The 72089-nt window shown below is 35.0% G+C and overlaps 1 protein-coding gene and 2 long non-coding RNA genes across 3 annotated transcripts; all 3 read left to right on the forward strand.

Annotated features, from left to right (window-relative positions):
* The first annotated feature begins 492 nt into the window (after nucleotides 1-492).
* LOC120072902 (auxilin-related protein 1-like) lies at nucleotides 493-13977 on the forward strand. Its single transcript, XM_039025432.2, has 8 exons — nucleotides 493-1515; nucleotides 8864-10583; nucleotides 10669-10801; nucleotides 10913-11010; nucleotides 11211-11276; nucleotides 11910-11999; nucleotides 12472-12648; nucleotides 13442-13977. Exons 1-8 carry the CDS (start codon nucleotides 863-865, stop codon nucleotides 13478-13480), a joined length of 2976 nt encoding a protein of 991 aa, XP_038881360.1. The 5' UTR covers nucleotides 493-862; the 3' UTR covers nucleotides 13481-13977.
* Nucleotides 13978-26125: 12148 nt separating this feature from the next.
* LOC150037532 (uncharacterized) lies at nucleotides 26126-30574 on the forward strand. Its single transcript, XR_016528133.1, has 4 exons — nucleotides 26126-26665; nucleotides 26758-26887; nucleotides 26976-27085; nucleotides 27820-30574. It is a non-coding gene; the product is annotated as an uncharacterized LOC150037532 (long non-coding RNA).
* Nucleotides 30575-51025: 20451 nt separating this feature from the next.
* LOC120072574 (uncharacterized) lies at nucleotides 51026-54155 on the forward strand. Its single transcript, XR_005480536.2, has 2 exons — nucleotides 51026-51353; nucleotides 53811-54155. It is a non-coding gene; the product is annotated as an uncharacterized LOC120072574 (long non-coding RNA).
* The last annotated feature ends 17934 nt before the right edge of the window (nucleotides 54156-72089 follow it).

A 72089-nucleotide genomic window follows, 5' to 3' on the forward strand; every position in this document is an offset into this window, starting at 1 on the left:
AAATATATCATATTTATTAATTTATTTAAGAATAGATATTTAAATAATAACTAATAACTAAACGACTTGTTAATGGAAAAAATGAAAAATGAAAGGAGAGCCTAGAGAAATGAGAGAAATATAAAAAACCAAAAAAAGAAAAAAAAAAAAAGAAAAAAAGGAAAAAGGAAAATAGAGTATTAAAAAATCAATAAACAAAGAAAAAAAAGTCACAAAAAAAAGTGATAAAGAAGAGATAAATGTGATTAATATGTATGAAGATAAATTTATAATGTAAATAAAATGTTCTAGTATTAAAAAATTATTTTGAGAATTTTAGTTTCTTAAATTTGATTCTATTTTTAAAAACATTTCTTAAAATTAAAAAAATGGAACTAGTTATGAAACAAGTTGTCATTTATAAAGCCATCAAATTTTCCCACTCCATACATGTAATTTAATATTGAAGAAAGAAACAACAATAATTGTACGCTTTTTCTGAAAATTTCTCATTCCCATATGAAAAACACTTTTATTTATTATTTATTTTTTAATTTTATTTTTGAAAAGTATGAAAAACACTCCACATCTTGCAAACACAAACATCCTCAAATGTTGAGAATAAAAAAGGGGAAAAAAAAGTGTAATGAATTCCATTAATCCCTCTAATTCTACCATCAATTTTTCTCTCTATCCCTCACCGTATGCCCCTGCACTTCATTGCAGGAGCTTTCTCTCTCTCTCTCTCTCCCTCTAGCTTCTCCAAATTCAGATCTCTTCCTTTCCCATCCGTCTTCTCTTCTTCCCTGATCCCTTTTCTCTTCTCCCTGGATCGCTGTTTTCTCTTCTTCAATCACTTTATATTGTCTTTTAACTTTTTCCCATGAACGATTTCGAGGGTCTTCTAGCTTCAAATTATGGATTCAAACCTCAAGGTAAAGCCGCCCCAATGGCCGCTTCTAAGGGTAGTTCTAATATCAACCCCACCAGCTCCCCAAATTTCGATCTTGGATCTCGTGGCTCCTTCCGATCGACTAAGACGAACAATTCCTTATCTGGGTCTCTCGCCGATGACCACGATTTGCTTAATCGATCGATGAGTGCTCATGAGACTCGCGATTTTGGTGGTTTCGATGATCTGCTTGGTGGGTCTGGGATATTTTCCAAAAAATCGGAGACTCGTGGTGGGGATTCTGATTCTAATTTTGACTCTCTGTTTCGTGGGGGTGGTAATTCTGGTCAACCGCCGGCTTCCAACTTACCGGTTTATGATAAACCCGTATATGATGATGATATATTTGATGGCATTCCTGGCTTGAGAAACTCGTCTAAAGTTCAGTATGATGATGTGTTTTCATCTATGTCTTCGCCGCCTAAAGCAGATTCAGCATTCGATGATCTGATACCTGGGTTTAGTAAATCAGAAAGTGTATCGAAGAGTACGGGTGGGAAAGGAACGCAAACTAAAGAGAAAGAGATTCCTGCTTTTGATGATTTGATACCTGGGTATAGAGGCAGCAGCCCCCCTGGTGACAGGTATAACATAATGATTGTGTGCAATCTGCAAATGGACTTCTGTAGTTTAGTTAAGCTTTGTAATTTCCTATTGATCAATTTGGGTTTGGATAGTGTACTTTCATTGTGATCGTTTAACTTTTGACGTTAATTTGTGGAATTTGGTTTGTTTTTATCTTCCCCTTCTTTTCTTGGTCTAGTTATACTATTGTTACATTGCAATTAATCATTGTATTCAGCATTTATGTTTGGATTTATAAAGATGGCACTTTAGAATGAATTGTTGCTGTTTCCATCACTTTTTCCATGTTGGTTCAATTTGGTGGAAACAGAGCTGTCAGTTTGATTCATATGTTTTACTCTAGGTTAGCACGGGTTTGTTGGGTTGATTTATAGCTAACACATGGAGTTCTTTGGAAGAATCCTTGCTAAATGATCCTTAGCTCAGTCAATCCTCTTGAGTACTATCACTAAATTTTAACTTGTCTTTGTAAGAAATATGCTGATTTGAACTCAGCTTTGGTGGTTGACTTCAATGAAATGGTCTTGAACAGTCCATCAGTTAGGCTTGGGTTTTGAAATCTGATCTCAAGAAAGCATTTCATTTGGTTGAACGTAACTAGGTTTGATTGGATTTCTTGGAGAGTTTATATTGCTAAATTCTTGGTCTTCAATAATGGTAAACCTCGAGATAGAATTTGTTCTTCAAAAGAATGCCATCTCTCCTTTCATCATCTCAAATCACCCTGACTTTCTCAAAGGCTTAGACATGCAGCAACTTAATCAATTTGAATCATTTTACAATATGTGGTTTATACCATTATTTGTACGGCCTTTTGGGGACATGGAACTGGATAATATTTTGGGAACTCTAAAGTCTTTTGAGCTTGTGGTAGGAATGTTAGTTAGTATACTGAAGACCCTTCCTGTCAATATTAATGTGGACAACTGAGAAGTCTCTAGGCAAGTCAAGAGACTTGGTTATTTTTTGTTGGTTCTGGGCCTCAGTTTATTATTATTATTTTTTTTTATTGTGCAAATGAAAAGAGACTGATGCTTTGATCTCTATTTTTTATCTTGATTTTTCATTGGAAAGATACCAACAAGCCGGATATCTAATCCTTGTTATCGAAAGAGTCTCTAAAAGGTTAGACAAATGAAAAAGCTACCATTTTTCCCAGGGAGGAAGATTTACCCTTGCAGATTCTTGTTTTGTCAATCTGATCAATGGACTTCAATCTTTGATTTTTTTTTTAATTTAATTTTATTGTAATTTAAGTTTTAAACCTTTCATTTACGTTTTTTAGGTTACTTTGGTGTTCGTGGTTATGACATTCATGTACTTGGGAGTTACAACCCTTAAATTGACAATATTTTACTTTTAAGGTTCACTTGGTCAATTGACAACCCTTAAATCCTACTTACTTTTTCCAACTTGCTGTTCACTTTTCTGTTGAGAAGACAATTCTCAAAATTGCTTGTTTGTCCATTTCCATTTGACTTGAAAATGGTAGTGGATCTTTAGTGGAACAATGTTTCTTGGTGTTATATTGTATGGCACTTTGTTCTTAATGCACTTGTGTTTTTGGATTGGAGTTCTTTTCTATAGCTAAAGTTGGAATTCCATTTTTGGGGCTTTTTTTTTTTTTTGTATGTTATTGTAATTATTTTCCCATGAAAGCTTGGTTTATTAAAAAAGAAGAAAAGAAAAAATGAAATATTGCATGACAATTTGGTTGGGTTGGCAGCCCTTTCAAGCCCAAAGGAGAGATGCTTTGGAATTATGTGGTCAAATGCTCCTTTCAGAAATTTTAATGGGAAAAAAACCATTAACCATTTTCCATGGTACTGATTGACCCTAAATGCCTCAAATGACAAAAGTGTACATGCAGAGGAAGCATGTAAAGGTGAGGATAGATAATGGGAATGATAGGAATAATTAAGCAATTGAAATAGGAAGTGGGCCCTAGAAATATTGTTAGTTATAAAGGGCCCATGGGATGGGAGTGAGTATATGTAAGGCCGTTGAGGCCATGGAGAGGGCATCGAAGATCATTTTGGTGGTGAATATCTCTTATGAGATTTAAGGAGAGATAAGGGAGGTCTTCTTATGAGATTTAAGGAGAGATAAGGGAGCTCTTGAATTCTCCCTCTACTGTTGATAAATAAGATTGATTAAGGCTAAAAGCTTATCATTTTGGTATCAGAGCAGTAATCTGGGCATGGTGGAAAGATGGAGAACAAGGTTCTTTGTGGAAGAAAAGCTGGCGAAAATGGAGGAGAAGATGAATTTGACAATTTAATGAAATCAAGGAGAAGATGGACAACATGATTGCACAAATGACACTGGTCTTATCCCAATTGGAGGCCATGAGCAACATGGGCAAAGGAACACCATCATTGGAGAGGACGGTGATGGATAAAGGAAAGCGAGTGATAGAAGAATCGTCAACATAATCCGAGAACCAAGAACAAACTATAAATACAGTGGAGGGGATACATGCACCTGGGAGTAAGGAAGTACCATTGTTCGACAAGTGACTGAGGAAATTAGAGGTGCTGATATTCAAAGGAGAAGATGAGGAAAATCCGGATAGATGGTTGCACTGCGTGGAGTGCTATTTTGTGGTTAATCGATTATCAAAGAAAGGACAAGAAGGGCTGCTGTGTTTGGCTTGGAAGGTGAAGCACTAGACTGGTATCAATGGGAGGACGATTGGTCTCCGATGGGAAGTTGGGTGCATTTTCGGGAGTTGTTTCTAACTTGTTTTCGTCTGGCAAGTGAAGTTGATTGATACACGAGGGTGATGAGATTACAGCAGGAGGCGATGGTGAGGGACTATCAAAGGAAGTTTGAACGCTACTCAGCGGGCCTGAAGGAATTGGGTGACAAAGTCCTAGAAAGCAAATTTGTTTATGGGCTCAAGGAGGTGATCTAGAGTGAGATGCGCAAATTAACGCCCGAGGGCCTTAAGGCCAAAATGCAAATGGCCCAACTCATTGAAGAGGATTAGTTGCTTCAGTAGAGGCTGGGCAAGGGAACTGGGTCAACAAATAACCCGAGTAATGAGAGTGGGTCCAACACTAGCGGGGCGGGTTCTAGAGGGTCAAGTGGCCTGACTAATCGATCGATAACATTTAGCCCTAATTGAAGTGCAGTGAGTTCCTCGACGACGATTACTCCTCGGAAAGATGTTGGAGCGAAGGGTAGCAACAAGAACCCGTATCGACGACTGATAGATGTAGAGACGAGGCAAAAACAAGATAAGGGGTTGTGCTTCAGATATGATGAGAAGTCTAGTTTTGGGCATTGTTGCAAGAAGGAATCACAATTTATGTTCGTACAAGGAGAAAATTTGATTGACGAAGGGGAGGAAGCGGATATCGTTAGTTTTGAAACGGTGGACATACGCAAAGAGGACGAAAAAAATCAAGAACCTATCACTTAACTCGATGGCTGGGCTGGGTTCCCCAAAAACAATTAAGGTTCGTGGAAGTATTTGTGGCTGTGAGGTGGTTGTTTTGATTGATGGGGGTGCCACGCATAATTTCATCACGATAGAGTTGGTATCAGAATTACAGCTGTCGATCTCCCCATCAAAAGGCTACGATGTGGTTCTAGGCTCAAGAGGGTCAGTCCAAGTGACTGGAGTTTGTAAAGGTGTGTTTCTCACCATTTTCGACTTATCTATAATTCAAAGATTTCCTCCCTCTACCTTTGGGCAGTGTTGATGTAATTTTGGGAGTGTTGTGGTGGGAGACTTTGGGGTAGATTTGTTTTGATTATCGTTTATCCACGATGGAATTTGAGATTGGGGAATGGTAGGTTCAGATACATGGTGACCATAGTTTGGTGAAATCCCAAATATCCCTTAAATCGATGGTGAAAACGATGAATGAAAGGGATCAAGGTTTGTTGATCGAGTTGAATGCAACAGATGCAACAAATTTTACAGAAGTTGGGGACGACGAGAGTGTTTGAAATGGGTTCTCTAAAGTACTAGAAGAGATTCGGCAGGTGCTTAAAAATCTTGAATGGGAGATAAGTTCATGACCATTCCATTGAGTTAGAGTCGGGAGCCAGACTAGTTAATGTGAGACCGTATAGATATCCTTAGTTCCAAAAGGACGAGATCAAGAGGCTAGTGAAAGAAATGTTGATGGCAGGGATAATTCAACCAAGTAGGAGCGTTTTCTTGAGTCCGGTTCTGTTAGTGAAAAAGAAAGATGGAAGTTGGCAGTTTTGATTGATTATCGGGCCTTGAACAGCGTCACTATCCCAGATAAGTACCCTATACCTATAGTTGGTGAATTGCTTGATGAACTATTCGACGCCACTATTTTTTCAGAAATTGATTTGAAACCAGGGTACCATCAAATTCGAGTGCAGTCGGAGGATGTCCATAAAACGGCTTTTCGAATGCATGAGGGCCATTACGAATTCTTGGTGATGCCATTCGGATTGCAGAATGCCCCCTCCACTTTTCAGGTAATCATGAATGATATATTGAAGTCGCACCTCTGTCGTTTTGTCTTAGTTTTCTTCGATGATATCTTCGTTTATAGACGAACAATAGAGGAGCATGTTGGTCATTTTGCAACTATTTTGGACATTCTGATTCATAATCAATTTGTGGCAAATTATCAGAAGTGCCAATTTGGAGTGACTAGTATTGAGTATCTGGGTCATATTGTGTTAGATACTTTGAGAGTTTGCGTTGGTGCGTTATTGATGCAAAACAAGAGACCTCTCGCCTATTTCAGCCAAGCATTACCTTCTACTCATTGCTTCAAGGCAATTTACGAACGCAAATTGATGCCATTTGTGTTTGCAATTCAGAAATGGCATCCCTACTTGTTGGAGCGACACTACAATTCAGAAATGGCATCCCTACAAATGGGGTTTCAGCTGATCCGGCCAAATTAGAAGGATGAAGGTGTGGCCCACACCTCGAAGTGTTAAAGAACTGCAGGGATTTCTCGATTTAACAGGCTACTATCGAAAGTTTGTGGCTCAGTTATTAAAAAGGGGGAACTTCATGTGGAATGATGAAGCTGGGATTGCCTTCCAGAAACTTAAGTTTGCTATGATGTTTGTACCAGTTTTGGGGTTGCCTAACCTTAACAAACTGTTTGTCGTGGAAACAGATGCTTCAGGAGTGGGCGTTGGTGCGATATTGATGCAAAACAAGAGACCTCTCGCCTATTTCAGCCAAGCTTTACCCCTACTCATAGCTTCAAGGCAATTTACGAATGCGAATTGATGCCGTTGTGTTCGCAATTCAAAAATGGCGTCCCTACTTGTTGGAGTGACACTTCATTGTTCGCACAGATCAGAAAAGTCTTATTGGAAAAGGATGAAATAGAGTGTAAGTCTATGGGAAAGGGATGAAACAGAGTGTAAGAAAGTTTGGGGTGGAATGTGAAATTTGCCCACAGGCGAAATATTTGACGTTATCTCCCACAGGTCTTCTTCAGGCCTTACCAATTCCCAACCGAGTATGGGCGGATATTTCTATGGATTTTATCGAAGGGCTACCCAAGTCCGAGGGTATGTACTATCATGGTTGTTGATCGGCTGCCCAAATTTGCTCATTTTGTCACTCTTAAGCACCATTTTTCTGCTCATTCTGTGGCTGGGGTATTTATGAAGGAGATCGTCCGTTTACGTGGGTATCCTCGTAGCATTGTGTCCGATCGCTACAAAATTTTTACCAGCTTGTTTTGGGAGGAGCTATCTGGTGTCTTGGGGACTCAAATATGTTGCAGCACATCATACCACCCACAAACAGATGGGCAGACGGAGGTGGTAAACAGAAGCATAGAAACGTATCTTTGTTGCTTCACAGTGGGCACTCCGAAACAATGGGCGAAATGGGTTCCATGGCTGAATTTAGATATAACATCTCTTTTCATACATCTGTCCAAGTCACTCCATTTGAAGTATTATATGGGTATCCTCCTCCCCCGGTGTTGGGTTATGCGGTTGGCTCTATCGTGGTCAATGAGGTTGATATGCAATTAAGAGATCAGGATGCCATGTTATCGAAGTTAAAGGCCTCATTACTTAAAGCCCAACAACAAATGATCAAAATGGAAAATGAAAAACGGCGGGATGTTGAATACAATATAGATTGGGTATACCTTAAGCTGAAACCTTACCGACAATCATCGTTGGCGAAACTTCGTCACCCCAAACTGGCGCCCAGGTTCGTCGGCCCTTCTCAGGTTACCGCCCGAATTGGCAAAATGGCCTATCGAAATGCTTTACCGTCAGCATCACGTATTCACCCTGTTTTCCATGTTTCGGTGTTGCGCAAGGCTGTGGGATGTAATCTGCCAATGGTGCCAATTCCACCCTCTATAACTGCTGATTTGTCATATGTTATACAACCTGCTGAAGTATTGGGTCTGCATACATCCCCCACTAGTGAGAAATAGTTGGAAGTAGTTGGGAGAACAGGTCACCCATGGATGCAACGTGGGAGCTGTTGAATGTCATTAATGAGCAATTTCCTGACTTCCACCTTGAGGACAAGGTGGCTCTTTGTGGGGCGGACAATGATAGACCCCAAATGCCTCAAGTGACAAAAGTGTACGTGTGGAGGAAGCGTATAAAGGAGAGGATAGATAATGGGAATGATAGGAATAATTAAGCAATTGAAATAGGAAGTAGGTCCTAGGAATATTGTTAGTTATGAAGGGCCCATGGGGAAGGGAGTGAGTATATGTAAGGCCATTGATGCCATGGGAGAGGGCATCGAAGATCATTTTGGCTGTGAATATCTCTTATGAGATTTAGGGAGAGATAAGGGAGCTCTCGAATTCTCTGTCTGCTGTTGATAAATAAAATTGATTTAAGGCTAAGGCCTATCGGGTACCTAGACATGAGTAGGTTTGAAATATTATATGCTGCTTTGAATAGATTCCATGTTCCAGGGAAAGCCTACTTTTCGTTTCTAGATTTAACGTGGAAACGACTGCACAGAAATTCATTTCACTTGAAATAGTCTAGTATTGTACTTTCAGATAAATTCTGGTATTTTTTCAGTTTACAAATTTTTAATCTGGTTTTTTTTTGGGGGGTAAAATATTAATTGACATCAGATTCAAATGGCAACTTGCTAACATCTGAGTCTTTTTTTATTGTTTTTTTTTTTTTTCCAGTTTGTTTCATTAGTGTTTTCTTATCAATGTATTTCTCCTTCAAATCTGAATAGAGCAGTAGTTTGAGTTTCTTCATGTTTCATAGGCACAATGAGTTAATAGATTTCGGAATGGGTGCTTCTGCTCTCTTAATGGATACTGTTCTGTCTGGCAAAGGGAAAATTGAATGATGCTTATGTTTCCTGTAATATTTTACTTTCAGGTCGAATTCAGAACCCAGCTGGACGTCAGAGCCAACTTCAGTTAAAAGTACAACATCCTCCAAGCCAATGGAAAACCCATTTGGGGTGTCAAGGGAGCGCAGTGATCTACACGAAGAAGCTAGTGACATTAGTAATTTTAAGAGCCCAAAATTTGATGGGTACCCTTCCTCTGATGCAAATAATAAAGCTTTTGATGATATGGACCCATTTGCTAGCCTTAGTAAATCTGTCCCTGCATTTTCATCAGAAGGGAATAATAGAGGTAAGGCTAAGAGTCCTCCTAGGGTAGACAGAACTGCTGCTGGGCCTCAGAACTCTAACAGTAAAGATACGATGGAGAAACCATCTGGAAAAACATCTGGACAACCTTTGAAGAAGGATGTGCCTGCTAAAAATGATAGACAATTTGATCAGCCTGCGTTTGACATTCCTACAGTTTCAACTAATTCTCACAAATTTGTGCCTCAATCAACATCCCCTCCTGCTTTGAAAGATGCAAACGTGATGGGGGATACATCTAGATTTGAAGATGGTGTTGAATCAGATGAAATCTGGCTCACTGTAGCAGAGATTCCTCTTTTTACGCAACCCACTGTTGCTCCACCCCCTTCAAGACCGCCACCTCCTATACCACAGCAGGTTCCAAAAGAAGGAATGGGTCCATATGGCTCACGAAGTTCAAAGATGAATGCTAATGACTTTTCTTCATTTCCTAGTCCTACTCATCATTTTCAGGTTCCTAAATCTACCTCTGATTCGATGAGAGATCATGTGTCTTCCGTGGATGAACTTGAGGAATTTGCCATGGCAAGGAATCCAAGTAATGCTGAAGAACAAGTAAATGGTCTTTCAAATGAAGAAGTAGAGATGAACTCTGCTGCTGCGGCCATGAAGGAGGCAATGGATAGAGCAGAGGCTAAGTTTAAGCATGCCAAGGAAGTGAGGGAGAGAGAGAGTACAAGAACTTCTAAAAGTAAAGAAGCTGTATATTGGGATAGAGATGAAAAAGGTGCACGAAGTGAGAGAGTTGAAGATGAGGAGAGCATGGATCGTGAACGATTCCAAAGGGAAAGGGAAAGGGAAGAGAAGGAGAAAGAGAAACGGAGAGCTGAAAGAGAGAAAGAAAGAGTGAGGGAGCTTGAGAGGGAAAGAGAGGAGAAAGAGAAAGAACAACGAAGGTTAGAGAAGGAAAGGGAAAGAGCTAGGGAGCTTGAGATGGAAAGGATAAAAGTCAGACAGGCTGTTGAAAGGGCCACAAGGGAAGCGCGTGAGAGGGCAGCTACTGAAGCTCGCTTAAAAGCTGAAAGGGCTGCTGTTGAAAAGGTTAATGCAGAGGCTCGAGAACGTGCTGAAAGGGCTGCAGTTCAAAGAGCTCAAGCTGAAGCCCGTGAAAGGGCTGCAGCAGAGGCCCGAGAAAGAGCGGAAAGGGCTGCAGCAGATGCACGGGAAAGAGCAGAAAAGGCAGCTGCAGAAGCAAAAGAGAGGGAAGCACGAGAGAGAGCTTCTGTGGCAAGAGCAGAAGCTGAAGCACGAAGTAGGGCAGAGCGAGCTGCTGTGGAAAGAGTTGCTGCAGAGGCTCGAGAAAGGGCTGCTGTAGAAGCTCGAGAGAGAGCTGCAGCAGCAGCCAGGGCTAGCCAACAGAAGAACGAAAATGACCTTGAGTCATTTTTCAGCATGGGTAGAGCCAGTAGTGCACCTAGGAATAGGGCCAACCCTATGGTGAGGACTTGAGTTCGTGAATCTTGTTAGCCAGTTCCTTTGCTTTCTTTTCAATCTCTTGTTTCTTATCAGATGCCTTTTTCAGGACAACTTCTTTGATGCCCAACCACCAAATAGACCAGCATCAGAGACGACTAAACCATCTTCTACTACTACAAATATGAGGAAAGCATCTTCAGCCACTAATATTGTAGATGATCTTTCATCTATTTTTGGAGGTGCTTTTACATCTGAATACAATATTCAACAAAGTTTCAGCACTGCATACATTTTAATAGAAGTTGGACTTCGGTCACGGACATTGACTTTAACTGTTTGTTTGTGCGAAGGTCCTCCATCTTCTGGAGAATTCCAGGAAGTTGATGGGGAAAGTGAGGAAAGACGAAGAGCCAGATTGGAACGCCACCAGAGGGTTCAAACACGTGCGGTATGCTTCTGTGTTTTCTGTTTAAATATGTATTACAAACCATCTTGATGTGTACAAACGAGAGAAGGAACTTGCAATTAGAACCACTGTACTATGCTTTACAGTCTGCATGGACTTACACTCGTTTGTTATCTATATGTACATAGATAAAATGTGCTTTGCTTTAATGAGGCATTTCAAATTTGTATGCATTGTTTCAGGCTAAAGCTCTGGCTGAGAAAAATGAGCGAGATCTTCAAATGCAGAGGGAACAAGCCGAGAGACATGTGAGTTCATGTTCTTGACATTTATTGCCTTTGTTTCTGTTCCATTTTTAAACCCAGCCATTTCTCTTTTGTGTGGCAGAACTAGGATTTTATTATTTTGAATCTGTGTTGATTAACAGGATTCGAGAAAACCTAGCTTTTCATGTTGTCATTTGTCTCATCATCCTGTTATCATTTACTTTTCTTAAATTTTTTGAGACTGGACGCAGATTTATCAATGAAATAATGAAGTACTCAATGTTGTTGTCTGCTAAGGAAAATGGTGCTCGCTTCCATTTGTAACTTACCAAAAAACTTGAAGGAGTTATTTATTTATTTATTTAAATTTAGTCACCTGATTTGTTTGAAGTTCCAATGTGTACAGTCCAAGACTTGATATAAAATTGAAAGTCCTTAAAGTTTTGTCATGATCTGAAGTACGTACTAATGGTTTTGGTACTCTTTTAACTGTTTGTTTCTCATGCTGGATCTGGATGAAATTGAAGTGGAAGGATGATATTTAACATTTTCTCACACTCTATATCTTTATATTACATAAAAGAAATTCGCAATTTGATTTTTTTTCTTGTTTTTTCTTCTTTTAAATAAGAAACGAACATTTCATTAGATTTCCACTCAATAATATGTTTGCAGAGAATTGCTGAAACGCTTGATGCTGAGATCAAGCGTTGGGCTGCAGGGAAGGAGGGCAATTTACGTGCTCTTTTGTCAACTTTGCAATATGTAAGTTCATTGGCTGCATGTTAGTTATGCTTTGTTGGATCATCTGCATTTATTATAACTCCTGAGAGCATGCGAGCATTAACTTCCTTTATCTCAAGTAAACAACATTTTAACTTTATAATTTTTTTCAATTCAACTTGAATAATTAAAAATCATTTGAACCAAACGCATTCAAACTGGCTGAACTTAGTCCAATCTAAATTAACCTTGTATCACCTTATAATCCAACCCAAACCATTGCGTTCCTCAATTTTTGATTACCCATATAAAAAATACTAAGAAAACTATTATGGATTTTACTAGCTAAAGAATCTTGCTAGCAGTTCTTTCATTTATAGTAGCAAAACAATTGAATTGCTATCATAAGAAGCTACGTCTCACTTTTAAGTGTTATTTGTTTTCATGGCCTGAGAATACTGTTCTGGTCGACTAGATGGTTTACCTGTTTCTTTCACTGTTATATGATGATCAGGTGCTCTGGCCTGAGTGTGGGTGGCAGCCAGTTTCTTTGACCGAGATGGTTATTCCAAATGCAGTCAAGAAAGTATATAGGAAAGCGACACTGTGCATTCACCCCGATAAGGTGCAACAGAAAGGTGCCACCCTTCAGCAAAAGTATGTTGCTGAGAAGGTGTTTGACATTCTAAAGGTACATCTATGCTATATATATTTTGGTAGTGATAATGTACATCTATGCTATACATATTTGGGTAGTGATAAGGTACATCTATGCTATATATATATTTTGGTAATGATATGTTGAGCTATACCGTATTAGAAAATTCAAATACTGCTCCAGTATTTGATATTTCATAATGTTTCTGCTTTCCAGTTTGTTATGGATGATTTTGAGCGCTGCATTAGAAGTCTGATTACCACTAGGTTACTCTATAGGTGCTACTCCAATGATCCTAAGAGGGTCTTGTACTTGCTTGCCTTGTTTTCACATTTTAAATGAAAAACATTTTAGTACTTGGTAATATTTCTATTTCGGTTCATTTTTTCCCTCTTTCAGTTTATAAATGTGACAAGTTTTAGAAGTCCATTGCTATATTTTACCGGTTGCAAATAATGGAAGATTTTGAATTGAAATGCTGCTATAGATTGGTCTAGTAAATCAATGCACTGGGTTTCAAGTTAATAAACGAGTATACAAAAAAGGAGAAGCCCACAAAAAGTGAGCCAACTACAAGAAAGGGTTCAGTCAAGTAAACTAAGGCATTGCCAATGATTACAAGAGGCTTGAAAACTGAAATATTTTGTTGACTAGTGTTGCTGTGGCCACACGTTGAGTGATGTGGCTTAATAGTAGTAGTAATCAGAAAATTGTCTTTTTTTAGTGACAGCGTAATTGTCATAAATGCTGCTTCCTCATAACCTCTTAGTTTCCACTGTTCATTTTTCTCGATAGGCTTGTTAAAGTTTCTATCTCGTGATTACAGGAAGCATGGAACAAATTTAATTCAGAGGAACTTTTCTAAATTCAATTCATGATTTTTCTAAGAGCAAAGGGGAGAATGAATGTTTGGTTCAGAGGAAAGCTTCGCATTTGTGGTGTTCTTCTGATTTCATCTTGGCATGCAACCGATATGTGACGTGGCTTTGCCATTTGGTTGTTGAGAGATGAATTCCTCCAACTGGTAATATGATTTCATTGTTTCTCATTCTTTTTCTGCTCTTCCCTTTTTGTCTTTTTCTTTTTTGTTTATCTTGTATAATTGATGAATTTTCCCCGGGTGTTTTGCTCTAGTCTATATAAGAAAGAAAGATCAGTGTATGAATGAATGGTCAGTGATGGGGAAGAGTTAGTAGATATAAAGTAGAAATATGATGAAGTTGTGTGGTTTTTCTCGTTTCTTCACCAATTCTTGCTTGTGATGTGTACAATCTGGGTGCATATGTTGTAGAAGTTGTATTCATAGTCGCACATTTAAGTTCTTTGCCATTTATACAAGTAAGATTAGAAATTTCAATCCAACTTTTCTTTTTTAAAGTATTGTCTTCCATTCATTTGTTCTAAGTTCCAATTCTATGGAAGCAAAAGTACGGTGTCGTTTGGTGATCCCAGCTCGGTATGGTTTGGGGTCACAATGATAGGTAAAAGCGAGTTGTTTTCAGCAAGATATTTTTTGAGAAGAATTGGTTTTGAAATAACTTTGAAGATGATTTACCTATAAATAACTTTGAAGATGATTTCCCTATCATACAGTCATTTCTTGAAACTGACTCATTCGATTATTTGACGAAACTACCTGTCATTATAAGTATATTGAGGATGAGATCAGAAGTTTTCATTGGAGAGTTATAATCCTTACAAGTTTTTTTTTAATATAACAATAAACCTTTATAAAAAATATATTAAAATTTGTTAGAAAAAGAAAAGATTCAGTGAAACTTGTAGTTTGGAATCCCATTAAAACTTTGACGAACATGGTTCATATCATTTACCTAAATGTTTAACTGGTGTGGCTTACATAAGCACTCAACTTCTCGGTATTTAAAGTTCCACTGGATAATTATTTTGATTTTGATTTTTTTTAAAAAAAAATTAAGCATACGAACACTACTTCTATCTTGATGTTATCTATTTTTTATCAATAGTTTAAAAAACAAGTCGAATTTTGAAAATTAAAAAAAGTTGTTTTTGTTTTTCGAATTTGGTTAAGAATTCAACATTTGGTACTTAAGAAATATACAAATTTATAAGAAATGTAGATGAAATAGATTTATTTTTTTTAAAAAAAATAAAAAATCAAATGATTACGAAAGAGATTTTTACATAAGGAGGCACCCTTAAATATACTCATTGTTTTATCATATGACATGGAAAAACTTTTACTGAGTCATCAAAATAGGCTTTCAATATTAAAGTTTCTACGTTCATCAATCATCAAGCATCATTATGTGAGATTTATGCCTAATCCTTCATAATTAATGTTTGGGTTGTTTTTAAATTAAAAAAAAAAAGAGTTAATTTATTTATAAATATAATAAAGTGTCACTAGACTGTACTAGACATCTATTGCGGTCTATCGACATCGATGTCTATCGTGCTATATCACTAATTAATATACTTGAAAATATTTTTAGCAGTTTTAATATTTAAAATAATTACTCTTAATGTTTATTGTTTAATGATTATTTGATTATATAATTTTTATTTAATTATTGTCCACTATGATAAAAAAATTAAGATTATTAGTGTAAACTAACAATATATTGTCGATATAATGGAGAATCGTGTTCAAGAAATAACTTGCAAAATTTAAAATATATGACTAATGTTGGATGTCTTATCTTGATGACAATATTAATATTACCTACTTTACAATAATTACAAATGATTTGATCTAAATAGTTAATGTAGAGACTTGTGAGTGGTGATATCATGTACAATGAGTCCATATGAGATTATTCACAAAATATATTTAACCTCTCTTTATAACTCAATTAATTGAGAAGATTAACATTTTACAAGATGATCAAATGTGACTCAATATTAATATTGGGTGAGTTATGAATTTCTATTTGTGAAGGATTTTCCTTTGATTTGAATGAGCGGAATATTTTTTGTAGCGAACTCAATAAACTTACTGTTTTGAGGACTTCACCAAATAGGGAGTTGTGAATGTAATCTCGCATGATAAAATTCACTCATTTCAATATAGAGTAAGAAGTTTTCACAAGTGTCGATTTTAAGACCTAAACATTGGGACTCCATCTTCTCACTGGGCCAAAGTGGTACTTGATTTGTTATTGGATTATAAATAGATTGCTTATTAGAGAATTAGTGGTACTTAAAATATGATATGTAATTATAGATTTGAAACAAAAATTTGACCCAGTTGTAATTATAAAGATCTCATGAATGACTGACTTACTTTTAATGTTTATCCATGAAAACAATGTCGTACCATGCATAAGATGACAACTTTAAGTGCATAGTGAAATGACCTAGAATTAACGACTGGAAATTAATTGATTAAAAAGTTTAACTAATTAATTTTGTATCACTACAGATTATAATCTATGTCATAGTCTATAGCTTGATAAGCTTATCTTATATAACACTAAAAGAATAAAAGAATTTTGAAATGTTATAATTTATTATTTAATTTAGAGTCTTGTAATTAATATTTAATATATTAGATATACTTAGGATTTGTTTGGATTGACTTCAGCAAAAAAAAAAAAAAAAAAAAATTTCCAAAAAGTTCATTTTTATTTAAACATTTTTTTTAACAAAAGTTGATTAAAATACAATTGAAAAACTATTTTGAGTAGTTGTCAAACACTCAAATTTCTTGCAAAATGACTTATTTTTTTAAATTAAACATTTGAAAATATATTCTAAACGTACCCTAAGTATAAAAGAGAAAAACACTTATTGTGTCTGATACATAAAATATTAAAAGAATTAGTATATATTATATACAATAAAGAAAGGAAAATTTTCATAGATAGAAAAAATGTCAAACTATTTATAGAATTAACAAAAAAAAAAATGATAAACTTCTATCGATCTCTATTAACCTCTATCAAAGAATTAAAATTTTGTTATTTTGTGTAAATAGTTTTCCTTATTTTTCAATTTTTGAAAATTTCCCATAAAGAAAAATATACATTTTAAATTGAATGAGATTAAAATGTGTAAAATATACATTTAAATAAATTATATATATTAAAAGATAATATTTAATTTTGGCAAAGATTTTCCTCCAAGTCCTTATAAATATCTTTAAAAAAAAAGTTCGTATAAATATGATAATTGGGTTGAGCGAAATACATACTCCTACATACCTTTTGTAAAGAGAATTAGAGAACAGTCTATATATTTCAAAATTTTAATTGTTTTGTATATATTAGAAATAAAAATTTAAATTTAAAATGATATATAAACATGTATATTGCAAAATTTAAAATTCAAAATTAAAAAATATTTAAATATATATACTGAAAATTTGAAATTTTAAAATTAAATGATATATAAATCTAAAGATTGGAAAATTTAAAATTCAAAATTAAATTCTTATATAATTTATTGATTATATAAATATAAAATATAAAAAGGAAAATTTTCAAATATAGAAAAATAAACCAAAATATAGTTTATTGCGATGATCTATCACAGTCTATTGCAGATAGACTGTGATATTTTGGGATGTATTTGCATACCAAATCAACAAGTGCACATTTAGATTCAAAACTAGTAACATGTATAATTAAGGACAATTATTTTAAATGACAAAACTACTCGAAATATTTTCAAATATAGAAAAATATTACTGTCTATTGATAGACATTAGACACTTTATCAGTGTTTATCATGGATAGATAGTGACATTTTACTATATTTGTAAATAAGTTGATTCATTTTTTTATATTTGAAAACAATCTTTTAATTAAAATAGAAATGGAATAAGGAGAAACTACAAAAGTAGTTTCTCAATTTTGGCTTCATTTTAAAAAACGTTTTTCAAATTTTAGAAACAAAAAATAGAAATGACTATCAAACAAGTCAATTTAAAAATGAGAAACAAAACCATGAAACATAAATAGTAACGTTATCAAAGGGCCCTAAACTTCTCATTTTTCAATTTCTTATAAATTTTATTTAAAGAGATTCTCACAAGATTTAGTCCGGTGTTCAACTCATAGTAAGGAAGTTATTGAGATCGAGAATTGATATCGTTGGAGTTAGAGCACAAGAAGGGTAAAGACCAACTAAAAATATGTCCACACTTTTTCAATGTATTTAATTAATATGCTTAACATTTATTTATTTATTTTTCTTTGATTCTAAATAAATTATCCTAGTTTTAGTTTTCTGAATCTAGAAGGGTGAAGTGTTCATTCCTAGCACATTCATCATCAATTGTTATGCAATCAACCATCTTCATAATAGTTCAAACATCATGCAATTGTCCTACTTAGAATCGAAACATTTTGATGGAAGAGCCACTAACCTTACTGACAATCTATATGCAAATTTGAGTCAACTTAAAATCCTAGATCGATCTAAATATCGTAGGAATCGAATGTCAGATTAGAATAATAATTGAGTCGTAGAAGGACTATGGTCTTGAAAGCAATTGTAGTACGATCACGGTGTTAATCGTCTCATGTTGGTTGCAACTCAAAGTTAACACAACACTCTTGATAGATGGGCACACGCCAAAAAAGAGTTTGAAATCAAGAACAACTTGTTAAATAAGAACAATGATAAAAATAGAGAGAAAAAGAAATCTATGTTGATTTTCCTAAGTTAAGGTCAATTAAGTTAAGTTTATATATATATATTTAAGGTCCCATTTGGTAACCATTTTTTTGTTTTTAAAATTAAATCTATTTTCACCCAATTTCTTACCATTATTTGCATCTTTCTTATTAAGTACAATGGTTGGATTCTTAGTTAAATTCCAGAAATAAAAGCAAGTTTTTAAAAGCCACTTTTCTTAGTTTTCAAAATTTTGTTTGATTTTTAAATCATTTGTAAAAAGTAGATAAATAAATAAAATATTTTGGAGGTGGAAATAGTGTCTATAAGCTTAATTTTAAAAAACAAAAAATAAAAATGAAATGGTTACCAGAGTCTAAGTAAAATAGGCTACTCCAGAGTTATAATTTCTTAATTTAGACTTTATCATATGCGAGTGCATATTCCCTAGAGTTGAAACAATTATGAATCCCCATTCTCTCCTTAGTATTTACAACATTAAATCTTTGCCTTTAAAATTAGATTTTTGAAAATTTTGGGTATGTTTGATGACATTTCTGTTTCTTGTTTCTTGCTTTCATTTATCATTTTTTAAGAAATTGACATGTTTGATAATTGTTTATATTTCTTGTTTTTAATATTTGAGAACCGTTTAAAAAAAATAAGGCCAAATTTGAGTAACTATCAGAAGTAGTTTCTCCTTTCTGTTCACACTTTATTTAGTTTCGTTCACTGAATACACATTCCTTTTTTTTGTTGGTGTGTTTTTTTATACTTCATTCTTTTCTATATTAATTTGGCTGTATATCTTTTACATTTCTTTGTTTCTTTTATATTTCTTTTCCTTTTATATTATTTTTTTATTAACTTTTTTTATATCTATATGTTTAATTTAAGTTTGAATATTAAATTTTTCAATATTTAAATTTATATATTATTTTGATTTTCAAGTTGCAAATTTTCAATATGTATATTCAAATATTTTTTGAATTTTGAATTTTAATTTTGTAATATGCATGTTTGTATATTATTTTAAATTTAAATTTATTATTTTTAGTACATTCAAAACTGGTTAAAATTTTGTTTACTAAGACATTCAATTAGGTTCACTTTGATATTTTACAACTACAACATTTACATAATAATATAATTGAGTTGGATTTGAGTCAACATCATTTAAGGGAGATAAATTGAGTGAGAAATAATATTCCATATCAAATTTTAGCTACATATGAATGATAGAAATGATTATATGATAGTTATTAATTTTGCACCGGGACTTATGTGTATTTGATAATGTAAATGTTTTATAATTATATTTTATAATTTAATACATGCTATATATATTTTTTATTTTACATAATTTAATTATATTTAAACTATAAAATAAGAGAATATTTTTTTAATTTTACATCATTTAATTATATTTAAACTATAAAATAAGAGAAAATGTTATGAAAAAAATATAAGAACCAAAGAACCAGAAATGATGGCCATAGGAGTTTGTAATGGTTGTTGGAATTGGCCATTTGTGATTGTGGTCAAAGGTGGTGATGGCCGGTAGGTGGCTAGAATTGGGTGACAACGATGGTCAGAGGTGGTGGCTAGTGACAAAAAAAAAAAAAAAAAAAAAAAAAAGGTAAGGGAAAAAAAATGAGAAACGAGAAACAAAAAATAGTTATCAAACAATTTGTTATTTATGAGGAAATAAAAATAGTTACCAAACATTTTCTTGTTTCTAGTTCTTAAAAGATAAAAAAAAAAAAAAAAAAAAGAGAGAATAATGAATAGGAAACAAAAAACAAAAAAAATGGGAATTGGGAACGTTAGGGCTTGTTTGATAAAATTCTCGTTTCCTATTTCCTGTTTCCCATTCCTTTGTTTCCTGTTTCGTGTTTCTTCTTTTTTGAGAACAAAAAATAGGAGTAAGTGTAACATCCCGAGTTTCAAGAAATTTTAAATCAATTGTCTCAAATTATTGAGTTCAGTTCCACTTTAATTTTTGGAATTTGGAATCAAATTGAGACAATTGAAAAGCTTTCTTGGTTGATTTGAATTTAATTGATTAGAGAATTGAATTAATTATTTTTAAAATATTTGGTTTTATCTCCCTTAATTTTGGTTTTGGAGCCAAAATTAAGATAATGCAAAAGTTTAGATTTAAGTATATTTGTTATGCATTTTGTTAATTGAGGATTTGGAGAATTTAAAAGATTCAAAGTTTTAGTTTGATAAAGATTTGGAGGTCTAATTTAGACCGAGTTTCAGTTTAATTAAGATGATTTGAGAATATGAAGTTTAATTTAAAAAAAGTAGATAATTATTAGAGAGATTTAAAATTTAGATTTTATTTGGATTTAAGTTGGTGGATTTAAATTGTTTTTTTGGAAGAAAATTAAATAAAGGTGAGTTAGGTGAAAAGATTTGAGATTGATGTAGTGGAATAAAAGGATTAAATATATATATATATATATATATATATATTTATTTATATATATATATTAAATGCCTATTGAGAAACGCGCCAAAAGGAAAAACAGAGAAAACAAATTCATCTTCCTCTTCTTCATGGTCAAACCACGGGCCCCCCGGTCGATTTCTCTCTCCCTCGCTTTGGTTCACCGCCGATGGTCTTCAGTGCTGTCGAAGTCATTGTCGATCGTGAGCCCAACCGTCCGACGAGACGTCCACCTCCTCCAGTGCTCAGTGCGTGTGGTCTTTGCATCTGTTGGTGGGTGACCATTGTTGGGCTTCGTGTGCACCAGATCTCTCTTTCAGCCGCTGTGCCCCTAGCCATGTTGTTCGCTGACACTCCTTCCAGTCAGAGGCTACTACCGCGTTGGCAGTCTTCTCCAATGCTCGCGCATTGCCAGGTCGGATGAAGCCCCAGCATGAACATGATAAAGTGTTGTTGATTTTCAGCTTCTCAAGTTTCATAGTTATATATGGAAGGGTTGTCACACCTTTTTTGGTACTAGTTTTAGTTATGTCAGACAGAGACCCTCATTTTACATCTAACTTTTGGAAGAGTCTTCAAATAATGTTGTGTTGGGAATGATGTCCTAAATCTCCTTGTATTCTCGTAGTTTGTAAACTATGTATAAACATATTGTTATTAATAAAAGAAGTGTTATTTTATAAGCATTTACTCAATTCAATAAACTAAGATCCAAGGTTATTTTATGTAAATTTAAACAAGTATGTAGAGACATACAGATGGATCTTGTTTAAATAATAACCTAAATGGTCTATAGTAGAAGGATAAGGTTGGTTTGTGACACTACGGAAACGACTCGATTTGTAGTTGTTACAAGTGTTGTAAAGTGCTACAAATGATTTGATCCTGATCATTCACGTGGAGACATGCGAGCGTGGGTATCTTATACAAAGAGTTTGTATAAGACCGGACCACGAAATGATTAGTTTCTTTATATAACACTGTTGACAATAGAGACTTACATTTCACTAGGATGACCATATGTGACATGACTTGAATCCTGAGTGAGTTGTGAACTCCTGCTCATGAAGGCGGTCCTTTGATTTGTATGGGTGAGAGTGACCAGATTGCCAATTTAACAAGCCTACCATTTTGGGGATTCGTCTGATTGGGTAACTGGGAACTCAGCTTCACAAGACGGGATTCACTCCTTCCCTGATGTAGGGGTAAGTAGATAAATTTCTCCCTTAAGGGCTGATTCCGGGTCTTGAACATAGTGGCCACACCTTCTCTTGGTAAGAGAGGACTCAGTCATAGTGGGACTATGACTTATTGTTCATTAGAGGAATTGGTGATATTTAAGGAGTTAGATGTAATTACAGGGAAAAACGGTAATTTGGTCCAGCTGTACTTACGAGCAATTTGTGAAGGATCATCGCACTATTGATTGGTTATATCCAATGGATACAGAAATATATCTTAGTGCGAAGAGTGCAATTGTCGGTCTTTAGTGGAGTGTCCGGTAGTTAACGGATAGTGGATATCGTGATTAAAGAGTTTAGTTAGTTATTCATGTACCGTTGGAGCTTCAAGCTACAGGTCCATAAGGTCCCCTTGGTAGCTCAATGGATTCATATTGAGAATCAGTTTTTGGGTTAGTTTGAAATGTTCAAATTAACAAGAGGGAATTTGATTATATATGATATAACTAAATTAATTAAATTATATATGATATAATTGAAATGATGTATTTGATACATTGTTATTTGATTGGAGGAATTAATATACATATGATTTATATTAAATTCCATAAAATAGAAAAAGAACTATGGTTTATTTGTTGTATATGACGTAATATTAAAACTATAGGTTATAAATATAATATGATAAGTTAGTTATTGTATTTATTTATAATTTATTAATTATATGATAATTGATATTTATTTTTCTCAATAACTGACCTTAGTGGGTGGTTATATATGGTTTTATGGCAAATTGAGATAAAAGAAATTTGATTTAAAAAATCTCAGTGAACGCAACAAGTGAACAACATAAGTTATCAGATAACTATTAAGTGTCTAAACGATAGGATCGAGTTTACTATACGATAGTACTCGTTTACTAAACGATCGAGCGACGAGTCTATATGATAGGCTTTATCTACTACACGATTGTGTGATTGCATACTCGATCGTCTACTCCAATCCATCCCTCGATCCAAAATCACCCAGAGTCCACAACTCTTAGATTCTCATAACGAGAATACCAAGGTAATCTTGTGGTTGTGTTCGATTGATCGAGGATCGAATTTTACTCGATGATGATCGAGGAAGTTCCAGTTGCTTGTTGCGTTCGTGCTGTTCGACGCTAGTGACCGATCGAGGGAAATACATGAAGAAAGAGTTCTTCAAAGGTATTGTCACTCGATCCCTTTGTATTTGATTTGAAGCATGCTGTAATTTATTGATTAATGTGTAATCATTTCTGTTTGAATGTAAATGTTTTGAGTTTTTTCACAATGGAGTTTGGAACGATCTGCTTCCGCTCAAAGGTCCTCTATAATTGGAGTTCCTTCATGTTGGGTATTCGATTAGATTTTAGTACAGTTTTTCACCCATAGACTGATGGTCAGATAGAACGTTTAAACCAAACGTTGAAGGATATGTTGCGCGCTTGTGTGTTAGAGTTTTTAGGGAGTTGAGACTCTCACCTACATTTGATGGAGTTTTCATATAATAATAGTTATTAGGCTATCATTGGCATGTCACCATTTGAGGCCATATATGGAAAGAGTTGCAGGTCTCCAGTATGTTGGGATGAGGTTGGTGAGAGGAAGTTGCTAGGGCTTGAGCTGGTGCAAACCACGATGAGGCAATATAGAAGATTAGAGTTCGTATGCAACAGCTTAGAGCAGACATAAATGTTATGCCGACGTTAGGCGTAAAGACCTAGAGTTTGAAACTGGTGATAAAGTGTTTTGAAAAGTGGCACCTATGAGAGGTATTTTGAGGTTTGGAAGAAAAAGGAAGCTAAGTCCACGATTTATTGGGCCTTTTGAGATCTTAGAGTGAATTGGCCTTGTAGCTTATCGGTTGATATTGCCATTGTTGGGTCTTTAAAGGATATATATTTTCCATGTTAATTTCCCCAAAATGATGTTGAGTATTTGCTTTAATTGCTAATTTTGTAGGTAAAACAGTCCCCGAGGTGTTTAACAGTCATTCCGAGAAAATTAGGCCAAAAAGATAAAAAATGACCAAGAAAATCAACTAAATTGAAGAGAATTAGAAAATTACTAAATTTCCATCAAGTATCATCGAGTACCATCGAGTTATTACCAAAAAGACCATCGACCATCAAGTAATCGAGTATAATCAAGCATCGAATAATCGAGTTAATACCATCAAGCATCGAGTAAATGCTATTGAGTCATCGAGTAAGGCCATCGAGTTTCAGTGTCATAATCCTATGAGAGGCGTAGAGCAACGCTTGAAGACAGAACGCTTGCTTTTGCTGCAAAATGGGGCAACGTTGCAACACTCCCCACAGTGTTGCAACACTCTAGATTTTGAAGCATTTCATCCTTCGTGTGCTTCTTGCAACCAAGCGTCAACACAACATTGCAATGTTAGCCCAATACTTCTTGGCTTTTTCTATGATTTAGCATTGCAACGTTGATCCCAGCATCGCAACACTACCCTGCAAGTGTAAATAGTTTTCTTCCCAACTTCGATGGATGCTGGAATTTCTCTCTGTATCAATTATTCTCTATAGTAATTTTGTTTCCTACTTAGGTTAGATTTTGTTTTCTTTTTGAATTGTAATCAATAACTTGTAATTCTTCATGAATTTGTCTATGGATTTGTGAAATAATACAATCTTGTTTCTATTTCAAGAGTTTTTGCAAATTCTTTTGAGTTTTCTGCTTTTCTTTATCATTAGCGGTATGAATTGAGCATTCTTGAATCGGTTTTTAATTTTTGAAGCACGTTGAATGATCTATATCTTGAACATGTTTAGCCTAGATGTTTGGTTTTGTCACATTTTCTCATGATTGAATCCGTTGCTTTTAATGTGTTCAATAGAATGTCTAGCCAAGATCTCCAAGAGACAATAGTAATTGTGTGTTGAATGGCTATCCTAGGACGGACTAATTACTAGATCTGAAGAAAATCCGGTTGATTGAGTAAGCTATCTTAATAATTAATTGACGTAATTGAATCCTAGAAATTAATGCACATGTTTTCTCTTCTATATGGCCACTATTGAACCCAATAGAGGTAGAAACATGTAGATAGATTAGGGTTAGGGCTATCCTACCTTAATCGTTGATTAGGACGCTTTCTTGACTAGGTTATACTAGTTGTCCGCATTTGTAGAGACTAGTTTAATCTAGTTAAGTAAGTAGTTGCGAGCTTAATCTGATTGCAAATTAAATTTGTAGAATTCAATGAGGAATTGCAATAAACATCTAACTTGGATTAGAAGCAAGATTGTTCTAAACTTGGTTACAACTATCCTTTATCTTTTGATTTTTAACATGTTTCTTGTCTTAATAAAAAACTCCTATTTTATAGCTTTCATAGTTAATCTTGGTTAAAGAAAAGATTAAATAACATTTCCCTATGGATCGACCTCTTACTTCCACTTTAACTACGAGTTAGTTAGGTTGTTGTTTGAGCTTTACAAATATTGTTTGTTTCGGGTTAGGTAGAACTAACGACACCTACTTAGCTTTGAACAGCCACCATCTCTCTCTTCAGTTCACATTGTTTTCCATGTTTCGATGTTGAGGAAGTATGTGGCAAATCCGTCCCATGTGGTGGACTTTGAACCATTGCAGTTGAATGAAAACTTGAGTTATGAAGAGAAGCTTGTAAGAATTCTTGCTAGGGAGGTGAAGACCTTACGCAATTGTGAGATAACACTTGTGAAAGTTCTGTGGTAGAATCACCAGTTCGAGGAGGCTATATGGGAGCGAGAGGATGAGATGAAAGCGAGTACTTGGAGCTTTTTCGGGAATGAACTTTTAAGGACGAAATTTCTTTGAAGAGGGAATAATGTAACATCCCAAGTTTGTGGGTAATTTAAATTCAATATTTTGTAAGATTTGAGAAAATTTTGAATTTTGGAAGATAAATTGAATTATTGTTAAAGGATAATTCAATTCTATTATTTGTTTAGAAGGAAATTTTGAAATTTAGATTTCATTAAAGGAAATTTGGGATTTATTTCACATTATCTCAATCTTATTTTAGTTCGGAGAAGTTGAAATTAAAATTTGGAGAAGATATTTGGAATCCAGTTGAAATTAAAATTTGGAGAGATATTTGGAATCCAATTGAATCGATTAGTTGAGATAAATGGTTTAAATTACTTTCCCAAAAGATTTGGATTTTGTTTTTCAATAAAAAAATATTAGGATTTTGAAGAGGAAAGGAAATTAAATATATATATATATATGTTTATATATATGTGTGTGTGAGAAGGAAAGAAAAAAAATCTCTCTTTCTCCCTCTTAGTTTTGCATGTGCGACCCCTACCCCCCTCCAAATCTTCTTCTTCATTCAGACTTTAGATGCCGCACGTGTCCAACAAGCCCAGCCGCCCCTTCTCTAGCTGTAGCTATCATTAACTTCACCGACGACCAAGCGCCGTCCATCGCCATCGACCAGAGCTTGTCTGCGTGTTGCACAACCATTCGCGCCACTCTCTCGGTTCATTCGTGGTTTTTCTCCAGCGTTCCGCCCGAGCCCAGTCATCGGTTGAGCCAGCCGACCATATTCGTCTGAAGCCGCTGCGTCTCCTCACGCCGACATCACAGATCTGCCACAGTGTAGTTCTCTCATTCGCTCGTACACGTTGGATCTGTTCACCAGCCTGCTCGACGTTGAAGCTTCTACTCTAGCCACGTCGTCCTCTATACCAACCATCGGTTAACGCCTTTGTGCACGTCGGAGAGCATTGCCCAGCCGCCGTTGATTGTTTCTACGGCTAGATCTGTCTTTCGGGGTAAGTTTATCGACATTGTGGTTGTTTCGAAGTGCTCATTGATATTGGTGTTAAGTTTTGGGCCAAGATTTAATTTGCCCATAATTTTGAAGGTTGACTTCAAGAACTTGAAGTTGAGTGGGTTGTCCATCGTTGTAAAGGTTCGTTTGGGAGGATGTTGAGGTATCCTATCAAATTGAAAACCAATTTCGGGGAAGATTGTTAGATCTTGGTAAATTTTTGGTGAGTTAGATTGGAAACATTTGGACTAATTTGGTTAATTGGATTTAGACCTCATGACTAATTTAAATTTTTGGATTCATTATTTTAGGTCATGGTTGCTAAATTAAATTTGTAATTTATGCTATGGGGTGGATTCAAGTCTTTCAAAGTTTTAAGAAGATTAATACTTGGATTAAAACATGTGACCAAATTTTTTAGGTAAGTAATCTTACTACTGGAACAGCCTATGTGCCCAGCGATAAAAATTAAAATTAATTTTGAAGATTCTGAGTTTTGTTAGCATTGAGATGTTTGAGGATAAACAAATTGATATTGATTATGTTTTGAAACATGATATGTATGCTAGCATGAACCAAATTATTCTCTGTTTATATGATTGGCTAAAATAAACAATGAGTATGATGATATATATTTGCATGTTTGTGGGACTATGTTTTATGATGCATGTTATGTTTATGATAGTGATAGTTACCCTTACCCGTAGTTAGGAGGTGGTGATTTCCTTCAGGATTCACCAGAAGTGGTGATCTCCTTTGGAATTTCACCATAGGTTTGTGATTCCTTCGGGATTCACCATAGGTTTGCGTTTCTTTTGAGATTCACAGGAGGTGGTGATCTCCTTCGAGATTCCATCAGAGATTTGTGATTCTTTCGTGATTCACCAGATGTTTGTGTTTCTTTTGGGATTCATTAGAGGTGGTGATATCCTTCGAGATTTTACCAGAGAAATGTGTTTCCTTTAGGATTCACCAGAGGTTTATGGGTACACCTAATCTATGGTGGAGTGGGTTCAACTATTCACTAATTAGCCGTAGAGGGTTATGCACATCCCATCAGAGAGTAGCATCTAGAGGACATGGATGCTTAACCTGATCCTGGTAGTGGGGTTACTGAGTATTTTATACTCATTATGTCTCATGCTTATTTTTCAGGTAAGGGTAAGAGCACGTTGACGAATGATAAACGGAATCCGTGATCAAACCACTGGGACCAATCATATGCTTATGCTCAAGTTTTTAGGATTTTATGTTTTAAAATTTCTTGTCTTGATGTTTGAACATGAGATTTTGGTATTTGAGCTTTGAACTTTTCATGAGAATTTTCTAGTTTTGTTTTATGGTTTTAAGGGTACCCTATTAAATAAGTTTTAGTCATTTACTTTTAATAAAGTTATTGATTTCATAGTATTTGGTTGTTTTGTTTTTACCAAATCATGAAAATATGTTGATTTGAAAGGTATGCATGCATGTAGTAACGACCTAGTATAAGTTGTAGGGAGTTGGGTCGTTACAGTTGGTATTAGAGCCCATGTTTTGGGTTCTACAGACTGTCTTACTATGTAAGTCCAGATTTTCTCTATGGTCCATGAACGGATTCCTTGTCATCGCCAGGTATGTCTTATCAATTAAATCTTTTATGATAATTGTGCACTAACATATTTGTTTACCTTAAATGCATAAGTTATGTTCTAATGCTAGGTTAGTGACTCTATAGAAGTTATTATAAGCTGATTTTTCTTTTTCTCAGAGCTTTCAAAAGCTCTGCCTTCTCCAACTATTTCTCTACGTTCCTTCTCCTCATTTTCTCAATCTTTTCGTTCTTTTCATTTTTCTTATTCTTTTCCTTCTTCAGCTCACACTTCTCCCTTCTCTTTTCTTTGCTAATTTTCTCAATATTTTTCTTGATGTGCTCTTTCTTCACCGCCTGCGCATCCTCACAATATTCTCATTGCAACTCTTCCTCAACCTCTGCAATAGTAGCTTCAAACCTATTCTCTTCTACTTCATTTGCCTTGAATTCTGCTTTGAACTCAACGACTCCTTATTCTAACTCCTCATTGCAAATCTATTTTTCTAAAGTGCTTACGGTGATGAGAAGTTGAGCATTTTCCTTCAACTGGTGAAGCTCTTGCTTCACCTTACAGCCCACTAGGCTTTTAACCACTCCATAAAGGATGTGGTGATGATGACCTAAAGATTGTTCTCACCATGCCCAACTACCGTAGAGTTTGCTAATTTCCTTGACTTCCTCTTCAATAGCACAATCTTCTTTTATTCATCCTCTTCTTCTTCTTCCAAGCCTTATAGGTTAGGCTTAGAGATGTGACAGACCTTTCTCCATTTTTTTTTCTATGATCCTCTTCTTCAAAGACCTTGCAACCAACTTATCTTCGTTCTTTACAGTCTTTTTCTTCTTGGATTCTTCTACCAGTCTCTTAACAGGCCCATCATTAGAATATGTGGAAACAGGCTTGCGGTTCGTAGGCTCTTCAGTGGCATGCACTCGTAGCAGGGATAAATCCTTCCGGTGAACATACCTCCCCACTACTTCCTTCCATTCCTTTCTCCATTTTGGGCAGTCTCCCTTACTTGTTAGTCCACAACTCCTTCATCCGCTCAATGCTTTCGATAGTGCCCCCAAAGGCATCCTTCTGATCCCTTCTTGCCGCTTCACTTTTGGCCACCATGTCATGTACATTAGGCAGAATTGGGCGCTGTTAGCTCTCAAAACGAGCTAATATTCCTAGCTTAATTCGGGCTCGTTAGTGGATTTTATGTGTTTATTTTCCTATTTTGTAGGTATCAACCAACCAAGAGGTAGAATTAATCATTTGGTGAAGAACAAGGTCAATTTGAAGTAATTTGGAGTTAATTTGAACATCTGGGCTTCAAAAGAGTTGAATAGACCAAAATGCCATCGAGTAATCAAGAAAATGCTATCGATTAATCGGAGATCGAGTAGCGAGTTTCTGACAGTGGACGCAGCGTTGCAACTCTACTCCAAGCATCGCGATGCTCAGGGGTTGAATCAATACCAGCGTCCCAACGCATCTGAACGCTCTAACCTAATGCTTGTGGACAAAATGCCCAGAGTTGCAACGCTGGCCATTAGCGTTGCAAAGTTATTATCTTTGATGGACATGGAGTGGAGTGTGTGTGCGAGTGAGCATGGCAATACCATTCCAAGCATTGTAACACTGCGATGGATTCCTATAAATATCTCTCCTCAGCCTTAGGTCAAATATGCCGAATTTTGGAGGCCAAATCGATGAAGGCCGAAGTTAAACTTCATTCTTCTTCTTTTTCCTTTAATTTTCAGTATCTTTAGGTTAGTTTTTATTTTATTTTTAGATTATGAACATGTATTGGAACATATCCCATCGGTTTTTCTATGAATCGATGAGGTAATCTTTTGTTTAGTTCTTGGATCGAATGTTTTTTGTATCTTAATGAGTTTTCTGTCTAATTTTATGCAGTAGGGATTGTCAGTCGTTATCAATTCAATCCAGGATTTGATCATTGGACGGTGGTCAAGAAGATCCTCAAGAATCTTCGGAGAATGAGGGTCTATGCTTGTGTATGGAGCTAAGGATCTGATCCTTACGGGATACAATGTTGCTGATCCCTTTACAAAGGCCCTCACGGCTAAAGTGTTTGAGGGTCACCTTGAGAGTCTGGGTCTGCGGGACATGTGGCATCTAGTCTAGGGTAACTGGGAGATGATACTGGGGTATGCCCTAGTTTATTGTATATTGTACATTTTTATATTATATTGTACATTAGTCTCCCGAGTCATTAGGACAAGTGGGAGATTGTTGAGATTGGAGTCCTAATTCTCCCGGTGTCTTGTTGTTTTGTAAAGATACACATTGTTCAATGAATAAATAAATGTTATTTACTTCTGGCATTTACTTATATCGAAAAACAAAGCTCTTTGGTTATCTTATGCGAACTTAAGCATGTATATGTAATATACAAGTGGATCATGCCTTAAGTGATAACTTAAATAGGTCTGTAGTATAAGGATTAAGGTGGGATACCTGATCTTGGTGACACTACGGATAAGGTCTGCTTTGTAGAGTTTTCAAGTGTTATAAATTACTACAGATGATAGATCCTAACCATTCACGTGGAGACGTGGAGCGGGGGTGTCCTATACAAAGAGTTTGTATAGGACCTGGACCACGAGATGACTAGACTCAGTATATAACGCCGTTGATATTAGAAACTTACATCTCACCTACACGACCATAGGTGACACGACCTTAATCCTGAGTATTTTCAGAACTCATGCCTTTGAGGGCGGTCCTTTGATTAGTATGGGTGAGAGTGGCCAGATTGCCAACTCAACATGCCTACCTTTTTGGGGACTTTTCTGATATGGGAGGCTGAAACTCAATCCACAATATGGAATTCACTCATTTCCTGAAGCAGGGATAAGTAGAGAGATTGCTCCCTTAAGGACTGATTCCGGGGCTTGAACATAGTGGCCACAACTTTTCTTTGGAAGAGAAGACTCAGTCATAGTAGGACTATGACTTATGTTCATTAAAGGGATTAGTGGTACTTAAGGAGACAGATGTAACTACAGGGGCATAATGGTTATTGGCCCAGCTATACTTACGAGCGATCTGTGAAGGGTTGTCGCACTGCTGATTGGTTAAGATGGACACATAATATATCTGTGATAAGGATAGTTCAGCTGTCAGTTTTTAGTGAAGTGCCTGGCAGTTAACGGATGGTAGATCCCGTGACTAAAGAGTTTAGTCAGTTATTCACGTATCGTTGAAGCTTCGTGCTATATGTTCATGAGGTCCCCTTGGTAGTCCAATGGATTTAGTTGAGGATCAGTTCTTGGTATTGATTTGAAATGTTCAAATTGACAATAGGTATTTTGTGTAAAACCCGAACCCTAATTACTTTAAGTAAGAGTATGTAATGTGATGTCTTCTAATGAGTTAAATGAAGCCATGTTTTAGGAGAGATAGAGGATGGAAGCAAGAAGAAATAAGCTCTTGTGTAGCTAAGTATAAACCCCGAATTCTAAATTTCCTAGACAAGTATGTGTAGCCAAAGAAATGAAATATTAAAATTCTAATAAGTGAAAAAACCATGTTATTTATAGGAGTTGTTGAGAAAGAAAAAGAAAAGCATATTAAATAGGAAAGCCCACTTATTGGTTTGGATGGAGGCATTAAATATGGGGTGACGTGGCGGTTAATCCTTGAATGTGGGAGTCGGCAAGAAGATTAAAAGAAAAAGAAAATTCAAAAGTTTGGTTTCGGCAATCTACATGAGCAAATTTAGTGAAATCAGTGTCATTTGAAAGCTGAGAGAATCTAGTTTTTGAGGTTTTCTTGTCGGAGAAAGATTATAGGAGAAAAAGAACAAAAAGTGAGGATATTGTAGAAGAGGCAGAATCATGGATTAGTCAGGGCTCAAGGTAGATATTGGAAGGTCTAGGCCAAATCATAAGGAATTATTGGCTGAAATTTTGAGGTAAGAAAGTTAACTCAATTATAAACATGTTTTTAGAAGGAAGTTTCTTTAAAAGAGGTCTGGATTGTGAGTTATAAATGTTTGAAGTTGTAACAGAGAATCTGTACATAAGCAGACAGCTGCTTGGGAAGAACAAGTAAACAGCTCACCGTGGAGAGTTATAGCGAGATATGGAGAATGAGGATCTCACTTATGAAGGAAATTTCGCTAATTTTGTGCTGAGGATCTCACTTATGAAGGAAATTTTGCTAATTTTGTGCTGAGGATCTCGCTCAAGAAGGAAATCTCGCTAGAAATTGGGTTGAATCTCGCTGGTAAGGTGAGTATCGCTAGGATGAAAATTTGCTAGGAAAAAGCTTGATCTCGCTCATCATGAGGATCTCCCTCATGAGGAATAATTCACTCATGATGAGTATCTCGCTAGTAAAGCTGTCTTTGATGATGAAAGTTCCATTAGTAAATGAACTATTTGGGGTATTTTGCTAAGAATTCTAAGTAGTTTAACTGGGAATTATATCCTTTCAGGCCAAGAAGAGCTAGAGGAGACGTATAACCCGTTAAGAGGTCAACTAGCTGTGAGTGACTATGTGATGATTTAATGTTTTAATGATTTAGAAACCATGATTTCTTTGAAGTTATTTCTCATGCTAAGTGTTTATATGAAGTGCCAAGCAACCTATGTTTGAAGCTATTTCTCATGCTAAGTAAGGCATGTTTACAATAGAAATTGACATGATTTAAGTATGTTATCTAGTCCAAATACTTTCAACATGTTTTAGTAACTCCATTTTCATGATGTTTACTAATGTATGAGTGTTTCAAGTATGTTATCCGTGTCTAACGCATGCTAATGGTTTTTACGAGCTATTTCAACATGATTTAAGCCAACTTATTTTACAAAGTGTGAAGCATGCGTTAGAGTTAAGCTAAGGTTGAATGAAGCTTGATGTATTATGTTTTGAATACTTAATGTTGTCAAAGTACATGCATTGGTATTCCTAAACATAATGAAAAGGGATACTGAATGTAACGACCCGTGTGGATTTGTGGGGACAACTTTCCCTTCTAGAAGCATTCAAGGCAAGTGAGGATGACGTAGCTAGGTCGCAAGGGACGCAAGGGATGCCGGGGCCATCAAGGGCCGAATCCGGATTCCAAATCCTGGTCCGAATCCTGAGCCTATGGCGTTACACTGAAGGTAGAGAAAGTATCCTAAAGAGTTTTCTATACTATATTTTGGAGCTATTCTTTTAATGCTCTTCGAGAACTTGATAGCTTAAGTGAGCCAGATACTGAAGGTAAGGAAGGTATCTGAATAAATGTACCTAAGGTGTTGACGATACATAGAAAATTCCATGTGCACGTAGGTAGTTCTGAATGAGAGGCCGAAGTATGGGTCTCCTAGGCCATATACTAGCAAAGGGAGGTCGAAGTATGGGTCTCCTAGGCTATATACCAGCAAACGGAGGCCGAAGTATGGGTCTCTTGGCCGGTAATAGATGTTGGGAACTAGAACGATGTATGCTCGTTCTCAACTAAGGAATAATGATGTTTAATGGTGGTTAAATGTTGATCAATGTTTATGTGTAAAGGAAGTTGCTTGAGATGCCCATCGGTATACTTAAAGAGATCGATGTAGGGATCTCCCCTAGCCATAGTTTAGTATGAACAGGACGAAGTAGAGGTCTCATCTGGCCATGGATTCGCATTGGGAATTAGAGCAATGAATGTTCATTCTCAACTAAGATTCAAGTTTCAAATACAATGGTTTTAAAGGTTCTATGTATACGTTTGCTTGGTATACTTTAGTTACAGTATTACGTTTTCAAGCTTTCAGTTTAAGTATGAGATTTACGTTTTTATTAAGTCACTCATTGGGCTTCTAGCTCACGTTTTCAAATGTTTTCCTTTTTCAGGTAGCGATCAGATTCCTCAAGGTTGATTCTACTGCTGTTTGCCACTAAAAGCCCGACTTGTTCAGAAGAACTTAGGTTGATGGCTTGTTTATGTACACATGTTTTGAGAGGGACTAGGGCTTTGTTAGGAATGCTTGGGCCATTTGTGAATATTTTTTTTCCATAGATGTTATGTCATGGCTGTATGCGTATACCACTAATGTATTAAATAGGTTGGTATTTAGATTAGAAGGCTTTGGTGGTGGGTGCTGGCAGTAGGGTTAGTAACTACCACGGTCATATCCTTATCTAGATTAAAAGGGTAATCTGGGAGGGGGTGTGACATTTTGATTATATATGATATAATCGGTTTGATGTATGAGATACATCTAGTGGAGGATTGATGTAATTAAGATTTACATTAAGTACCATGGAATAGAAAAAGAACTATGATTTATATGTTTCATGAGATTAAATATTAAAACTATAGGTTATAAATATAGTATAATAAGTTGGTTATCATTTATGTTTATAATAATATTAATTATTGGATAATTAATTCTTTTTCTTTTAAATAACCAAAGTAGTGGGTGGTTATTTGATCATGGTAACCATGAGTTTAAAAGGAGAGTGGTTTCCTATTTCGAAAAGAAGCTTTTACAAAAGATTGAAAAAGTTTTTGAGTTTTCTCTTTGCGCAAAAGAAACTCACGAAGTCGTCAAGTAAATTCGGATTAACTAAACGACAGCTTGGCAAGTTAAATGATTGTGCAGGTGCGAGCTAAATGATCGTGCAGTATTTACTAAACGAGCGCATAGTTTTGCTAGATGATCGTTGGCCCAAGGTAAACGATCGTGTAGAGTCTGTAGGCGATAGACCGAGATCAACGATGAGCTAAATGATCGCATAGCTTTTGCTAGACGATCGCTTAGCTTTATTTAAACGATTGGACATCAACCTATACGATAGGTCTCCGCCATCTCCCACTTGCTCAGTCGTGTATGTGATCGTTGTTTCCTCCTTCGTCTGCCTTATACGAAGTCCGAACAGGGCCCACCCTCTGGATTCTCACACCGAGAATATCAAGGTCGCCTTGTTGGTGGTGTCAGACTCAACTCGACACCGTCGAGGTTTTCTGGAGGCCGTTCGTGGTGTTGTGGAAGCTGTTCGTGTTGCGAAGGAGTTTGTGACCGAGGAGATCATTAAGGACAAGCGCAAAGTGTTGGTGCAGGTTTGTGCGGTGTTGCGGTCGTGTAGATCGAGCGTTTGAGGCTGCTGTTGTTTGAGCATTCGTGCGTAATGGAGTGGAGAGACGCTGCTGTCATTATGCGTTGAGTTTGTCTGTTTTGTGCATTTGTTGTTCATGCTGTAATTTCTGCATTTTATTTGTATAACCGCTTGTTTGAAGTTAACTGTAAATGTATTGCTTATTCATGATTGTAATTTGGAATTAGTCTTGTTCCGCTGTTCATGGAAATCTTAGAATCCGATTTCCTTCAAGATTTACATTAAGTACCAGGAAATAGAAAAAAACTATGGTTTATTTGTTTCATGAGATGAAATATTAAAACTATAGGTTATAAATATCATATGGTAAGTTGGTTATCATATATATTTATAATAATATTAATTATTGGATAATTATATCTTTTTCTCAAATAACCAATTGCGTGAGAGGTTATTTGTTGTTTCATAATAACCGTGAGATAAAAGGAAAAATATTTTCCTTAATTTGTAAGATTTGAGATTTTCCATTCTCGGATAGACTCACGGAATCGCTGTCAAGTGAATAGGATTCACTAGATGATATTTGAAGAGAGACTAAACGATTATGGAGTGACACTACACGATAGTTCACTCAGTTGGCCATTAGTTAAACGATCGCAAAGCATTTGCTATACGATCGTAGAGCATTTGTTAAACAATTGGGCATTCGTCTATACGATAGACTTTTGTCATCTCCCACTTGCTCAATCGTGTATACGATTTTTATTCCTTCGGTCTCTTCCTCTAACCAAGTTCACACGGAGCCCACACTTTTGGATTCTTAGAGTGAGAATACTAAGGTAACCATTGTGGTGTTGTCGTACTCAACTCGACTGAGGTCGAGGTTTTTGGAGGCCATTCGTTGAGTTCGCAATGTTCGTGTGTTGGTCGCTATGATCGTGCAGTGTATCAGTCATTGTGTTCAAGCGTTCGTGTGTTGCAGTCTTGGAGATTGAACGAGCGTTCATGATCAAAGGAGGTTAAAGATGAGTCTTCAAAGGTATGATATTCTATCCCTTGATCTGATCGTAAAGTATGCTGTAATTTCGTATTGTGTATGACCGGTTAGTTTCCGTTTCTTGACTGTAATTGTTTATGTTCAATTTCGAATGAAATTTGGAACGATCATTCCGCTGCTCATGGAAATCCTCATGTCTGATTTCGAACAGTAAGTTAGTTAGGGCACGGCTTTCTAGCCTCAACTACGAGTTAGGACACTTGATCGATTTGGATTAATTGATTTTTGGGTTTATAAAGATTAGTTAATTTGCATCGATTGGGTAACTATGCAAGCATAATTCGAATATATGATATTTTGGCTGAAAACAATGATTTAATTTACAATGAGTGGCTATTTGATCCGAGAACCAAATGAATCCATTACCGCTTCATAAATCCATTGCATTTTATTTCCTTTTCACGCATGTTATCTCTTTTGACCAGAATCGAAGCTTAAAGGGGCATTCTCACCGGCTGGTGCAGAAAATGATTTTTTGGCACTCAATCGGTCTGACACCTTCAATGGAGAGTGAAAAAAAATGAAGAATCCTCAAACAAATTTGAAGCTATGAAGGTGAACGGAGCTTTGTGAGAGAATCGACAGTGAGAGACAAATGCAAAGGCTGACGCGAAATAGTAACCACTAAATGTAACACTATTGATTAGTAAGGTTTATATTTCAATAAGATGACCTAGACAACTTAGTTTTAATCTTAAATGTATTATGAACTCCTGTTCACGAAGGATTGTCTTTTGATTTGTATGGGTAAGAGAGAGTGGCCAGTTTATTGACTTAATAAACCTACCATTTTGGGGAGAAGACCGAATGGGGAACTGGGAACATAATAATACAAGATGGAATTCACTCCTTCCCAACTTTAGTGTAAGTAGATGAATGTTCCCTTAAGTGGTGTCTCTAGGACTTGAACAAAGAGCCCTATTCTCTCGTTGGTCTGAGAGGGTTTCTGTTTAATAGATGGACCATAAATAGGTTGTTCATTAGAGACACACTGGTACTTAAGGATACAAAGGTAACCCATGGGTAAAATGGTAATTTGGTCCAGTTGGTGTTACGAACACTCGTGAAGGACTAACTTGCTGTTATTGGTCTATATTCATGGACACAGAAATATATCTGTAGTGAAAAGAGTACAACTGTGGGTCTTTAGTGAAGTGTACTCACAGTTAACAAATACTGATTAATTTGGTTAATGAGTTTAGCCAATTAATCTCATATCATTGGAACTTATGCTCTGTAGGTCTATCAAGTCCCCTTGTTAGCTCACCAAAGGATATTACTGAGGAATGATTTGAGTTATTCAAATCAATTGAGGAAATCGTATATTTGATATGATTAGTATATAAATAATTATAGATGTGATATATAATTCAATTCTGTAAGAGATATATTTTAGATTTATATTAATTGGATTCATAAAGAGATGTATACATATAAATATGTGATATTTATATGTTAATTAACTCTATATTAAATATGATTTAATATAGTTACTTAATTGTTTAATTAATGGTTAATTAATTGATTAAGAAATGATAGAGAGTTGGAAAAATATAAACAATTGATGTTTATATATATATTGGTCAATTAACTATATTAAATTAGATTTAATATATGGTTATTTAATTAATGTGCCAATTAATTAAATAAAGGGTTATGTAATTAATTGGTATCAAGGGTAAAAAGGAAAATACTTGGAGAAGGGGTAAAATTCTTCTCCATATAAATTCATCCTATTAGCCCATTTAGGGCAAACATTCATTTGGCAAGAATTGATTTTGTGAAAATCAAACCCTAGCCAGCAAATTAATTGCTCTCCACACTTTTTCTACAACCTTTCTACCTCTTCCTCTTCCAAGGGTTGGAGACCACTCATTATACTCTTGGACTCATAGAAAATAACAAGGTTATTCTTGTGGTAGTGTCGGTGATAGTTGAGGAGATGCTCATATGCAAAGCAAGAGGAATTTTGAGAAGTTTGGGAATCTAAGAAGCTAACAATCATTCATCCCTTGTTTCTCCCTTTATAACACATCTAAGTATGATGTTTATGTTGGGGTTGATGCCCTAAACTCTCTTGTGTCCTGTAGTTTATAAACATTGTATTGAACAAACACTTGTGATGTAATAATATATGATATTTTCTTCACTATTGTCTATGAAACATTGGATGTTTTAATTGCTTTACCACAAACCAATAAACTAAGATCCTTACTTAAGCATGTATGAGAAGACATATAAGTGGATCATGTCTTAAGTGATAACCAAAATGGTCTGTAGTATATAGGTGGATCATGTTTTAAGCGAGTTGGGAACTCAGCTACACAAGATGGAATTCACTCCTTCCCCGAAGCAGGGGTAAGTAAATAGATTGCTCCCTTAAGGGTTGATTCCAGGGCTTGAACGATGTAGTGCCACACACCTTCTCATGGCCCGAGAGGTGTCCACACATAGTAGGACTATGTTGTATTGTTCATTAAAGGGATCAGTGGTACTTAAAGAGTTAGGTGTAACTACAGGGGCAAAACGGTAAATTGGCCCAGCTGTACTTATGAGCATCTGTGAAGGGTTATCGTACTATTGATTGGTTATATATCTGATGGACACAGAAATATATCTGTGGTGAGAAGAGTGCAACTGTCGATCTTTAATGGAATACCTGGCAGTTAACGGATGGTGGATCTCGTGGCTAAAGAGTTTAGTTAGCTATTCACGTACCATTGGAGCTTCGAGCCACAGGTCCATAAGGTCCCCTTGGTAGCTCAATGGATTCAAGTTGAGAATCAGTTTTTGGGTCAGTTTGAAGTGTTCAAATTGGCAAGAAGGAGTTTAATTATATATGATATGATTAAACTGGTTGATTATATATGATATAGTTGACATGATGTATGAGATACATTAATTGGAGGAAAAGGATATAAATATGATTTATATCTAGTGGAGAAGAAAAAGACTATGATTTATATGTTGCATATGATGTGATATTAAGCTATAGGTTATAAATATAATATGATTATATTTATTTTTTTATTTAAACAATTATGAGATAATTGTTGGTTTTTCCATAACCGCACGAGATAGTGGGAGGTTACATTCAGTTTTCGTAACTGAAGGATAAAATGAAAATAGTTTTCATTTTGAAAAGAGATCGAATAATCACCTGACGTTTAGTACACTGCCCATTGTCTAGCTAACGAGAGCATACACGATAGCTCAAGTTGTTCTAAACGATCGTGTACACGCACAACATTCCTAAATGATCGTCTAGCTTTTACTATGCGATCACGTGCGCAAGCGATTTTACTAAACGATCGTCTAAACGATTAACCCTGTTTTACTAAACGATCAAGCACCTGTCTATGCGATAGACATATCTTCTCTCTCGCTTGCTTGGTCATTGTAAACGATCGTTGTTTCCTCCTCCTCTCTACCAAATCAAACAGAGCCCACACCTCTTTGATTCTCACTCTGAGAATACTGAGGTTTCTAAGTGGTTGTGTCCTTCTTGCTGCCTTGTTCATGTAGAAGACCATTCGGTGGTGAGCGACAGCGTGATTTGGTGGACGATAGACTTGGCAATCACAGTGATTGCGTGAATTTCCGTTCCTGACGAGAGCGAGAGTTCAAGGGAAGAAAAGTTCTTCAAGAAGTATGTCTCTCGTTCCTTTGTTATTTAAGTTTGAAAAGCATGTTGTAATTTTTCTGTAAATACATAACTTGTTTGTTTGTTTGTGAATGTGGTATTTCTGTCACAATGATTTTGGAATGATCTTGCTTCCACTAGGTACTCTTTGATAAGAGTTCCTTCAGTTTATCCTATTGACAGGCCCAAAACTTATGTCGATAATAAAGCTCAAACTTGATCAAAATAAAATTTGTAAAACCGAACTACTATTTTACCACTAAAACATAGCAATAGTGGTAAGTGCAGGGTCGAATCACAGAGAAGTGAAGAATTAATTTCTTTTGAATTTAATTTGATTGTGGAAAAACAGTAAAAATGGGGTTTTGGTGTTTAGTTGAAATTGGAATATGCAAGAGAAATAAATTGCAAGAGATAGACGAAACGGTAATTGGTTTATCTAGCTCTCGAATCAAGTGGCGATCCAATGTAATTTAAATCATCATTTTCCACCAATGAATCATGTCAACGAATTCTACATGCATAGCCACCTAGTTGATGTGAATTAACTAAGCTCTACAAAGGCCGACAATCAATTAATTCAAAACCAATCAAGCATCCTAATTAATAATTAAGGTTGGAAAGACTGTGCCCTAACTAACCTACATGCTCCTAAATTCAATTGGGTACTTAGCGGCCATAAAGAACTAGAAACACATGCATTAAGATTTAGGATCCAACCATGTCGATTAACTGTTAAGAAGAGCCATATTCAATAACCAAATATTCTTCAAATTTAAATTAAACATGCAATGCAAAGATTCAAGGTCAAATTGTAAACCTCAACATGCATGTTCAATCGATGCTACCAGGGTAAACTCAAAGCATAGATGAACTACTAGGATACGTGCGAGCTTGAGATTAACTAGCGATAGAATTGCAATCATGGTAGGGGCATCAATCCAACACACAAATGCAAATCGAAATCAAGCAAGATTTAAAGAAAACAAAATTCCAAATTACAACACAAAGTTGGGCAGAAAACTCAATAATTTACATGAATGCTTGATCCAAGAACTAAGTAAAAGAATTATCTCATCAATTCATAGATAAACCAACGAGATACAATCCAATATACGTTCATCATCCAAAATAAAACTAACTATCCTAATGATACTGAAAATAAAGAGGGGAAGGAAGAAAATAAGGCCTCTCCTCGGCCTCCATCGAAATTAAGCATGCCTTATCAATGTTTGACATCCCCTTTGACCTAAAACGGAAGAATTCTATTTAGAGAAAAGATGACAACATCGAAATGCTATGTGGAGCATTGCAACATTGATGCTGCTGAATCCGAGCATCAAGGACAGAAGCGCAACGCTGAGGTCGACGCTCACTTGCGCGCGCGCTGGGCAATCTCCATCTTAACATTGTAACGTTGCAATGCTACCCATTCTATCCTTTAGCGTTGGGCGACCATCAGGCCAAGGCAAATCATGAGCGTTGTGATGCTCTAACAGGGGCATTTTCGTAATTTCTGCTCCTTGAAAGCTCGGATGCTCAAATCACCTCTAAATTGCTTCAAATTAACCTCGTTCAGCTCCAAATTTCCAATTCTACCTCAAAGTTGCTCAATACCCACAAAAATAGGAAAATAAACACAAAATTCAATAACGAGCCTGAATTAAGCTAGGAATAATAGTTTTTTTTTAGAGGTATCAGACACTACTAACTTAATTCTTGCTCGTTCCGAGCAAGGTAGAGATACACAATCAAATAGAATATAAAACGATTGAAGGCATTCTAGCTTAATTTGCAAAGTTGTTATTCTAGTCTCAACAGTCAATTAGAATAAAGTTTGTAATCAGGAACAAAATTCAATTATGATCAATCAATGAAGCACAAAGTTAAGAATTGTTCTTAATCTATTCATGCATGAGTGAGCCTAGAGTTTTGATAGTTAAGCTTGCACAACCCGGAGAAGTTTTATAAGGTTCTCATCCCATTTTCCCCTACTCTCGTTCGATTATCAACCTCGGACATACCAACTTACAAAAAAGAGGGCAACACTAGGACAAGGGTGCCTAAACACATACACACTAAACATAAAGAGCATTTATTTTACCTAGAGGGCTAGCTTTCACACCTAACCACTAGGATCCTATCCACTTTTTTCTCACAACACCTTAACTAGACATGACCGAGGTAGCTCTTTTTATCTCTATCCATGCACACACACACACAATTTTTTTGCAGGCACATCGAATAATGCCTCCTTTTTTATTTTTTGATTTTTTTGATTTTTTTTTCAACTGACTTTCTCTCCCCCCCCCTCCCCCTTTTATTCACAGTAGGCCCTATTTTATCCACTTTGTCTAGTTTTTCTCAAACAAGCGTGATTACTCCTAAGTCAAAGGTAGAACTTTTGGGGTGACAACAAAAGTATAAACGTTGATATAGCCCTGTCAAGGAAGGGAAAATTTTTAACGTCGATTGTTTCACGTGACCTATCCCCTGTCAAGGCACAAAGAAATTCTCTTATTTCTTCGGTCCCTTCTTGGATGAGTCGATATAGCCCGGTAAGGCTATAAGGTTCTTCATCTTAGCAAAAAAAAGTAAAAAGGAAGAATCAAAAGACTTAAGTGACCCCAAAAAGTCAAAATGAAGAAAAGACTCAACAGACTCTGTAATCAAGAGTCAAAAGAACTAAACTAAAAAACATACGATATACCAAATAGCAGAACAGGGCGAGATTTTTCAACCTCTAACTCCATCACCTAGAAATCGATTGGTTTAGACTTAGATTCTTCATAGTCCTCACAAATTGGCTCTAGAAGTGGCATGCTATCTTCCAACTAATCCTCGATGTTGACATAGGTTACCTTATCGTTGCACGCCTCGGTATTGTCATAAGATGTGAGCAGCAGGGATTCACATCCTCTCTCAACTGAATCAAAAGATTGAGTGACTGAGTTCTCAAACTCTGAAGATCAGTTCCAACCTCAGCTTGAAAACTAAAGCTCTCCTAGAGGTCGCAGATCTCCTGCTCAAAAACAAGATTGTTAATAGCAAGTTGTCTAATAACGTCTTCTAGTGACATACTTGAGTCACGGTGTGAGCATGCATCGACATGTCGGATGTGACAGGGTGTGGATCATAGTGGCACTGGTCCCATCTTAGGTTTCCATAGCCATAGGACTTCTTTCATCTAGGCCGATGGAAATCGTCATCCATATAACTAGGATACCCTTCCATGGAGTAATCTCGTGGCATAAGCCTCTACTACCGACTTGGGCATGCTTGCTTCGGGTGATCAATCCTACATGCTTACACCTATTGCGGGTTACCTGCAACCAATTGACAAACCAAAGAAGTTAACTCAGCAAGTTAACCTAGTCATGAACCTCATCACTAAGCTGAGATGCTCCACTCGATTGTCCCCATCCTTGTTGATGATATCTATCCATGCTTAGAATACTAACCTCGAAGGTCATAAACCTCATCACTAAGCCGAGATGCTCCACTCGATTGTCCCCATCCTTGTTGATGACATCTGTCCATGCTTAGAATACTGACACAAAAAAGGAAAACAAATCAAAAGCAAAAGGATACTTTAACTAGAAATTTAACTAACGAAATGTCAATGGCTTCCCTGACAACGACGCCATTTTTTATAGGCCCGAAACTTATGTCATTAATAAGCCTCAAACTTAATCAAAAGAAAATTTGTAAAATCAAACTACTGCTATTACTACTAAAATTTAGCAATAGTGGTAAGTGCGGGGTCAAACCACAGAGAAGCGAAGAATTAATTTTTTTTTTAATTAAATTTGACTGTGGAAAAACAGTAAAAACGAGGTTTTGATTTTTGGTTGAAATTAGGACATGCAAGAAAAATAAATTGCAAGGGATAGACAAAAGGTAATTGGTTTATCTAGCTCTTAAATTAAGTGGCGATTCAATGTAATTTAAATCATCGTTTTCTTCCAATGAATCATGTCACCAAATTATACATGCATAGGTACCCAATTTATGCAAATTATCTAATCTCTACAAAGGTCGACAATCAATTAATTCGAAACCAATCAAGTGTTCTAATTAATAATTAAGGCTGGAAAGACCGTGCCCTAACTAACCTACATGCTAAATTTAATTGGGTCCTTAGCAGCCATAAAGAACTAGAAACACATGCATTAAGATATAGGATTCAACTATGTCAATTAACTGTCAGGAAAAGCCATATTCAATTAAGCAAGTATTCTTCAAATCTAAATTAAACATGCAATGGAAAGATTCATGGTCATCCTGTAAACCTAAACATGCACGTTCAATCGATGCTACCGGGTTAAACTCAAAGCATAGACGAACTACTAGGATATGTGCGAGCTCGAGATTAACTAGCAATAGAATTGCAATCATGATAGGGGTGTCAATCCAACACACAAATGTAAATCGAAATCAAGCAAGATACAAAGAAAATACAATTCTGAAGTAAAACACAAGGTTGGGCAGAAAACTCAATAATTACATGAATGCTCGATCCAAGAACTAAATAAAAGAATTACCTCATCGATTCATAGATAAACCAATGAGGTACAATAGAAGAATTATGCATGTTCCTCGACCTCTCCTCGACCTCCATCAAAATTCAGCATGTTCCCATCAATTTTTGGCATCCCCTTTGACCTAAAATAGAAGAATTATATTTACAGAAAAGATGATAGTGTCGCAACGCTATGTGCAGCATTGCAACGCTGATGCGGCTGGATCAGAGCGTTAGGGATAAAAGCGTAGCATTACAATGCTAAGGGTGAGCGTTGCAACACTACCCATTATGTTCTTCAGCATTGGGCGAGCGTCAGGCCAAGGCAAATCATGAGTGTTGTGACGCTCTAACAGGGGTATTTTCGTAATTTATGCTTCTTTGAAGATCGGATACTCAAATCACTTCGAAATTACTTCAAATTAACCTCGTTCAGCTCCAAATTGCTAATTCTACCTCAGAGTTAATCGGTACCTACAAAAATAGGAAAATAAACACATAAAGTTCAATAACAAGTCCAAATTAAGCTAGTAAATATAGCTCTTTTTTAGAGCTATCACCTATCCTATTCTATTATAGTTGTTGTCTTTTGTTTCTTTGAAATGGAAAAATCAAATGTAAGGCGTCGTCAAGCTTTCGCCCGGGATTCGATTCCTTACAATTGGTATCCAAGCCAATTTCTTACATTTTGTTTTTCACATTTTGGAAAACAAAATCAGCATAGAAAGGTAGGTTTTTATCCGCATTATGAATGTAAGATTTGCAACATTGGATGTTTATAATTTTTAGCACTTAGTTTGACATTTTAAACTGATTAAATGGTAAGGACCTGTTTTTTTTAGGCATTTATGTTTGGCTATCGAGTCTGTATGTTCGTGTCGATCGAAGAGCAAGAGTTGTTGAAGAGATCAGTGAGAAAACAGAGGTTTTTGGTCCAAATTCGAGGCAAAACGTAGCAAAAGGGAGCTTTCTGGACTGCAAGCATTGCGACGTTGGAGTGCTAGGGGAGGGACAATATCTGTAGTGTTGCAATGCTCCGAACTTCATAGGTGCTAGTGAAGAGTCTGACGGTCGTCGGCTCGAGCGTCCTCTCCGGTGTTTGCAGCAGTTTTTTCTTGATTTTATATAATTTTATTTTTATTAATTAAATCAATATAAATTAGTTATATTAATGTAATTAATTTTTTAGGGTGCCAAATTTTGGTACAATATTTGTTGTTTATTTTAATTTATTATGCATTGGATGTATGTTTAAATTAATGTTTGAATTTATATTACATAATATATGTCATATAGATTCAAAATCCACCTTAGGATAAACATATTCATGCATCATGATTAAGTATAAATGTTACATTTTATGGATGTATGATTAAATTAGCATTCCCATGCATCATAATATAAGTGTTATATTATTTTAATGTATGATTAACTAAGCATGTTCATGCATAATACAATGTTATAAACATTATAATGTATGGTGGAATGATGAATATGTATGTTTATTTTTCATGGATGACAAATATAAATGTATATTTTTCCAATGAAAATGAACCTTGCATTGAGCATGATACCACTTAGATAAATACAAGCATTATATTTGATCAATGTCATTAGATGCAAATTATAGATTTTAATATGACATTAAAATATAAGTGTTATATGTTTAATGGGATAGATTAAAATCTATAATCAAGAGTTGCATGCAATAGGTCCAAATTATTTTTAAATGGTTTAAAATTAATTCGCTTAGACTTATGTTTGAAGTATTTCTAATGAGATTAGAAATAGGTTAATATTTTAACTTGTTTTAATAGGATTAAAATGAATTCCATTAAAAGATTAAATTTATGAAATAATTGCCCATAAGAGACCTTTTTCTAAGGAATGTTCTGTCTAGGCAGGGGTATTTAAGCTGATAGAAATGAAACACTTCCACCTGGGAACCGACCTAGAAGGTGAATTGGGTAAATATTTTTTTAAGCATGCAATAGGTGATTGATTTTATTAAAAAGTTTAATAAATGAAATCAAGTATTATTAAAACATTCAATATAAATGTTATATTGAGAAAATTAAGGACTTAGATATATTCATTAGCTGATGATTAAATATAATAAAATCCTAAAATAGTAGAATACTTTAGTAGGAGAAATATGGGTTATATCAATTTTTAGCTCTTATATCCCTAAGAGTTCACAACGTGAGATCTATGCTCGACTTTGTATCTCCCTGGGCACGACCTTCTTTTGAAAAATGTTTGCATGAGTCAATACCAAGGTGAATATGGAAAGTGTTCATAGTAAATGGGAAAAGGACACATGTCAAAGTATCCTATAGTCTCCTTCATTAGGTTGTATGGTGAGATTTCTATGGTCTGCCTGCATGTCGTTCTGGAGTGACCATCCTTTCGGAGAGCCTAATCATAGAATTCAGAACAATACAAACTTTAGTAATGGATAGGATTTCTTTGGTTAATCTTCAACAATTATCTTTCTTTATGGTAGCCTGTTGAAGCATACCTCTGGGATCCAAAAATGTTAGGGCCACATCTACACGATGAATTAAGCTAGTTAATAAATCCTTGACTGAAAATTGGTAGCTAAGAACTATAGGAATAAGAGTTATTTTGATATTAGTAATTAGCTGAGATTGTCTCAATTTAAGGGACGGGTAGCTGATCACTCTTTGGTGGCTGTTGCTATAAACCTCTGAAGTATCATTACAAAAACTAAACCAATAGTTTAATAAGGGTTATTTGATTACTTTCTTTTGTTAAATTGATTAGATACTTGTTTTTGTAATGAGTTAAGACAAATATAACTAATATGATCAATTATTCGTTCAAGTCTGTCTTCCACAATAATTCCCTTGCTTAAGAACGAAAAACTAATCGGAGAAAATTATGCAATGTGAAAATCTGACTCGAATACGATTCTAGTTATAGATGATATACGGTTTGTCTTAACGGAGGAATGTCCTCCAATCCCCGCTTGTAATGCATCCCAAGCATTAAAAGATGCTTATGACCGCTGGACGAAGGCCAATGAAAAAGCCCGAGTCTATATCTTGGCAAGTCTCTCTGACGTTCTTACCAAGAAACACAAGGCCATGGTCATTGCAAGTCAATTCAAGGAGTCCCTCCAGGAGATGTTTGAACAACCGTCCTCTCATATTTGACACAAGGCCCTCAAGTATGATTATAATGCGCACATGAAGGAAGGCTAATCAATGAGAAAACATGTTCTTGATCTGATGGTCCATTTCAATGTTGCCGAGACGAACGACACAATCATCGACGAGCAAAGTCAGGTGTCCTTTATTTTGGAATCTCTTCCGAAGAGTTTCCTTCAATTTCATAGCAATATGGTTATGACTAAAATAGAGTACACCATAACTACCTCCTGAATGAGTTATATACTTATCAATCTCTTATGAAAACTAAGGGATCGGTAGAAGGAAAGGAAAATGTTGCCCATTCCAAAAAGTTCCAGAAGGGTTCATCCTCTAGAACTAAGTCTGTTCCCTTATCTTATAGTTCTAAGAAGATTCAGAAAAGGAAAGGAGGGAAGAAGAAGGTTCCCACTTTTGGGAAAGGCAAGGGCAAGGCCAAGGTGGTTGACAAGGACAAATGCTTCAACTACAATGTGGATGGTCACTGGAAACACAATTTCTCAAGTATCTTACCGAGGAGAAGAAAGAGAAGGAAAGTAAATATGATTTACTAGTCCTAGAAACTTGTTTAGTGAAAAATGACCATAATGCCTGGATACTTGATTCGAGAGGCACTAATCATGTTTGTTCTTCTTTATGGGGAATTATTTCCTTCCAGTAGCTCGAGAAGGGTGAAATAATGCTCAACGTTGGAATGAGAGATATCACACCCTCTCCCGAGTTCATTCCTCAACCCGAAAAGAGATGTGAAGACAACGAGCACCACCTTTGTAATACCTATTATCCATCCTTAAACCAACTTATTGGATAAAAGATATGTATATTACAATTAACTTGGAATGAAAATTCCAAGAGTTTATACTAAAACATTCCTAACCCTAGCTAGCGCTAGTGACTTCTAATAATAACCAGACTCAGGATTTTGCTTCGGGAGAGTGACAATTCCAGACCTTGAGTGGCACTTCCAGGGCGTCCTTTTTTTGCTAGGGGGGGGGGTGGGTAAAACATTGGAAAACGTGAGCTCAAAGCCCAGTGAATGGTATAAACTATAAAAAAAAAAGTTTTGCTTTGAAGATTCATTTTTGGAAAAACAAATTCCACAATCAAGCATTCATAACACATAAAAATATAACCCTTCCAACCTGGTACTGGCATCTTCTGGCATGATCATGTGTTTTTCAAGTATTCCCGTTTATTCCCAATATACTAGTTGAGGAAACAATTCCAGTACCCACTTACCCGTCAAATGTGCATATGTCGACAATATCTCGTTAGTCATGCTTGAGACACGCTAACAATTTCCCAGGGTACAATCCCAGTTTCACGTTAATTCATGTGATCTAGCAAAGTCAAGGTAAAACAATTATTCTGACAAAACAACAGAAACCAATCAACAATAGAATCATTGTACAAAAGTTAGGAAGACACATTTCTCGATCATGCCCATATCCAAACTTTACATATATATGTATAATAGCATATATACATACAATTCACAAATCATATGAAAGTAGGAACCACTCGTAGTCTCTTGTTGTGACTTTTCCTACTGTTTTCCCCAAACGACTCTTCGTCCCGTTTTCTCGAATTCTACTTATTTCAAGGAAATCTTAAATTAGCCCAATTTCTCAACTAAATCAATTTGGTCTTAAATATATCCTCAAATTGAATATTTTGACTTACCCGTCTCAACTTACTCAAAAATAGGTTCAACTTCCAGAAATACAACTTTTGAGGTAATTTGGGTAGGCTGGTGGGCGGTGTGAGGAATCTGCATGCAGGATGGCCGCAAGGATGTGTGCAGATGGGCCACACTTCTTGCACAGACGGGGCGTGACATAGGCATGGTGACTGGGATGTGGGTGAGCATGCGCGAGGGGCTGGACAGCATGGCATGCACGGGCATGTGCTCAGCCGTGCTATGTGCGCTTGTACGCTAGGCGATGACATGTGCGATGGGCGTCTACCCTATGCGACCCACTGACCCTTCTGCCCTCCAACGTGAATTCCTCACTCCTTACTTCTCCAAATCAAATGGCAGCCTAAGATCACCTATTACACTCCATTCTCAATACATTCACACAAATTTTACTTGATTTGCACAAATGAATTGTGAGAAACATCCCCTAGTTGCCCTAAGATCACCTAATACACTCCCTTATTGTTCTACAGAGTCTGTTGAGTCTTTTCTTCATTTTGACTCTTTGGGGTCACTTGAGTCTTTTGATTCTTCATTTTTACTTTTTTTTTTTACTAATATGAAACCAAATGCAAGGCGTCTACATGATTTTGCTTGGGATTCGATTCCCTACAATTGCCAATTTCTTAGATTTTTTTTTTCACATTTTGGAAACAAAAATCATTATAGACACTACTAGAAAAATAACATTTTCTTGACGTTTGGAACTATTATTTACTTGACGTTTTTGTAAGAAAATGTCAAGTAACAAGCTTATTTGAAAAAAAAAAGTCAAGAAAATTGATAAAAAGGCGAAGGGTGGTTAAATAAATATGCTTATTGGAACACTGCAGATTGAGAGAGAGGAAGTGAAGTACACTGGTGTTTGTCGATCAGTGGTGGGTCTTCGTTTGCACCGTCGGAGGTCTCAATTTTAGAAGCCATTTTCACCGGCGTTGGTCTAGATGAGAAGGAGTTTTCCGGCGTGGGTAGTCATCGATTTGCAGGGTATTTCAGCGTATAGATCTTCCATTCGAAGGCTTGGATTATTTTACTTTTGCATTCCATCTTTATGCGGAACTCTCATCGGTTAGGCCAACAAGAACGTAGTCCAAGCATAGTGTTCATTTCCCTCGCCTCAACCTTTAATAACAATACCTTTGCAAAAAAAAAAAAATGCAAAAAAATGCAAAAAAAAAAAAACTCTTATTGGTTAAGAAATTAGAATAAATTTGAAGCATATCTTGTTTTTCTCTTATAATTTTTGGGAAATACATGGGATTGGTTTCTCTTAATTATTCTTCAGGCCCAAATCTTTGATTGATTTAACTCGAAATGCTTATTGACTTAGATCCCTCGTTATTTTTCTATTTTAGGGCTGGGAATTAGGCTTACTCCCATTACTGTAAAGAGGTCTTGAAATGAATTTCAAGGAAATTTTTAAGCTAATTTTTTTCCCTTTCAGATTTGATTAAACTTGTCTGATTATGTTTTGTGGGTTGGTCTGAAATGGGGGCAACAACAATTAAAAGTTGAAAAAGCTGTCAAGCTTTCAATCTACACAACTCTATATGTACATCACATAATGACCGTTTTTATTCAGGAAACGGTCTTCTCGTGTTTAGATGGGTGTTTATGTTTTCCCCTCATTATCCTCTCTTTTTAAGAACTCTTTTGTTGCAGTTGGAATCAATATTAGCTTTATGGTTGCTATCTCTATATATAAAAGACTCTTGAATTGTGTGGGAAAAGTATCTGAGATGAAAGTAAAATTGTTATATGACAAAGTTATGAAGGGACCACAAGTGAAGTATGTTTCTGGAAAAATCATTTCACTCAGATTATGTGCTAGCTTCTCCCCTAAAGTTCTTGAAAGAGTAACAGAGCTACTAGCAAAAGCTTCTTGTTGGATGCAAATCTGTTAGTTTTAGGGCATTTATTTGCATCAAGTTCTCTGGAGTACACCGATGCCTTGGAGTGCATATATCTAAGGTGTCTTTTCTTTTATACCTTGAATCTACTTCTTTCTTCCAGTAGCTTTGATTTGTAGATAATTAGTTTGTATTGCTCATTATTCAATGGTGATTTGGTGTAATATTGAGTTTGCTGATACTGCATTTTGCTGTCGCTGTATAGGGTAGTTTAATTTGCCCTACCAGGTGCTTTCCTTCTCAAAATTTGATTTGCTGGAATGATTTTTCCCAGCTACATTTTTTTGCATGATTTTTCGCGCAATGATTCACATGTGTTCTTACTATAATTGTTCTCTCTTTATCATTTTCCAAATAAAGCTTGAGCAGAAGAGGTAGCTGAAAGTATATGTAGGATGAGCACATATAGTTTTGCATTTTGCATAGTCAGAAAAATTAAACGCCGAAGGCCTACATTATTTGAATATTGAAGGAGGTTTGTGCACTTTTGTGTATTTTCTTTTTGCTTGTAACTTGCATTGTTCTGCTCCTCTTCACTGATTTTTCTGGTATACAAGTTCTTTTTGGTCATTAATGGGATGTTCTGCTTGGGTGTAGCAGCTCAACAAGAGATTTATAATTTGTTTTTTTCCATTGTTCTCCTTGGACTTGACGTAGTGGGCTTGAATGTGAACCCCCTCCCCCGCCCAAAAAAAAAAAAAAAAGTTTGATCTGGTGCTTGTGTGAATAAAGTATACTTTTTAAGTATTTCTTTAGTGTTCAAAGTATGTTTGGAGCTTAATTGTGTGATTGAAGTTTGATTTGGAGTTTAGTGTGATTAAAGTATACTTTTAAACTTTTGTTAATTGAGTTTGAAAAGTTGATATTTAGTTGTTATCTTTTAATGTTAGTATTAAGTTTTATTATGTTGATGGATCTTGAGATTTTTTCATTATTACTTTCGAGTGTAAGATAGATGTTATATTATTCTTGTGAGTTTGAGACTTGTAAAAGAAGAGTAGAGTATACGGAGATATGACAAAAGGTTAGCATATATATTGTATCAAAATTTACTACAAGAAAAAACACATTTCTTGACATTTGTAATTTTAAAAACGTGATGTTTTTATGAAAAAATTTCAAATAATAAGTGATTTTTGGAGATTCTTTGAAGGGATAAGTTTGGTACTGATGTTGGTCTATGGTAGTAAGCTAAACTATATATTTAGGAAGGAAATAGCATTGCATGATTTCCTAGAAGTATGGTAGAAGTATTAGTTTAAACTTTTATAGGTCTTAAAGGTTATGCTAATATAACTTTGTGTAAGTTAAAATGTAGAAAAAAAGTATCTTCACAGGAAGATGTTTAACATGTATCATTTTACTATGTTTTATGTCTATTTCTGGTGTTTGTTTGTGTAAAATTGTGACTTTTGAAACAGGAATGGATTATAGGACACAAGGACTACATTTGTGTGTGTTCATCTTTTTAGATCTTGTTTGCATGTTCTTTATCTCACTCTTTCTTTTTCTTTAAGTTTTAGGACTCCGTAGGTTGTGGTGCATAAATTTAGTAATTTTAAGTCATCTCAATCTATATGTTGTAGTTTTGGTATATTAGTTATTGATGTAGGTGCTAAAAACACGAGTTCAAGGTGGGCTATATTATTCTTGTGGAGGCAGGAGCATAGTGAGTGGGATTTTGCTAGGATTACTTCATATAGGATTGATAGGTGTAATTTTTTTAATTGTTCATAGAAGGGATGAGGGTTGATTGTACAATAGGAAATGTGTTCATATGGGGGTTGATAGTTGTTATACTTTTGAAATTGTTCATATGGAGTTGACTATAATGTTGGAATTGTTCATATGAGGTTTTCCATATTCTTTTAACTTAAAAATGCTTCATGAGGTTATAATATTGACAATGTTAAAGAAGAGGACTTTTGATAAAGATATTGGTGGAAATTTTGTTGATATATAAGATTGAAAATGCGTGTATTGTTTATTTGATGGATGAATGTATGTCATATATATACCAAATGTGGTTGTTAGATCAAAATATATACATGAGCAATTATAGGTAAAAACGTCAAGATTACAGATTTTTTTTTAAAAATCACAAGTAGGCTTGACATGTTGAACATGTCAAGATTATAGGATTTCTTGGCGTTTTTAAAATGTCAAATACTATGACACTTGACATTGCAAAAATGCCACGTAGAATCGTTCTTGATATTTTTTATTTGTCAAGAACATCAATATTCTTGACATTTCAAATGTCATTGTTCTTGATGTTTTTTCCTAGTTCAGAACATCAACATTCTTGACATTGGATTCCTTGACGTTTTTTGAAACGTCAAGAAAAGTGACACTTGAAATTTAAAAAACGTCATGAAACACTATTTTTGTAGTAGTGAGAAAAGTGAGTTTTAATCTGCATTTTGAATGTGAGGCTTGCGATATTGGATGTTTACATTTTTTGGCAATTAAAATATAAGGGCCATTGTTTTATGGGCATTTATGTTCTGCTATCGAGTCTGTAAGCTCGTGTCGATCGAGGAGCAAAAGTTGCTGAAGAGATAGGTGAGAAATTGGAGGTTTTCGGTCCAAGTTCGAGTAAAATGCAGTAAAGGGGAGCCTTCTGGATTGCAAGTGTTGCGATGCTAGGGAGCCAAGGGAGACGGACAACATCCTTAGCATTGCAACGCTCCAAACTTCATAGGCGTGCGCGAGGAGTCTGACGGTCGTGGGTTCAAGTCTCCTTTCTGGTGTTTGCAATAGTTTTTTCTTGATTGTATGTAATTTTATTTTTATTAATTAAATTAATATACATTAATCATATTAATTTAATTATTTTTTAAGTTACCAAAATTTGGTCAAATATTTCCTGTTTATTTTAATTTATTATGTATTGGATGTATGTTTAATTCAATGTTTGAATTTATATTACATAATGTATGTTATATAGATTTAAAATCTCACCGTAGGATAAACATATCCATGCATCATAATTAAATATCAATGTATTTTATGAATGCATGATTAAATTAGCATGGCCATGCATCATAATATAAGTATTATATTATTTTGTTGTATGATTAATTAAGCATGTTAATGCATCATAAAATGTTATAAATATTATAATGTACGGTGGAATGATGAATATGTATATTTATTTTTCATGGATGACAAATATAAACATCATATTTAGCCAATGAAAATGAACCTTGCATTAAGTATGACACTACTTAGATAAATATAAGCATTATATTTGATCGATGTCATTAGATGCAAATTATAGACTTTAACATGACATTATAATATAAGTGTTATATGTTTAATGAGATGGATTAAATTCTATAATCATGAGTTGCAAGGAAACATAGCTCCAAATTATTTTTAAATGGTTTAAAATTAATTCGCCTAAACTTACGTTAGAAGTAAATCTATTGAGATTAAAAATAAGTTAATCTTTTAACTTATTTTAATAGGATTAAAATGAATTCCATTAAAATATTAAATTTGTAAAATAATTGCCCATAAGAGACATTTGTCTAAGAAACATTATATTTAGGCGGGGTATTTAAGCTGACGGAAATGGAACAACTCCACCTGGGAACCGACTTGGAAGGTGAATTGGGAAAATATTTTATAAGCATACAATAGGTGATTGATTTTATTAAAGAGTTTAATAAAGCTTAAGTGGAGTGTCTTAGTAAATACCAGGGTCGAATATAGGGTCTTTGAAACTTTGAACTAATAATTAATGTTGAACTTGATGAATGAAACTTACCCACGTAATGTTAAATCAGTGCGTTGATGATTGTTTCTATCAAAACAAAACAAAAAAAATAAAAATAAAAAAAATAAAAATAAAAAGAAAAAGAAAAAGAAAAAAAAGAAAAGAAAAGAAAGAAAAACTACTCAAAAGCAATAAAAGAATGGTGGGAAGGTCATGCGTTCAAGATGAAAGTGGTGTGTGTGGTTAAGCACATGCTTAATCTCTTTTTGTTTTATCTTTTCTGTTCTTTACAATTCACGAGTTAAATTGATGCAAAAATATTTATTCGCTTCCGCATGAGATTCAATCTCTTCAATAACATGCTCATTGTAGAAATTAAAGTAAGGAAAAGAAAACTAGAAAACCTGAAAAAAGCCATGCATAGTCCATCAAAACATCACAAAATTCGTAAATACAAGCCCAACGAACCTTAAAATCAACGTTATGGGCCTAACCGATCATTAAGCATTATATCCCCCTGCCAAAATCGTTCATTACAAAGCAAAAATAAAGAAAACTCATGAGTTTTGGCCAAAATCGGTCAAAATCGAGCCTAGACCTCCCTAAAACTTCCATACCAAGTTCGAAAATGAAAGAGGGATATATATAGAAATTGCGACAGTGTCGCGATGCTGGTAAGTAGTATTGCAGCACTACTTGAAAAAGCTTAGTGCCCGCAGTGTTGAGCACCAACGTCACATCGCCATTCATTTGAAATGGTGGTAGTATTACGGCGTTGTAGGGTCGTGTCACGATGCTACCCTTATGCCTTCAAGCACTGAGCGTGCCACAAAGCCTTGAACACTATTTCTAAGGGCACTTTGGTTATTTCACATCCTTGAAGTCTTGGTTGCTCGATTAAGCTTCCAAATGCTCTAAATTAACCCTAAATCATTCGTAACACTCTAAAATACAAACTATGCTTGACGACCTATAATAGATCATTTAGAGAGATATCACTTAGGCTTGGTTACTTTTGGACTTATCCTTTGGATTTGGGCTCAAGTAATAAAATTGGAGATTTTTATACACAAAGTCCTTTTTGTATCCCCAAATATTGCATAAATGTTCTATATTTTGAATTCTTCCGTTAAGATCTTTTAGTTATAATTTTGAACTAATTTAACTTTTTCACTATAATTTTAAATTTTTTGAAATATTTAATTAATTCCTTATTAACTTCATTTTCAAATTTTGACTTTGTTTTTGTTATTTATTAGTTTTTATTGTTATTCATCATCTAATGCAGAATATTTCAAATTAATATTTCTTTTATTTTAAGACATCTCATTTTTTATCCTTCAATATTTCTAGCTTAAAATTGATCACCTTTTCATTGTGATCTTAAGTATCATGTCGAATATAAAGTAATATGTTGAAAAATGTAAATAAACGTTATGCACACACACGTACGCACGTACATACACACATACATGCATCCACACGCGCGTGTACACCCACTGTACAAATCGTCTTGTTCATGCACTAATAAAATATATCCAGATTTATTATTTCTAGAAAAATCAAATATATATCATACATATTGTATTGTATTTATATCAAATATATCTTGTCTTCTCTTTCAAAGCTTTTTACAGATTATTGCTTTTATTTATGAGAACATTTTTTGTACTTCTTGAAAAAATTTCTATGCGGGTCTTAGCAAAATTGGATGTTATGACCAATAAATTTAAGGGTAATTATATTAGATAATATTTTTAAGACTAATAATAAAGTGTATGAGAATATTTTGAATAATTGTAAATATAATAAAATTTATCAATAATGTTTTGAGCCTCATTCCAATATTTGTAAATGTCCTTTTAACTTATTTGTGGCCAACGCAATTTTAAATTTTAGGCTAAACTGGACTATAAAAAAATTATCAATCGTGTTCTAAGCTTAATCAGTATTGGATTCGATCAAACCAATCATTGTAAAGAAGACACGTTTGAGCATGTCCTTCGTTTGTCCATGAACTTTAATTTTGAAGCACAACATATTATTTTGTTATAGTGATGTGGCAACTATTTCTTTCAAATAAAAGATATGAATATATATATAAAATAAAAATCTTCTGCACGTGATCTCCCGGCCCTTCTTTATAACTTTTTGTGAAACATCAACTATTTCTTTGGTTCTTGTTCTTGACAATAACAAGGAAATCGTGTGGTAGTGTCCCAAACGGATTTATTGATCAAGAAAAAAAGTTCGTAACTATCCGTGGGGATTTGTTTTGGAAAATTTGAAGAAAAAGACGGTCTTTATAGATTATCTTTTTCTCCTTTAAATCATTTAAGCATGCAATAACTAAATATTGTTTATCCTATGCAATAATTAATCATCTCATTTTTTGGACCATTTTGTTTTTTAATAATAACATTCCCTCACGACTTCATAATTGATTAGCAAAATCAACCAATATGGTGTACATTTATTTGTATATATTTTCATACATTGCCTAGCATTTTTGTCCCAATAATAATAAAAATCCTAATTGTGACACCCACTACAGTCTCTATACTCTTTACTTTAATCTTGTATATATCTATTATGTTTATTGAACTTAACAAAAAGACAAAGGGAAAAAAGAAAGTCGGTAGAAATTTCTTCTCACTCATTTTTTATATTAGAGAAAATATCAATTTACACCCCTCTAAACTTTTGGAATTGTATCAATTTAAATCTTAAATTGATAGCTACATATATTTAAACCCTCTATTACATTCTGTTTGGATAAACATTATGTTAGATTTATAATTTTATCGATTAAGCACTTTAACTTTCTTAATCGAATTAATTTAAAGTCTCATTTAAGATTGCTTTTGAAAATGACCATGAATCAATTCAAATTATTTGTTTGGTTGAAGAAGGATATAAACATTTAAGAATTGAATGCAATAATGATTTTCAAATATAATCCTCATAAGGATTTTAAAAAATGTTCCACTTTTAACAATTTAAAAATTTAATTAAAAAAATTAAGAGTGTATTTGTTTTATCTTTTCAAAGTGTTTAATTTTGTAAATAAGTCATTTTGAAAAAAAATTGAAGTTTTTTGGAACCATTCAAAATAGCTTTTGAAACACTTTCAAAGTGTATTTTGAATGGTTTTTACCAAAAGAGTTGAAATAAAAATGACGTTATTTTAGAAACACTTTTTCTTTAGTCGTCAATTCAAAAGGCCCTAAATGTCTAGCATGATAGTTTTCAAACTAAATCTAAAGGAGAGGTATACATTGATATACTTAAAAAAGTTCAAGGTTATAATTAATGAAGAAACCGTGAGTCAAATACCTCAGCTAGTTTAGTTTATAACTAACTTTATCTTGTAATGCTCTGTTGGTATATGTTATAAATATCATTGATTAGAAAACAAACAGAGTAGTTCATAATTTTTATTTTTCTGTAAACAAAACAAGTTGTACGCAATCTTCAAGTGAAAAGAACGTGAATCTTCCCCTAGACGTAGGCATTTTGGCCAAACTACGTAATCCTATGTGTTTCTCTTCTTCTCTTTCTCTTCTTCTTTCGATCGACATCAATCTTTCTGCAAATCGAAAAAATACAATCTTGTTATCAAATCGTATTGAATTCCAGAGTATCGAGTTCAATCGCGCATCGATTTTCTTCTATCGAGTAGCATCGAGTAAGAGGTTTTTGTCTTCGAGTTGCTTCGAGTAAAGATCAAGACTCATCGAGTAGAGTCAGTATCGATCAACACTCATCGTGTTCCATCAAACAAAGAACAGAAACTCGTCGAGAATAGAAGAAAATTTCTATGAAGTATCGAGTAGAAACTTATCGAGCATCGAAGATTTGATAGAGCCTTTCTCAGCCATTTCTTCATCATCTTAGTGTTGATCTTGATTAATTGGGTCTAGAGAAGTTTGAATAACCAACAACCTTTGAAGAAGCAACAAGTTGTGTGCAAGGGTTATAAACCAGTTGTGAAAAGTTTCTACTAATGCATGAGAAAATGAGAAAATGAGAAAATGCATGCACTAATTGTGAATGATACTTGGTCTTTAGTTCCTCTGCCTAAAGGTTATAAACCAGTTGCCTTTAAATGAGTTTTCAAACTTAAGAAAGGTGCATCTTGTGATAAAAAACCTTGGTATAAGGCAAGGTTGGTAACAAAGGGGTTTACTCAAAGAGAAGGAATAGACTACTCAGAGATTTTCTTTCCAATTGTCAAACAAACCTCCATAAGACTTCTCTTATCCTTGGTTGCTCAAAATATCTTATAATTGTATCAACTAGATGTGAAAACTATCTTCCTTCATGGACACCTAGAAGAGACAATCTATATGATGCACCTAAGGGATTTGAAGTTAGAGGAAAAGAAAATCTCTATTACTTACTCAATAAGTCAATCTATAGGTTAAAACAATCACCTAGGTGTTGGTATAGAAGGTTCAATGACTATATTTCTAGCATTGGATTCAAAAGAAGTTCATTTGACATATGTGTTTATGTAAATACAGGTTCCTACAAGAACAAGGTTGACTCATGTGTTTATGTAAATACAGGTTCCTACAAGGACAAGATTTACCTACTCATATATGTGGATGATATGTTACTGTCAGGTAGGTCCAAGGAAGATCCAACCTGTGTTAAAAACCTGTTAAAAAGGGAGTTTGATATGAAGGACTTGGGAGAAGCAAGCAAGGTCCTAAGAATTGAAATCCTAAGAAATAGGGAGGAGTCTATTTTAAGCAACAACCACTTTAACTATTGTGAAAAGATCCTAAAAAGGTTGAATATGAGTGATGCTAAACCTGTAAGTTTATCTATTGCTCAGACTTCAAGTTATCCTCAGCCAATTCTCCTAAAGATTTTGATCAAGAACATAAAAAAAAGATATCAGTTATACCCTATAGTCAGGCAGTCGGAAGCCTAATGTATTTAATGATTTCTACCCTATCTGATCTCTCATATTCAGCTAGCCTTGTTAGTAGATATATGTCTAACCCAAGTAAGAGATACTGGGAGGCTACTAAATGGATCCTAAGATACTTAGTTTGGTTTAAAAACTCAAGGCTAGTCTACCAAAAAGTAGCTGAACCAAACTTAGAACTATATGGATATGTGGATGTTGACTATGTTGGTGATTTGGACAAAAAGAGATCTTTAACAGACTACCTATTCCTTTATGGTCCTAATCTAATCAGCTGGAAAGCAACACTACAACCTATAGTAGCTTTATCTACAACAAAAGTTGAATATATGGCTTTAACAGAAGCAATTAAGGAGGCATTGTGGCTTAAGAGATTGCTGAAAGATTTTGAAATAAATCAAACAATGTTAAAACTCTATTGTGACAACCAAAGTGCTATCCATTTATCCCAAAATCCACAATACCACACTAGAACTAAACACATTGATATAAAATATCATTTCATCAGAGACAAACTAGAGACAAGGGAAATATAAATCTTAAAGATTCACACATCAGAGAATGCAACTGATATGTTCACAAAGCTAGTTTCAAAACTTAAATTGCTAGAATAGGTTGGTTCTGAACTTCCAGAGACAGGGTAGACAGAATGGTTAGAATCAGGAAGATCAAAAGAATGAAAGGCATTAAAGTCAAGGTGGAGAATTTGAAGAAACTGTGACTCAAATACCTTAGCTAGTTTAGTTTATAAATAACTTTATCTTGTAACGGTCTGTTGGTATATGTTATAAATACCATTGATCAGAAAACAAACAGAGTAATTCATAATTTCTATTTTTCTATAAACAAAACAAGTTGTATGCAATCTTCAAGTGAAAAGAACGTGAATCTTCCCGTGGACGTAGGCATATTGGCCGAACCACGTAATCCTGTGTGTTTCTTCTTCTTCTCTTTATCTTCTTCTTTCAATTGACATCAATCTTTCTGCAAATCGCAAAAATACAATCTTGTTATCAAATCGTGTTGAATTTCAGAGTATCGAGTTCAATCGCGCATCGATTTTCTTCTATCCATAGAATCGAGTTAGAGGTTTTCATCTTCGAGTTACTTCGAGTAAAGATCAAGACTCATCGAGTAGAGTCAAGTATCGATCAGCACTCATCGTGTTTCATCGAACAAAGAACAGAAACTCGTTGAGGATAGAAGAAAATTTCCATCGAGTATCGAGTAGAAACTTATCGAGTATCGAGAATTTGACAAAACCTTTCTCAACCATTTCTTCATTATCTTAGTGTTGATCTTGAGTAATTGGGCCTAGAGAAATTTGAATAATTAATATAATTATTAGTTTAGAGATTAAATTAACACAACTGCAAAAGTTTAAGGGGTATAAATTTGAAAGATTCCTTAAGAAATATGATGAAAAACAACATATCTTTTGGACTCAATGACATTTTCTTAGATGACTTCTCAATGTCCGAGTTGAGAGATGAGAGGTGGAAATGTCCAAATCTATGCATTTAATTTCAAATGAGAGAAATCGATTATATGAGAGGTATGTTTGGTAGACCCCTCCACTATGTTTTGTCTATGTATTTTGTGCTGGTCCATTTCTATATTGTTTTCAAATTCACTTGTTCCTATTTCTCTTTAAAGTCGACAAAAATGTCTTGAGTGAAAGTGACAAAATTGTGATGTTGAGCATGAAACTTCTTCCTATTCTCCTTGTGAATCCATTTCCGGATTCATCTAACTATGTGATTGGAATGTACGAATAGGGAAAAAGATTTACTTATTTTTGAAACCCATGAACCTAGTTATCTTGTTGTGTCCTACTTCATTTTTTATTTTTAGTTGTTAACCCTAAATTTGAATAACTTTAAGCTCAATTTACTTACCTTTTTTTTCTTGAAAAGTATAATAGAAGCAAACGATTTGAATCACATACTTTTTTGTCACTAACACATTTGCATGTCAGTTGAGTTATATTCGTTTTGACCTTTTTACTTATCTTGTTGGATAAAATGAAATGAAATCATAATGAAAATCAATTATAATGAAAATGTCACTCCATTTGAGATTGTTTACTATGAGTTATCTAGAACATTAATTAAAAACTCATTGATGTTTTTTACTTTCATATGGAGTCATACTGAAATATAGATGATTATCGATATACCCTTTTATTTTTCCAATCAATGAATTAACATAATAAAATGGTAGAAGAATTATAATACATTATTTCTACCTACGTATTCAAATTTTAATGCTTGAAAATGTTTTTAATAACTAAATAAAAATAAAGAATGAGGTATTTTTAAAAAAGAAAATAATATCTTAAATTTTACTCATCTAATTCAAATTTCAATTTCGTTTTATAATTTTGGAAAATTTTAACAAATAGGTAATATGTCAAACTATTTTAAAAATAGCAGAAAAAAAAAAGAAAATGAAGAAACCACTAAAAAACATTGATAGATTTCTATTAGGCTTTATCAGCCTCTATCAAAGAAAGTTAAAATTTTGCTATTTTGTTAAATAGTTTCTCTTATTTTTTTATTTTTGAAGATCCCCTATAATTTATTTTTTGAAAATACGTGTTCTTGATATAAATAATTTAGAGAAACTATATTTTTTTGTCCTCAAGTTTTAAAAATATACTTTTTTTAGTCCTCGAGTTTTAAAAATATAATTTTTTTGTCCTTGCCCTTCCTTGTCTTGTTGCACATCTCTTTTTTTAGTCTTTTTATTTTCTTTCTTTTCTTCTATTTTTGCTTCTTTCCTCCATTTTTTCATTTTTCATTTCTTTTCTTAATTTTCTTTTTTATACTCAATTCATAAGTGACTTAACACCAACAAGCCAATCATCAAGTTTCATAATAGTAGTTATGTGGCCTCATACCAATGAAGATAGTCATTTTCACTTATATACCCATGATCCTCCTCTTATCTAACCAATGTGGGACTTTGGTCGCATTTCTAACAAAATTATTGATAGAATATGATATCAGCAATAGAAGATTATCAATGACCATCGGTGATAGACTTATTTAAAGAAGTTGATAAGACATACAATTTTTAAGCATATTCTATCATTGATAGCCATTGATCGAAGACTACCACGGATTATCACTGTCTCTAGTAATAACTATTATTAGTAGATTTGAACCTTTGATAGCTTTTTTGAGCTTTATTTGTTTATATCAAAGAAAAATATTCAAATAACAAAACATAAAATTTGTAAAGTTGGCTTAATTATGAACTTAAAAAGAAATGAGATACACCCATTTAATAACATCTATCTTGGGTATAGGAACATCGATAAGAGATACACCCATCTTACTCTCACACACATCTGATAATCCATCATGAATTTCACCATTGAGATTTCAAAACTTGCTTCTTGATACATATACTTCATTCTCAAATGAAAGGTTTCAATACATTTTCTTCTTATTAAATCCACTTCTGGCTCCGAAGCTTGCCTCCTAAATGGGAATGAGTTGTGTTTGGGTTTATGGAGGGAGATTATCATTTCTGTGTGGGGAAAATTGATTGTGAACTGTGTAGAAGAATACAATCGAGATCGGGCGAATAAATTGTCGATCACCTATCGAGCATAATCTTCTTTTGAAAAAAAGGGTAGAAGTAGAATCCAAAATAAGTTCACCAAAGGGAAATTTCGGATAGAAAAGCTGTCAAACTATTTATAGAAATAGTAAAAAAAATAGTAATAGATACTGATAGACTTCTATCTGCGTCCATCAATGATAGACTTGTATCTAACATTATAGTATCAATGATACACTTCTATTCATTTCTATCATTGTTAGACACTGATGAACTTCTATCAGCCTCTATCAATGATAGCTAATTCTATCAGTTTCTATCACTGATAGACAATAATAGACACTGATGAACTTCTATCAGCCTCTATCAATGATAGCTAATTCTATTAGTTTCTATCACTAATAGACAATAATAGACTTCTATTAGTGTGTATCACTTCTATTAGTGTGTATCAGTGATGGACTTATATCAATTTCTATCACTGATAGTATCAACGGTATACTTCTATCAGTTTCTATCACTGATGGACTTGTATTAGTTTCTATCACTGATAGTATCAATGGTAGATTTGTATCAGTTTCTATCACTGATGAACTTGTATCAGTTTCTATCACTGATAGTATCAATGATAGACTTCTAATCAATTTCTTTTGTTGATAGACACTAATAGGCTTCTATTAGTTTCTATTAGTGATGAACTTCTACTAATGATAGACACTGATAGACTTCTAATAGCTTCTATCATCCTCTATTAACGAAGATTAAATTTTGCTATTTTGTATAAATAGTTTCTCTTAATTTTCTATTTTTGAAAATTCCCTTTCGCCAAATTTGTATTATTTTTATCTTTTTTGCTCTACTTGTAAATAACTTTCCCAATTCTTCCATATAATTCAAATCCTCTTTAATTTATTTTTGAATGATAATTTTACTTGCATTTCAAACATAGAAAGATCAAAATATACTGAGTGAGAGAACTACCATGGGAAGTAAGAGCATAAAGATCAAACAAGTGTCTGAAAGAGAGTGAGAGGCAGAGTACCCTTAGTTGATTAAATTCTTGAGTAAATATCAATTTATAACTCTAAACACTGGGATTTTATCAATTTAAACCCTAACAAATAATTTCCATTTTACACTGTAAACATTGGAGGTTGTATCAATTTAAACTCAAAACTAATAGTTGTATCAATTTAAACCTTAAAATTTCATAATTGTATAAATTTAAACCCTATATTATGTTTTATTTCGACATAGTAATGAAAGATTAGGATTAGATTTAAATTGATATATTTATGAAAGTTCGAAGTTTAAATTGATACACGTAACAAGGCATTCTATCGATCTCGAATGATGCCATGATCAAGCATTCTATAATTTTTTTTAAATTTAATTAGCATTCTATCAATCTCAATATTGTCTTCAAAATCATTCTATCAAGCATTCTATGGATTATTAAAATAGCCATATTAATTTTGATCATGGAAGAAAACTTTTTAATTTAATGAGCATTCCATCAATCTTGAGATTGATGTCATGATGTTATTTGGGCTATGCTTATTTTGGAATAAGAAAATTTTATTTTGATCACGATAATTCAACTGATATAAAATATGTGCCATCTTGGAGATTTCATTTGTTGGCTTCATATTTTTCTAAGGCAATGGTTTCTGTAGATGTCTCAAAAAAAGTCTTAACATCAGTGGCAGACAACAAATTATTTTCATGCAAAATATTTTTTCTTAATATGGAAATATCTGACAGATTTGTTTCATTTAATATTTTCTTTTATTGAGGAACGACTTATCTTCTCCGAATAATGGTTTTTCCCTTTTTTGGATTCATTTAAAAGAAGTATTATGTTGTTTTTTTGAGACGGTCATTTTTGTTTGTCGCTTTTGTTAATCAAGCAAGACAAGTGTTTGTTCTATGACCATTGTGTGCCTCGTGGTGTTCTTGCTTATTTCTTACTATTCTACTATACAAGTTCTTCATTCGTTGATTACAACACGTTCAAGATAATCATGGTCTTAGGGGGAGCCTAAGCTATTGCTATTAGAGAAGGGATTCTCAGTCTTAGGGGGAGTCTAAGATTCAACATCGAAAGAGAAACTCAACATCTTAGGGGGATCCTAAGAATCATTAGTATTGAAAAATAAGAGAAGAAAAGATGAAGACAAGGTTTACATGGAAAACCTTAGGTCAGGGAGAAAAAAACACGATAGATAAATTCTTATTAATCTGTTACATCTACAAAGTACCACATACTTAAAAATAAATAAATTTGGAACAACCTTAAAATAGCAGAGAGGAGTAAAAGAATAAAACGCCCTTAGGACAAATACACCATATTTCAACATTCTCCCTCAAGTTGGGGCGTAGATATCAATAAGAACCAACATGCTAACACAAGTGTTGAAGCTCTACCTTGGCAATCCTTTAGTGAGGACATCAATAACCTGTTGGCTTGAAGGAATGTAAGGAATACAAATATTGTCGTTGTCTAGTTTTTCTTTAATAAAGTGTCTGTTGATCTCCACATGTTTTGTTGTGTCATGCTACACTGGATTGTTGGCAATACTGATAACTAACTTGTTATCGCAATAAAGTTTCATAGGCTCATGACTGTCCTGGTGAAGATCAGACAAAACTTTCTTCAACCATATCTCTTCACATATTTCTAGACTCATAGCCCTGTATTCTGCCTCAGCATTACTTCTAGAAACCACCCCTTATTTCTTACTTCACCAGGTAACAAGATTCCCTCACACAAAGGTACAGTATCCATTCGATCTGTAATAGATCCTGCCCAATCTGAGTCAATATAAGCCTCAATGGATCTTTTGTCATGTTTCTTGAACATTAAGCTTTTTCTCGGAGTAGATTTCAGATACCTCAAAATTCGAGTAACGGCCTTCATATACTTCTCGTAAGGAGCCTGTATAAACTGACTGACCATACTGACAGCCTAAGATATATCTGATCTGGTATGAGATAAGTAAATAAATTTTCTACGAGACGCCAATACCTTTCTTTATTAACAGGAACTCCTTCAATAGAATCTCCCAGCTTAGTATTGTCTTCAATAGAAGTATCAATGGGTTTACATCCAATCATTCATGTTTCCCTCAACAGATCCAGAGTGTATTTCTGTTGAGAAACATATATTCTTCTTTCGATCTCGTTACCTCCATTATGAGGAAATATCTCAGACTACCAAGATATTTGATTTTAAACTCTTCTACCATTCTCCGTTTTAATTTGAAAATGTTTGCAGTATCGTCACCTGACAGAACAATGTCATCAACATACACAATCAACAACGCCATCTTCCCAGATACTGATTTCTTTGTGAACAAGGTATGATTAGAATGCCCCTGAACTGAAACCTTGGGACTTAAAAAAGGTGGTGAATCTGTCGAACCATGCTCTCGAAGACTGTTTTAAGCCATATAATGATTTTCTGAGTTTATAAACCCGATTATCAAATTCTGCTTCAAACCCAAGAGGAGGGCTCATATATACCTCTTCTACTAACTCACCATTTAGAAATGTATTCTTTACATCAAGTTGTTGGAGATGCCAATTTTTATTAACAGCAACTGAGAGAAGAACACAGATTGTGTTCAACTTTGCCACTTGAGAAAAAGTTTCAGAGTAATCAATCCCATATGTTTGAGTAAATCCTTTAGGAACCAGTCTAGCCTTGTAACTATCAAAGGTCCCATAAGACTTATATTAATTGTGAACACCCATTTGCACCCAATTTTTTTATGGCCTTTAGATAGAGCAGTCAGATCTCATGTTTCATTTGTTTTGATAGCTTTCATCTCTTCCATAACAGCAACCCTCCACTTGGGAATTTCCTTGGTCATATGCATGTTGGTAGGTATTGTCACAGTATCCACGTTGGTATGAAGGCTTTAAACCCAGATGACAAGTTACTGTAAGATAGGAAACTACGCATAGAGTACCTGGTACATGACCTAGTCCCATTCCATAGTGCAATTGGTATATCAAGCTTGGCATCGTAATCTCCTGGTTTATCTGACTTTTCATTAGTACAAGAACAGGGACCACACTTGCCCATTTATGACAAGTCCTCACTCCTTTGAGTATCTCTTAGTGCCTCATTACTACCTATAGTTTTGACCTTGTCTGAGACAATCTTATTAGTCTCACCATTCTCGCCCACATCACCTCCAACGAAATCATTCTCACCATGTCATCTCCAACGTAATCATTTGCACGTTTAAAACCATCATAAAAAACAGAAGTACCTTGAACTTGAGCTGGTACCGGTCCGACTCTTAGAAAGTTTCCAGTGGAGGAATAGGAGACACTATTTCCTTTCTAAAATTCCTTTTGTAGTATGTTATCCAGAATACTTGTTTAATAGGAAGGACAGGGTCATTCATATCGAGGATAGGCGCAGGAATGAAGTCCATAGGAATAGAATATGTAGATGAGTTAGTCTCTTCGCTAGTGGTCTCCTCTTGAAGAGGACTAATGGGAGAAAAAGGTTTATCCTCAAGGAACGTGACATCCATAGTGACAAAGTACTTCCTTGAGGACGGATGAAAGCACTGATAACCTCGTTGGTGAAGCGGACACCCGGCAAAGACACACTTCTGAGCATGAGGAGCAAATTTAGTTTAGTAAGGACCGTGGCTATGAACAAAGGCAGTACACCCAAACACCCGAAGGGGGACATCTGAATGAGACGCATGGATGAGAAAGACTCTTTGAAACACTCAAGGGGCATGTGGAATTTATGAACACGAGAGGGAATTCGATTAATAAGGTGTGCAGCAGCTAAAACATCGCCCCATAAATATGAAAGGAGAGACGCAGGAAGCATGACGGAATGGGCAACCTCGATAAGGTGGCGATTTTTTCATTCAACCATTCCATCTTGTTGTGGGGTATAAGCACACGAATTTTGATGAACGATGCCTTTCAAAGTTAAAAACTCATGCAGGGTGTTATTAATAAACTCATGCCCATTTTCACTCTGAAGGATAGCAATCTTCGTATTAAACTGTGTTTTGACCGTAGTATAGAACTGTTGGAAAACAGACTAGTAAGAAGAAAGACCCATGTAAGATGGATGTCATCATCGATAAATGTGACAAACCAACGCTTACGGGATAACGTAGTGAGTTTGAAGGACCCCAAACATCACTATGAACCAAACGGAAAGGTTAGGAAGGTTTGTAAGGTCGAGAGGGAAAGGAAACCCTGGGCTGTTTTACACATATACAAACATCACAAGCTAACGAAGAAATATCCACATTATGAAATAAATGGGGAAACAAATACTTCATATATTGAAAGTTTGGATGACCAAGGCGGAAATGCCACAACAAATAATCTTTTTCAGAAATTATAAATGAAGATAATAAGCTAGTCCTAGACAAACTCCTAGAGGTAGCATCATTGGAAAGGAAATAGAGACCCCTATCATGCCGGACAGTGCCAATCATCGTCCCCGAGCTCAAGTCCTGAAAAGAAATAACATCAGGTGAGAAAATAACTCTACAGTTTAAATCCCTAGTTATTTTACTTATAGACAGTAAATTGTAAGAGATCTTTGGCATGTGTAACACATTCTGTAAGATCAAGCCATGGAAGGAAGAAAAATGTCATTTTCCTGCAACAGGAGCAAAGGACCCACCTGCAATCCAAATCTTCTCACTTCCAACACTTGAAGAATATGAGAGGAATCAATCAGATGAACCTGTTAAGTGATCGATCGCTCTTGAATCTAGTATCCATGATTCTTGTCCCTCAATATGTAGACTAAAAGATTAAGGGGTACCTGATTGGACAATCGCACTGACTCCAATAGTACCTGGGTCACTTGGGTTGGTCACCTGAGACTGTGCAACAACATTAGTAGACTCACTCACGAGTGCTCTACCAAATTTTGACTTGTCATTTGGAGGGCAACGTTTACCATTTGGGGGTCGACCATTTAGTTTCCAGCACTGATCCTTCATGTGCCATGGTTTCTTGCAATGTTCACATATTGAAGGAGTTTTCCCATTCTGCTTGTCATTATCAGATCCAGATGATTTCACCCCGAACTCAGCCAAGTCAACAATTGTAACGACGGAACCGTTCATGGCACTTGATCGATCTTCCTTTAACCTAACCTTAGAGAAAATCTCCGTAAGTGTCTATATTGATCTTTGTCTCAGAATTTTACTGCGAATAGTATCAAATTTTGAGTTCAACCCAGCAAGGAAATCATAAACCCGATCAGTTTCCTCAATCCTCAAATATCCATGGTCTTTTGTCTGCATTCATGGACCTGTTTTTGCAATGTATATAGGCATGACGTATTTTTCCTTTTAGAATACAGCTTCTAGACTGTGTCCTAAATGTCCTGAGTAGAAGCAGAATAGAGTAAAGGTTCCCGATTTGGGGTTCCATGATATCAATTAACATTGAGCGGAGTAAGAAGTCCTCTCCCTTCTAAACACGCTCTTGAGGGTCCCCAGGGTTTGGTCTCGATATCTCGCTAATTATACACTCGAACTTATATCGCCCCTCAAGAGCCATTTTAACGGATTGTGACCAGAAGAAATAATTCTGGCCATTCAGTTTCTCTCCTGTGATTAACCCTGTAGTAATTTTCACATATCAAGATAAAATATTTGTAGTAGGTAAATGTGGGAAAGCAGTTACCAGATTGTCCGTACACAAAGGTAGACTGGACGAGAAGTCTGAGTGGGAATTTGTGGTCCCAAAAACAGCTTCAAGTGCTGCAATCTGTTGCTGAAGACTAGCCAGTTTTGTCGAACTCCAACCGAGGATAGACTAAACTGTCACACCTCTCCCAGTTTACCCTCTAAAACAGAAAGAGGATATGATGGCAATAGTTACCGACCTAGGTGCTGACACTTACTGCCTAACTTAAGTGAACCTGCTTAAACCTGAATATGCAACGACTTGACGCAAAAAACAACCATGAAATTAAACAGTGCAAGTCTTATATAAAGTTCCAAAAAAAAACATATGTCCAACGAAATAAGATTACCAAAATAAACATGTGTCCCAAAAGAAAATAAGTTTCACAAGTCCTCGACTCATTTTCAAATGTGTGTACATCTAAACAAGTTTAACCTAAGCTTCTTCCTAAGGTCAAACTTTGGGTGGCAAGTTGCAATGGATTCAACCGTGAGAGAACTGACTGCTACCTGGGAAAAAGGAAAACATTTGAAAATTGTGAGCTAGTTGCCCAGTGAGTGACGGATAGTAATACATTTCTTCTCAAACCTTTTATATGCTTTAATGTAAAATCAACAACATGCTGGAAAATAATCTCAAGCAATTTGCATGATATCATACATTAATCATAGCATTATAATCAATCATGCTAACAAACCTTAGTTGAGAATAAGCATTCATAGCTCAAGCCCCCAACATACATTCATGGCCGTGAGACCCATACTTCAGTCCCATAATAAAGACTATAGCCAGGATGCCCATACTTTGGCATATCATAAATAACTACCTACGTGCACGTGGAGTATACTAAGTACTGTCAATACCTTAGGTACTTCCTCGAATACCTTTTATACCTTTGGTACCTGGTATATTAGAAACATAACATTAATGGAAGATTCGAGCATCATTATCAGTCAACATGCATACTTCACAATTAATAACATGTAGTTGCATTACTTTTCATACATTCTTAACATACGCTAGGATTAACAAAACTCATTTAAAACATAAGTATAAACTTTAATTGCTTGGAAAACCCGTGAATGTTAGCATGAAATTTGATTGGAAACGCATGTCCCTTTTATGAACATATTTGGAAACATTTAGTTACTCATGGATCCTTGGCCTTGGTTCTTCCTAAGCTTTCTAGGCCTCCCCAATGGACATAGCTCCTACACATAAAAGAATAAGAGTTTAGTTGCTACTTGGTCTCCCTTTTGAGACTAATCTTTTAACTAAGCTCATACTTAGCAAGGGATTGCCTAATCGTCCAACATTTTCCAAATTCAATTTCTGACATAAATAACTTGAAAACTAGAACCCATTTTAAGAATGTTCCTTCTCCAAACATGTTCGGAATTTTGTTACCAATGTTACCTCAAAGTTTCAGCATGAAACTCCTTGTGGTTTAACCTGAGCCCTCAAATCTTTCCCAACAACCCTAACCATAACTCTCTGTTGAGTAAAGAGTCTAGGGTTAACTTCCCAAAATATATAAATCGAACCATAGACCTCTTTTTGTCAAGATTTCTTCTACAAACTTACTTGAAATGGTGTCTATAAGAATACCTTAAAGTCTCGGCTTGAAAATCAAAGTGGTTCGGTCTAGATCCACGTTTCTTCGTTGAGTGCCCGAAAATGCCCAAAAATGAACCATCGACTTTTCCTTCCTACTTCTGCCTTCTTTCCTGTGAGAAACCCTTCTAAAGGCTCGATTTCAGAAACTAGACTCGAAGAGCTTTTCATTGTTACCAAGTTCATATGGTTTTCTCGGGTAAAATGTCCAAAACGAGCCCTTGAAGTTCTCTTTTTTTTTATACTACTGTTCA

Source organism: Benincasa hispida, chromosome 3 (genome assembly GCF_027475165.1).
Source record: "Benincasa hispida cultivar pf3 chromosome 3, pf3_genome.v1.1, whole genome shotgun sequence".
In the NCBI taxonomy this organism is placed as follows: Eukaryota; Viridiplantae; Streptophyta; class Magnoliopsida; order Cucurbitales; family Cucurbitaceae; genus Benincasa; species Benincasa hispida.

What these genes read in the sequence shown, in the direction of transcription:
- LOC120072902 (XM_039025432.2), top strand. Translation starts at nt 863, where the DNA reads ATGAACGATTTCGAGGGTCTTCTAGCTTCAAATTATGGATTCAAACCT. An exon ending in TCTTTCATCTATTTTTGGAG is followed by an intron (nt 10,802 to 10,912) that starts GTGCTTTTACAT and finishes GTTTGTGCGAAG; the next exon opens with GTCCTCCATCTTCTGGAGAA. An exon ending in TTTTGTCAACTTTGCAATAT is followed by an intron (nt 12,000 to 12,471) that starts GTAAGTTCATTG and finishes TATGATGATCAG; the next exon opens with GTGCTCTGGCCTGAGTGTGG.